This window comes from Arabidopsis lyrata, assembly GCF_000004255.2.
Source record: "Arabidopsis lyrata subsp. lyrata unplaced genomic scaffold ARALYscaffold_8, whole genome shotgun sequence".
NCBI lineage: Eukaryota > Viridiplantae > Streptophyta > Magnoliopsida > Brassicales > Brassicaceae > Arabidopsis > Arabidopsis lyrata.
The window spans coordinates 5852942-5925030 of record NW_003302548.1 but is presented as its reverse complement, the minus strand read 5'-3'; the positions used below and the strand labels follow the sequence as shown (position 1 = coordinate 5925030).

At 35.3% G+C, this 72089-nt stretch overlaps 4 protein-coding genes across 13 annotated transcripts; 3 read left to right on the top strand and 1 right to left on the bottom strand.

Moving 5' to 3' along the window:
• The first annotated feature begins 11252 nt into the window (after positions 1 to 11252).
• Positions 11253 to 14667, top strand: LOC9301564 (probable RNA polymerase II transcription factor B subunit 1-3). Of its 8 annotated transcripts, none has more exons than XM_021024449.1 (11): positions 11258 to 12115; positions 12290 to 12355; positions 12461 to 12523; positions 12733 to 12856; positions 13044 to 13100; positions 13222 to 13350; positions 13438 to 13610; positions 13706 to 13838; positions 13950 to 14027; positions 14165 to 14212; positions 14337 to 14667. In XM_021024449.1, exons 3-9 carry the CDS (start codon positions 12488 to 12490, stop codon positions 14018 to 14020), a joined length of 723 nt encoding a protein of 240 aa, XP_020880108.1. In that variant the 5' UTR covers positions 11258 to 12115; positions 12290 to 12355; positions 12461 to 12487; the 3' UTR covers positions 14021 to 14027; positions 14165 to 14212; positions 14337 to 14667. The 8 variants fall into 8 exon arrangements, with proteins under 8 accessions (XP_020880082.1, XP_020880079.1, XP_020880108.1 ...); XM_021024446.1 differs by lacking the exon at positions 11258 to 12115 and adding an exon at positions 12140 to 12155; XM_021024423.1 differs by lacking the exon at positions 12290 to 12355 and having other exon boundaries at positions 11253 to 12155; positions 14459 to 14667.
• A 10559-nt stretch (positions 14668 to 25226) lies between these two features.
• On the top strand, positions 25227 to 31570 carry LOC9301563 (glucose-6-phosphate isomerase, cytosolic). 3 transcript variants are annotated; one of them, XM_002865443.2, is made up of 24 exons: positions 25227 to 25368; positions 25972 to 26115; positions 26320 to 26375; positions 26467 to 26543; positions 26836 to 26917; positions 26990 to 27037; positions 27257 to 27412; positions 27494 to 27590; positions 27689 to 27731; positions 28065 to 28132; positions 28224 to 28308; positions 28633 to 28681; positions 28959 to 29031; positions 29107 to 29167; positions 29462 to 29528; positions 29762 to 29818; positions 29907 to 29960; positions 30081 to 30209; positions 30308 to 30371; positions 30467 to 30540; positions 30635 to 30688; positions 30781 to 30849; positions 30950 to 31147; positions 31230 to 31570. In XM_002865443.2, exons 3-24 carry the CDS (start codon positions 26322 to 26324, stop codon positions 31251 to 31253), a joined length of 1683 nt encoding a protein of 560 aa, XP_002865489.1. In that variant the 5' UTR covers positions 25227 to 25368; positions 25972 to 26115; positions 26320 to 26321; the 3' UTR covers positions 31254 to 31570. The 3 variants fall into 3 exon arrangements, with proteins under 3 accessions (XP_002865489.1, XP_020866710.1, XP_020866714.1); XM_021011051.1 differs by lacking the exon at positions 25972 to 26115 and having other exon boundaries at positions 25228 to 25368; XM_021011055.1 differs by lacking the exon at positions 25227 to 25368 and having other exon boundaries at positions 26110 to 26196.
• A 14736-nt stretch (positions 31571 to 46306) lies between these two features.
• LOC9301562 (BRI1 kinase inhibitor 1) lies at positions 46307 to 47743 on the bottom strand. Its single transcript, XM_002863696.2, has one exon. The coding sequence runs from the start codon at positions 47530 to 47532 to the stop codon at positions 46522 to 46524; it is 1011 nt and encodes a 336-aa protein (XP_002863742.1). The 5' UTR covers positions 47533 to 47743; the 3' UTR covers positions 46307 to 46521.
• Positions 47744 to 50948: 3205 nt separating this feature from the next.
• On the top strand, positions 50949 to 51363 carry LOC9299818. The gene has a single exon (XM_002865441.2). The coding sequence runs from the start codon at positions 50949 to 50951 to the stop codon at positions 51294 to 51296; it is 348 nt and encodes a 115-aa protein (XP_002865487.1). The 3' UTR covers positions 51297 to 51363.
• Positions 51364 to 72089: the final 20726 nt, after the last annotated feature.

The following is a 72089-nucleotide window of genomic DNA, read 5'->3' as shown; positions in this document are numbered from 1 at the left end:
AAATAAAAGCGATTAGATCTGACAATGCACCTGAACTTGCTTTCACTGAATTAGTTAAAGAACATGGCATGATGCATTATTTTTCTTGTGCTTATACTCCTCAACAGAACTCTGTTGTTGAGAGAAAGCATCAGCATCTTCTCAATGTTGCTAGATCTTTACTTTTTTCGTCTAATGTCCCTCTTCAATATTGGAGTGATTGTGTGTTTACAGCAGTTTCGATTAATCGTTTACCATCACCATTGCTTCAAAATAAGTCTCCTTATGAAATTTTACTTGGAAAATTACCAGATTACTCGCTTTTAAAGAACTTTGGTTGTTTGTGTTATGTTTCCACTCATCAAAATGAAAGAACTAAATTTTCACCTAGAGCCAGACCTTCTGTTTTCCTAGGATATCCTGCAGGTTTTAAAGGCTATAAGGTGTTAGACTTAGAAACTCATTCTGTTTCAATCTCTAGAAATGTGGTTTTTCAAGAACAAACTTTTCCTTTTAAAACTAGTGATTTGTTGCATAAAGCAGTAGACAAGTTTCCAAATTCTATTTTACCTCTTCCTGCACCATACATTTTGTTGAGACAATGCCATTATTAGATGAGGATTCTCTTGTTGATACTACTGCATCATCATCTGCAATAAATCCTAGTACCATATCTTCTACTAGTAACACAGAGACGCATGATACTGGTCTTAATTCTGTACATGTGGCTAGGTCTAAACGCACTACTAGAGCTCCTAGTTATCTGTCTGAGTATCATTGCTCTCTTGTTCTGTTTATTTCTTCATTACCACCAACAGAACCGGTTATTTCATCACTTAAAAAGCCTACACAATATCCTCTTCTTCCATCACGTGAAAAGCCTACACCATGTCCTGTTTCATCATCACCTAAAAAGACTACACCATATCCCATTGCTTCTGTCATTTCTTAGGACAAATATACACCTCTTTTTCAGTCTTATATATGTGCTTATGATATAGAGACAGAGCCAAAAACATTCAAACAGGCCATGAAGTCTGAGAAATGGACAAAGGCAGCTAATGAAGAGTTACATGCTCTTGAACTTAACAAGACATGGGTTGTTGAATCATTACCTCCAGGCAAGAATGTGGTGGGTTGTAAGTGGGTGTTCACAATCAAATACAATCCTGATGGAACAGTGGAGAGATATAAAGCACGCTTGGTAGCACAGGGATTTACTCAACAAGAAGGAATTGATTTCCTAGATATTTTTTTCTCCTGTTGCTAAATTAACAAGTGTGAAGTTTTTGCTTGGTCTTGCTGCTATAAAGGGTTGGAGTTTAACTCAAATGGACGTCTCAAATGCATTTCTCCATGGTGAATTGGATGAAGAAATTTTTATGAGTTTACCTCAAGGATATACTCCACCACAGAACACTGGTTTGCCTCCTAATCCCGTTTGTAGACTACTGAAATCTCTTTATGGATTCTTTCTGCATGTGGTTGGTTGTTCAAAACAGATTACCTACGGGAGATCGCGTTAGTAAATGGAAGGGTGGAGCAGCGGGCACATGTGGTTTTTGTCAGAACAACTTGGAGACTCGTGATCACCTTTTCTTTGATTGTCATTACAGCTCTTTGATTTGGGAAGCTTTGGCTAAGGGAATTCTAAAGGCACGATACACAACAAACTGGTCTCTTCTAGTTGAGTATGTTTCGGAAAATCAACTTGAGAGAGTGGAGGGTTTTCTCATCAAATATGTGCTTCAGTGGTGGTTTACACGATCTGGAGAGAAAGGAATGGAAGAAAACATGGCGAAAACCCACAAACGGCGGAACAGACTACGGGGTGGATTGATAAGCAAATAAGGAATCAGATTTCGGCAATTCGTCTACTAGGAGATAGGAGATACGATGAAGCCTACCAAGCTTGGATCAACTCCCGAACTTAAGAAGACTGTTTTAGCAATTCAGTTCTAAATTATATTTTTGATTTATTTTCAGCGAAATGTTGCACTAGTTGTACAAACGAATATTTTTTCTTTTGAATATAATATAACATAAGATTCAAAAAAAAAAAAAAATCTCTTTATGGATTGAAACAGGCTTCTCGCCAGTGGTACAAGAGATTGTCTTCAGTGTTACTAGGTGCAAACTATATACAGTCTCCTGCTGACAATACTCTTTTGTCAAAGCTACTACTGGTTCATTTGTTGTTGTCTTGGTTTATGTGGATGATCTTATGATTGCAAGTGACAATGATGAAGCAGTGGATCAATTAAAGGCATTGTTAAGGTCTGAATTCAAAATAAAGGATTTAGGACCTGCAAGATTCTTCTTAGGATTGGAAATCTCAAGATCTTCAAAAGGAATATCAGTATGTCAGAGGAAGTATGCTTAGAACTTGCTAGAAGATGCAGGCTTACTTGGTTGTAAACCAAGCTCAATACCTATGGATCCTTCTTTACATCTGACTAAAGACATGGGAGTACCATTACCAAATCCTACTTCTTACCGTGAGCTTATTGGAAGGTTATTGTATCTTACAATCACAAGGCCAGATATTACATTTGTAGTTCATCAGTTGAGTCAGTTCATTTCTGCTCCATCTGATATACATCTCCAAGCTGCACATAAGGTACTCAGGTATATAAAATCAAATCCAGGACAAGGACTGATGTATTCAGTTGACTCAGAACTCTGTTTGAATGCTTTCTCGGATGCTGACTCGGCTGCATGTAAAGATACTAGGAGATCAGTTTCAGGGTACTGTGTATACATTGGTTCTTCCTTGATCTCTTGGAAATCAAAGAAACAAGCTGTTGCTAGTCGGAGTAGCACTGAGTCAGAGTATAGGAGTATGGCTCAAGCCACTTGTGAAATCATTTGGCTTCAACAGTTGCTCAAGGATCTTCATATCACAGTGAGTTGCCCTACAAAACTGTTTTGTGACAATAAATCAGCGTTGCACATTTCTATGAATCCGGTCTTTCACGAACGCACAAAGCATATAAAAATAGATTGTCACATTGTGAGAGATCAGATTAAAGCTGGCAACTTAAAGGCGTTGCACGTTCCTACAGAGAATCAACATGCAGATATTTTGACTAAAGCTCTGCATCCTGGTTTTTTTCATCATTTGCTTCAACAAATGTCATTGTCAAGTGTTTACCTTCCAAACCAAACAAGTTCGAAGATAAAGACTTGAGAGGGGCGTATTACAGATGATATATGGACCGGTTATTGAATGGTTAACTCTGGTTAACTACATCTTGGTTTAATGTATTCTTGGTTTAACTCTGGTTAAGCTTATTCTCATCATTAGTTTTAGTTTAAGCTTTGTAACAACATTTTATAATAATGAAGTTTGTTAAACGTTCGTTAAGCTCTCTTCTTCTTCAATCTTGATTCTCTGATGATGAGAATTCAATACAGCCCTAACTCAAATCTTGTTTGTGAGGCACCGCAGTCCCACTCGAGCCACCGAAGATTGTCGTGGTGTTCAAGAAGAGCCACCGTGTGGATAGTCTTCACCAAAGAGGTATCACCCGTGAGACAATTTTGGATTTGATTCTCTATTTTTGTTTTAGATTGTTGGACCAATCTAACTAGTGGCTTGGACCATCGTAGATCTGTGCCACTTCGCCGTTCGAGCCGTTAAGCAGATCGTAGAGGAGATCCGTTGAGAAAGCGCGAGAAAGGTAATAGGTCAAAACCTTATCTCGTGTCTGTTGTGTTGTTTGTGTGTTGTTGGATTATTGAGCCAAAGCCTAAACCGATCCAAACCAAAATTCTCTTGTGAAATCAAAGTCCATAACCGAAACTTGACTCATGAGTACGTGAACTGTGACGTCAAATGTTGTAGTAAGTCACGTAGAATTGAGTTATGGTTTAAGTTGAAGAAGACGATAGCTCTGTTCAATGTTTGGGTTATTAGATTGTTGGTTAATTACTAAACCGGAAATTAACTTGGTCACGTGAATGGATTTGGGTAGGCCTAGGCGTTCGGATATTCGGGTCGGGTTTTTCGGGTTTAGAAAACTAAGACCCGTTCGGGTATTTTAAAACTTCGGGTTCGGGTCGGGTTTGGATCGGGTATTTCGGGTTTGGATTCGGGTTTACCCGAAGTATCCAAATATTAAAATTTTTGTATCCGAATCTATGCAAAGTATTGAAAAATACTCAAAAAATCTATAAAACCCAAGTATTTTAACCCGAATATAACCCAAAGTAGCTAAAAAACCCGAAAATATCTTAACATCCGAATAATTTAGGCACTTAAGTTATTACAAGTATAAATATTACTAATATATTATAACTATGTACTTATATTTTGGGTATAATCGGGTACTTGTTCGGGTTCGAGTTCGGGTTCGGGTTTTCGGGTTGTGAAGTTTAGAACCCGTTCGGATATTTTAAAACTTCGGGTTCGGGTTCGGATCGGATTCGGTTCGGTTCGGTTCTTCGGATTCGGGTATTATGCCCAGACCTAGTAGTGAGACTGCTATCACTACTCATCAATCAATTTCTCAACAATTCCACAAAAGCAATTGAAGTAAGATTTGGTTTTCCACAAGAATTCCTAAGACTATTGAAAGACTAAAATAGACCTGGGCAAAAAACCGCAACCGAAAACCAAAACCGGAACCGACCCAAAAAATCCGGTTTGAGTCGGGTTATAATCAATTTACCTTATCGGGTCTTATGTAGTAATACCGTGTCCGTGGATATCATATCGGACCCGGATATTATCCAAGTACTTGAAATTACATATGCTTACACACATAGAAGTTTTACTTATATTGGACAATTATGTAAGATTTTCGATTATCGGGTAAAATTTCGGATAATTGGGTAAAAATTTCGGGTATTTATAGGTTTTGAAAATTTTAAACGACCTGAACCCGACTCGTGTACTCAAATGTGCAATCCAACTTAAAACACAAAGAATAAACGGGGTAGTTATGCAATTTAGTAGAAGTTAATTAATGGGTTTCTAAACAAACTTTTCCATCAACTTAAAATCCAAATTTTTCTTTATTGCTTTGCTCGAGTGTGCCTGCAACAGTCACTACACTCTTTCATTCATTGGATTAATCGAATTTTATCTCATTCTTTACCAAAAAATGTAAAAACGAATAAATTATAAGTATTTGAAATGTTATGATGTTTCTGTCTAAAAGGATTAATGTAATTCATGTGATTTCCTCATTTGTAATCTTTTAAGCTCTGTCCATTCCTAAGAAACTATATAACTGCCGAACTTCCTGCTGGTTAAGAAATCATTTGCCTGCCCAAAGATCTCATTTTATTCACTTTGGCCATGAGTGGATGCTGTTTTTTTTATTTAGATTTTGGATTTGGTTTTTAGTTTTTGGATTTTAGATTTTAGTTTTAAATTTTATTACTCCCTCTGTTTCATAATCTAAGTCATTTTGGATAAATTTTTTTGTTTCACAATATAAGTCGTTTTCGACAACTTAATCCTCACAATTAATTAAACCAATTTTAACATTTCCTATAAATACCACATGGGCGGGTACACACATATCTTAGGAGACTAATCTCTGGAGCTCCTCAAGCATGACCTCCTAATCTATCTACTCTCCAAAATTCTGTCATACTCTTACACTCTTAATGAAAGTTTAAAACCCATGATTGCCCTTACTAAACAGACCAATCAAAAGAGAGAGATTTTCGACCAATCAAAACAAAGAGATTTCCGACCAATCACAAACAAGCTCATGTATTCATCGGGACAAATCCAATCAAAAATTCAAAACCACCACATCGTCATCGTCTTCACCTCGTCGTCGTTCTTCCACCACATCGTCATCGTTCTTCACCTCTAGGTCAGTTCCTATTCTCTTCTTCCACTTCTAACATCGAGTCTTTAGTGGTTTTTGGTATTGTATTTGAAATTTGATGATTTCTATTAGATTTGATAGGGTTTTCAATTGGTGTTGGTAAATAATGGACATTGTGTTGGTAACTATGTATCCTAGGTCGATTAAGACACTTTAATGGACTGTAGTGGTTGATTCGTTGTTAATTGTAGGTAGATTAGTGTTTTTGGTCCGAGAAACGATTTGCAAATAGAGTAGAACATGTAAACCTAGGTTGCATGAAATCAGAAGCGGGTACGCGGAAGCGAAGCGTTTGGAAACGCGGAAGCGATTTTTTTAGAAATTTTAGAAAGTGGGTACGTGTTGGAAGCGTATATAGAAATTAATATATATATATATATATAATAAAACATTAAGCATTATATTAACCACATAAATTTTAAATACTTCAACTACAGAAAAACCAAATAATTTATTTTTACAATAAATAAAAATAAAATAGTTCAAAGTCAAAATTTAAGATCACTATCTTCACTCTCATTTTCTTAATTTCATCCAATAAAATGGTTTCAAATTCCATTTTATCGATAACACATCATCAAATTCAAGTTTCTCAAAGTTTATTTAATTCAATTAATCATTCCAACATTTTCCAAATAAATAATATATGTCGTGGCTATTTTGTTAAGCACGATCTTTTAAAAAAAAATATACAAAAATTAGTATGCAAAACTTTTAATTGCAAAATTAGTTTTGGTTTCTTTTAATTGTAAAAAATACTATAAAAAATAATTTCATGTTTCTAATTAATATGTGACACGCAAGCTTCCAAAATGGAATCGTAAGCTTCCAAAATGGAATCGTAAGCTTCCAACGAGCTTCTAAAGTGAATTTTTTGGAAGCGCTATGGAAGCGAGATTCCAAAAGCTTCCAAGAGCTTCCGATTCCGAATAAGATTCCGAAGCGGGAAGCGGACCTTCGACGAAGCTTCCGTGCTTCCTAGATGTAAACCTGGGTATAACAGAAAAAAGTGGTATAACTGTTTGAAATAGTTTATCTGGTATTTTTGAGAAAATATGGGTATAACTCAGAAACGTGGTATAACTATTTGAAGTAGTATATCTGGTATTTTTGAGAAAACCTGGGTATAACTGAGAAACGTGGTATAACTATTTGAAGTAGTAAATCTGGTATTTTTGAGATTACTGTTAGAAGTGGTATAACTGGTAATTTTGGTATAACTGGTAATTTTGGTATAACTGTTAATGTATTTTTTTTTTTTCAGGAGAATGAGCAACCTTCCAATAAACATACATTTTGATTATGATGGATATTATTCAAAAACCGGAGATACTTATCAATGGAATCCAAGGATAGCTGGCTTGTACGGTCTATCGTTTAGGACATCATCAATGGAGAAGATAATGATAGAGCTAATGTTGATGTCGTAGCTCTTTACGCAGACAAGCCACTAGCAGAACAACTTTCGGAGCCTTTGGAGCCACTAGAAAATATTGTTATCAGATATGTGGAAAATGGTGTTGATAACACTGTCGATATGAGTATGGAGAATGATGGTATTGGTGAATATGTTGAGATTCCACGTGCTAGCCAAGTTTCTAAATTTAAAGATCCATGCGAAGATGGTCTTGATCTAGTAATAGGTCAAGAATTTGAAAGCAAGCATGAAGTGCAATATTTAGTTGAGACATGAGCAAATCTGAATATGTATTCTCTGGTTTTTGTAAAACTTGGTTAAACTTGGTTTCGTAATGGTACAACTATATATGTCTCTGATTTCGTGTTTTTGTGTATTCTCTGGTTTTGTAAAACTTGGTTAAACTAGGTTCGGTATAACTACGAAGAAATTAACAAATCTTCATAAATTCAAAATTATATCATAATTCTTTTTATAAAGAAATAGACAACTTAGTGTTACATAATCAAATTAGTGGTTTGTAATCAAAATTTGTTAAATAAAATTTACAAAAATCTTTACACATTTTAGTTCTCTACATGAAAGTCCTTATACTTCTAAGATGTCTTTCTTTTGAATCTCCATGGTGAATGTCAAAAGTCTGAAAATTTAACATTTTACACATATTATTGAATGAATATGTTTGGAATTTACCTCATATACATAAAATCTTGTGGACAACTAATAAAAATTAATATTTTTCAAAGAATACTAATTATAAAGTAAAACCCCAAAAATACAACTGTGTGTTTGCGAGTACAACTTGTAAACTTGGAAAAACTGTGTATATTTGACTGCGTCATGTGTACAAATGACGGCGCCACGTGTACAAATGACGGAGCCTTGACTGTAAAAATGACGGCGCCATGTGGATCACGTGTTATTTGCCACAAATATCCAGTTTTTTTATTTATTCGAATTTCCCTACAAAATATTCAAAATTTTCGAAATAACCCAATTTTTTTTTCTTTTCACCCTTTTAATTTCCCTCAAACTTTTTTCCCAAATATCATTTCAGCCCCTTTACCATACCAAGATGAACAAACGTACATAGTTTTACCTAGTTTAACAAAAATAAAGCATTTGTACATAGTTGTCATTCACACAATTGTACCTAGTTTTACAAAATAATACCAAAATAAAACAATAACCATTTATGATCACATAGTTGTACCTAGTTTTTTAAAACCGACGGAGTTATACCAAAATAAAATAACAACCAAATAAATTTTAACGATGAAGTTGCTTAAGAAGTAGAGCACAACTACTCTCAGACGATCATCAAAAGGTTTCTTCAATGATAGTAACTTTGTCTCCACATCTTGATATTTTATTGTTGCTCTGGGTCCAAATATCCTGCCAACAAACTCCATACATCCCTTGGTTTCACAGGAATTCGGAAATTGGTGACAATATAATCCTAACACGAGTGCAAATTCTTTGAGAGAATAGCGGATCGGAACCCCATTGACGATAAACCAAACTTCCCTCTTCTTCTCTAAACATGTTGTGCAAAGAAATAACAACAACATACCCATCAACTTATGATTTGCGTCCCTGTGCATGTGGAAGAAGTGTCGGAACAATGGGTGTTCTCTGAACCATTTCAACTCCTTGCCTTTAAGATGAGTCTCCAATAAGCTCACTCCCTTATGAATATAGCACTTTGTTGAAATCTTGAATGACTTTGTATACTCACTCGGATTGAAGTACATTTTAAGAGGTTGTAGAGTTTCGGTTTCCTCATTAGAATCCTACAATCAAGATCAAGTTGGACCAAGTTATACAAAGTTGTACCTTTTAGTTTTAAAACTTCGAAGTTAGAAAAACAGAATAGTTATACCAAGTTATTTATAGTTTTACCTTTTAGTTTCATTTATTTCTAAGTTATAAAAGCAAAAGCAGCATAGTTATACCTAGTTATTCATAGTTTTATCTTTTAGTTTCAAATATTTATAAGTTATAAAAACACGTTAGTTATACCTAGTTATTCATAGTTTTACTTTTTAGTTTCAGAAATTTCTAAGAGACAAAAGCAACAAACTTATACCTAGTTCTACGAGTTGTCCAAATTTTATAGATCTTACCGTTGCAACCCCATTAGAGATTGAATCTATTGCTTCAGATTCCACTACCGCCGGCGGTGGTACTTCTTCAAGATTGGCTTCTGGCGGAGTTAAAGATACATTTGCGTTCTTTGTTCGAGGCATAACTCCCTTCCATAAACCTACAAACAAAATCATTTACATTAGCACTTCCATTCAATATTTCAATCGATTCAACTACCACTAACATTCTCCATCTCTTCGGACTCTAAACAAACATAACGAACAATCAATTTCAATACTCGCGGACTTTCACTCGATTTTAATCGCAAAACCCAAAATAAAAACTCGATTTTACCTTGTCCAATAACGTAGTTGTCTGTAGTTATACCAAGATCGACTCTGAAGAAATAGAAGAGACACGAAAGGGATAAACTAATGTTGCCGTCGTAGGATTTTTCTCCAAAGAATGAACTGTTTTACCCGTTTAAATTGGAATCGACCCAGTAAGAAAGGGTTTGGGTATTTTTAACCCAATTAGCTTGGTTGGGTTGTAAATATGTGATATTATATTTTGAAGGGTTAAGTGGTCAAATGTCTACTTTTTCGAATTTAAGAAAATCAAAACTAAATTATATTTTATAAGAGGAGCAATTGAGAAAAGTTTGGGAGCTGGAGGAGCCCCTGAGAATTTGTTCCTATCTTAGATAGTTTATGTTAAGCCATGGCTCGTCTTATCCCAATTTCTCAACCACCACTAATCGCCGCCGCACAAACCTCCGACCACCCGCCGCGCATTATCATCTCTCGTCGAGACACCATTCTTCTCTCCTCCGCCGCTTCTCTTCTCCTCTCACTCTCCCCCACCGATCCCGCTTTTGCCTTCTCCTTAGGAATCTGTACACACACACACACTTCTCACTCACTCTTCGTTTTATTAATCTTATCTCCAAATTTGTGAATTTTTTGGCAAGAACTTTACAAAAATTCAATGCAACTTTTGGACGGACAAGTTTTGGGATATCGCAATTGTTGGTATCCAAAAACACAACATTTTTTTGGTACACACATAGAGATCTTCCTCTTCCGCCTTTAAAATTAAAAACAGAAATTTAAAAAATACAGAAATTTTAATGAATGTGTGGTTGACAAAAAAACAATACAGAAATTTGTAAATCTGAAAACTAATTATCTTTTATCTTCTCAATGCTTTATTAGTAATACTCGCCATTTATAAAAGAGTGGTATTGAAAAAGTAAATTTCTGTTAACTTTTATCAAGCTAAGTATTTTGGTTGTTTACTTTTCAGCCACCTTTCCGTATCTGGCTTATCAAACACGGCAATTATTTGATGGTATAATTGGCGGTCCAACACCAGAAAATGTCCAGATAGGCCTTTAATCCCCTAATAAAGACGTAGAAAATTTCTTACAACTTCTTCACAGAAGTATTTATATTTTAATTAGGTATATATTTGGTTTCAATCCAGGAATATTAATATTTTATATACCTAATATTAATATTGATATTAATATTTATAAGCTTATAATAAATATATATATATATATATAAACTTTTAATATATATATAAGGATTTCTAATAAAACATTGAGAAAATAAAAGAGAATTAGTTTTTAAATTTATAAACTTGCATTTTTTAATTTTAAAGGTGGAAGTTGAAAATCGCTATGTCCTCGCCAAAACTCTTGTGATTTTGGGTACTGATAATTGGCAAATCCCCAAACTTGTCAAACCGACACATATTGCTCGTAATATTTCCAAGGGCCTGGCCTCGGCAAAGTTTTTGGGCCCAGTAACAATCGAAGCCGTCGGCAAGCCCCTACTAGACTTTGTTACACAACAACTGCGATCCTCTGGCATTAGAGTAACTCAGGTTTTCTCAGGTAAATTTATTAAGTTTTGAAAAAATATTTATCTTGAAAGAAAATTAATCAATATGTTTTTGTGTTTCTGATAAATTGAATGCTACAGACACCAAACTTGTCTTAAGGATGGCTATATGGGCTTTGGATACTCCAGATCCAGCCAACATTTTACTAGTGGCAGGAGACGGTGACTATCAAGACATAGTTGACCATTTAAGAACACGCGGCCACAACGTTATGCTTGCCCAGATTATACGAAGCTCTAATCTAATGTTAAAGATTACGTCAAAAATTATTTGGGAGTGGGGAGATCTAGCGTCGGGAAGGGGTCCACTTAGGGAAGAAGGGAATTTGCACATACGAGAGAAGTACTTGCGCAAATATCTAGGAAACAGACCCAAAAGTCAGATAGCCGAAGCTCCCTCCATCAGATGTGAACTATGCTATCATCTTCTCCCATTGCCCAAGAAACCTGAGAAGTTGCAATGTCGATGTTCTTACATGATTGATCTGACATCAACCACACCTCTAACCCCTCTAACAACCCTACTTTGAATTACTCTTTCTTTAAACTCTTTCCTTTTGTTCTTTCTTTGAATAGAACTTTTGACTCTTTCCTTTACTATGGGTTAAGATCGAATTTTAGGTTACAATTTTTGTAACTGATTTGGGGAAGAACAAACAGTGTATTCTTCTTTGGAGTTAATTATGATCCTGAACGATGCGTTTCATTGAATTACAAGGAAGCTTCTTTACGAAAGAAACAGGGATACATGGTTCTGGTTCTGTCTTCTTGCTGACACAGTCAAAGTGACTCACGAGCTTAATTGATCGACCAATTTTAACGCGCTTTTGGAACCTTGGGCATATATCAATGGAGAAGCAAGTCAAATATAAGAGGTCTGTGAATGATCCAACAACTCTTAGATCCCTCAAAATAGTAAGAATACTTTGAACTCTTTGGTATCAGATTTGAAGCTTATGGTTCAGACTCACAACATCAAAAGTAAAAGGGTTTGATTTCCCAAATTGGTCATATTTGTTAATCAGTTTCATCACGACTAATTTTCTCAGAATGATTATTGGATAGTAGACGATGTGTTGCCTGTAATTTCCATTGTGCCATGTTAAATTTATCAGGTCAGAAATATACCAAAGAAGGTTTTTTTCTTACAAAAGTCTTGTTATGTGAATTTTGAAGCTATAATCCGTGTATCATTGAAGTTTCCTCGACTTTGATTACAGGAAGGCGTCATATCTTTGAGTTTGAAAATGATCCCAACATGCATGCTTGCCGTGATTTCATCAGTAAGCTCCATTAGCTTACACTAATATCTAGAAAATGGTCCTCGTGGGAGATAAAGCACCACCTGGAATTCAATTTCTAAAGCCAAAAATATATCTAGAAAATGGTGATCTTAATACATTGTGCTCTTTCTACATGGTTGAAAGCTTATTTACATTCTGCTGGATCATATCTTCATATATTGTGCTTAGTTAAATTTCCTGTCACACAGGACCATGGGATCCAGCGCTATGGCACCAATGACGTTGTTGAACCACTGAACGACCAGCTTAGGAGGTCACTTTTACAAGATCTTAATCGTCATGCTGCTGTTGTATTGGAAGGAAGATGCATCGGTAAACACTTATAACTCTGATTGTTTCATCTAGTGTTTTGTATAGCAGTCTAAGAAATAGCCATCAAATGACTTCCCAACAGATAGTTCATGAGGGATAACCATGTATTTTGGCCCTCTGCTTTTAGTTCTTGGTGGTAAAGTTAGTATACAATGATACTCACTTATTCTTTTATACTGGAAAGTAGATGTTGAGTCTGAAGGTACGAGAATTGTTGCAGAGGCTCTCACACGGGCGAAACAAGGTTTGCTGTTTCATTCTGATATGCTCTACTTTTCTTTTTCTTTTTCTATGCTGATCAATGGCCAATTCTGCAATTCATATTCATCTAACCTAGGTATCCACATGTCTATTACCCCTGGTAGTAAGCAAAGCTGATGGTGAAATCACCAAGGACGCTAATCAGGAGAGGTTGGAGAGAATGTCCCTTGCAACAGAAATGGAGGATCTTCAAGCACCACAAAACTTCCCATTAGCACCACTCTCTATCAAGGTTTGGCTTTCTGTGATTAAAAGGCTTACACTGTCGATGATGATAGATGGTGCGTAAATCCTCTTACCTTCTCTTGTTTGGAATCAAGACCCTCGTGATTACTTTGAATCTCAACAAGGAAACATCCTCAGTGAACCCAGAGGAGCAAAGGCGTCAAAGAGAAATGTCCATGAAGCTTATGGATTACTAAAAGAATCCATTTTGGAGAATAGAATGACGGGATTAAGTGATCCTTTGATTAAACCTGAAGTTTCCTTTGAGGTGCTATTCTATCTCAATATAAAATGCATGCTGCCTAAAGAAACCATGGCTTATTGCTTTGTTCCCTGAGCTTAATATTGCTAAACCCTATCCAGGTTTTCAGTTCGTTGACCCGAACTATCTCAACTGCCAAAAATATTGTTGGGAAGAACCCGCGAGAGAGCTTTCTGGACAGATTACCAAAGTCCACTAAGGATGAAGTTATACAGACATCCTCCAGTGTCCTAAGTAACAAGCAGCTCAATATATACTGATTACTGTGATTTGGTTAATAATGCCGATGGATTCTGTTGTCCCCTCAAATGCATCAATACCTTTTGCTTTTTCTTTCTTATGCAGCACTGGACATCAATACAAGAATTACTGAGACATTTTTGGTCATCTTACCCAATAACAACGACATATCTTAGTACCAAGGTAATGTTGTTGCCACTACACATTTTTCCAATCCTAGAGTTTGCTATATACATAGATTCTTCAGGAACCATTGAAATTTATTTACACCGTGTCCGAGAGCAACTTCTTATAATAGGATGTCACTTTTTATCATGCAGGTTGGTAAACTGAAGGATGCAATGTCCAATACTTATTCACTACTCGATGTAAGCTATGAAATTCTTCTTCAAATCTTTTTCTCAGAGTAATGCGTTAGAAAAGTAGTTCATTATATCTTCATATGAATGCATTTACACAAACATGAAATTTGGGTAAAATAAATTGGTGCAGTGGTGTAACCGTGTAATGGTCCATTAGTAGTTTGTGGTTGGGTGAAAGTAAAGAGAAGTAGTTGTTAGCCACATAGCGATTAAAGACTGTTTTACTGTTTGACGGTAAAACATAAGTTGCAGTCGTCGGCGGAAGTGGTAATGGAAGCGGCGGTGACGGTGGTGGTAGCCAGCATCACGACGGCGCTGAAACTGATAGGAAGAAGAAACGTTATCATCGTCACACCTCTCAACAGTTTAATTTCCTATTTGGTTTTTTTCCAATTTATTGAATCACATTTGTTTTCACATTATAACAGAGAATCCCCCATTTATAAACATCCGTTCACTCATCCCGCAACTCTTTATCAGATTTACGTATATTTAAGCTTAGTAAATTCGTTGATCAGATTTACGTATTCTCAGCGTTTTATGTTATTGTTAGTGAATGATTTTGATTAGTGTCTTCTCTCTAGTGATGTTAATTGGGCATGAAACTCCCATTTAATAATTTAATAAATGGGTATGTACAAAAAAAATTAGCCCATTTAAACCTATTTAGAGAAAAATGTTAAATGTGTTAAATGGGTTATCCCAATTAAACTCATTTATTAAATGAGGTTTCCCAAAAATAAATGGGTACTCATTTAAGCCCATTTATGTTTTATTTTATATTAGTTATTTTTATTAAAAATGTTAATATTTCAATAACTAATATAAAAGAGCAAAATATTAAATATATTTAAAACTAATATTCTACTTAAATTTAATTATTAATTTAAATATTTAAAAGAAAACGTAAAACCACGTTTCCTATAACATGGTTATGCGATTATGGCGGGAAAACACGGGTTTACGGTTTTGCCAGAAAAACGCAAGTTTACAGTTTTGGCGGAAAAACGTGGGTTTACGGTTTTGGCGGGAAAAAACACGGGTTTGCGGTTTTGGCGGGAAAATGCAGATTTACGGTTTTGGCGGTAAAACGCGGATTTGCGATTTTGGAGGAAAAATGTGAATTTATGGTTTTGGCGGAAAAATGCGAGTTTATGGTTTTGGCGGGAAAACGCAGGTTTATGGTTTTGGCGGAAAAACACGGATTTGCGATTTTGGCGGAAAAACGTAAGTTTACGGTTTTGGCGGAAAACGCGGGTTTACGGTTTTGGCGGGAAAAACACGGGTTTGCCGTTTTCGCGAGAAAACGCAGATTTACGGTTTTGGCGGGAAAACGCGGATTTGCGATTTTGGCGGGAAAATGTGAATTTATGGTTTAGGCGGAAAAACGCGAGTTTACGGTTTTGGCGGGAAAACTCGGGTTTACGGTTTTGGCGGAAAAACGCGGATTTGCGATTTTGGCGGGAAATTGCGAGTTTACGGTTTTGGCGGAAAACGCGGGTTTACGGTTTTGGCGGGAAAACGCGGGTTTACGGTGTTGGCGGAAAAACGCGGGTTTACGGTTTTGGCGGAAAAAAATGGATTTAAGGTTTTGGTGGAAAATGCTATTTTATGGGAAAATAATTTTTGGTGATAAAACGCAATTTTGTGATTTTTGCGGGAAAATGTGAATTTATGGTTTTGGCGGAAAAACGTGAGTTTACGGTTTTGGCGGGAAAACGCAGGTTTACGGTTTTGGCGGAAAAACGCGGATTTGCAATTTTTGCGGAAAATGGCATTTTCCCGCCAAAACCGTAAACCCGCATTTTCCCGCCAAAATCGTAAAATTGCGTTTTATCACCAAAAATATCATACTATAAAATGACGTTTTCCCGCCAAAATCGTAAATCCGTGGTTTTTCAGCCAAAACCGCAAAATTTCGTTTTTTTTAAACTATATTATTCTTCAACAAAATAATAAAAAAAGTTATATCATTATTTATCAATTATATTTAATGAAATAATATGTAAATTTTAAATAATCAATTAAAATAATTATTGATTATATTATATTGTTTAGAACAAAACAATGTTATATGGGTCTAAATGGGTTTAAATGGGTAAAGAAAATTTAAATTGGTTTAAATAGGGAGGATAAATGGAGTGTAAACTTAAATGGGATATGTTTTAAATGGGGTGGGTCTAAATGGGCTGGATTAGCCCATATTAACATCAATACTTCTCTCTTTGACATCAAAGCATTATACAAATAGACAGATTCTTAAATCTTCTTTGGCCTTTATGCAAAAAATGAAGTAGCTTGTTGTACACTTGAAGCTGATGGTGTACCTGTAGGATTCTTGTCTGTTACATGCTATACGCCTATACCTTTAGCGGATTTTAATTAAGAAGATGAGCACTGACCTTGAATTGAGAAGAGTCTTAAACATACTGTCATTTGTTATCAAGAATCTTATTATTAACGGATCTGTTTTTGGTTCGATTTATTTGTGAGGTGTTATTGATACTTTTCTGATTTTTCTAACCATCGTTGTCTAAATCATTGAGTATCTCCGGAGATATATCTTACCAGTGTTCCAAAAAAACTTGGATTGATTGATTGTTAGTTATGATAAAATTTCAATGTTGTTGACAATTATACGACAACCACGATGGTTCTCACTTAACCCTTCAATTTCTTATTGAAATTTTCCTTTTTCTCTAATAACTTTTTTTTTTTACATAATCATTGCTGAATGCTGATTCACAAATTCAGAGTATCTCTTATGTGTATGTAAAATGAAGATTTTTGTGTGTTAGTCGCAACTTACCAAATGGGTAGTTATGACCAGTTACGTACATTACGAACAGTCATACGAACATTACCAACAGTCACGTTTGTTCATGTAAATTACTATACAAGTGTTAGTCTTGTGTAAATGTAAAGCTGTCGAGTAAATTACTATATAAGTTTCATAACTCTGTTCTATCTCTATCTCTTATCTCTCTTTGTTTTATCAAGTTCTCCACAAAACAAATTATTATACTTTAATTAAGTTCTCCATTTTTGGGCTCCTCTAATCTAGTCGCTGGTCGTTGTTTAGTGATTTTCCCTGATTTGAGAAGCCACATCTTTGACATTGCTATCGTGCACACTCTTTGGTCTTGTATTTAAGGTATTCTTCACTTTTATATAGAGATTTAAATTTTAGTAGAATATGAGATGCTATAAGTCATATCTCTTAGTGATATTTCCAATTTCTCTTTTAGTTATAGTTGTAAACTGAAAAGGTTGAACTTTATCAGATTTTTTTAAAAAGTTGGTTTGTCGATGATCAAAGTAATGATGTTGCGATGGTTAAGTATAGAGAACAAACAACGTGAGTTCGTGACATTAGGAGAAATGATCGCCTGGTTTCAGATCATCTCTGGAAATCTTGTGGGAGAACAATCCCATCTTCTATAGTTCTTACTTCTTTTCTTAGCGAGAGAGATGATAAGGATATCCGATTTTGCTTATGTTTAACCACGCAAAATTGGGTTGCGAAAATTGTGTGCTAAAAACGCTGATGTACATAAAAATTTGCTACTGAATTACGTTGTCTTCAACATCTCTCTATTTTGTAATATCTTTGATTTTGAATTTTTACGTTGTCTTCAACATCTCTCTATTTTGTAATATCTTTGATTTTGAATTTTTTGGCTGTATATATATATATATATATATATATATCTTTTACTCTATTTTCTAACTTCATTCCCTAAGCTTACAAACAAATTTTACCACAGCTGCTTGTATTACTGTTTTCTGTTAGTAGATGGGTTCTTTTTCTTTATCACCAAATATAACTATTTGTGCCTCTAATTGTATAACTTTATAGTTTTCTTTACATGTATGCATCTTTTGTATTGCAAATCCTTCTCTATCCATAATGGAATATATATATATATATATTGCATTCCTAAAGACAACAATTTGTTAAGTCCGTTGAAGCTTATTTCTCTTGCTATCAATCGATTAAATGTCTTGTAGTTACGATAGAGAAACAAAAATGCCAACGTTTTTTAAATTTGGATTTATGTGAGAGAAAATAAAATTCAGTTGGATTAAATATCTATAATCAAACCTAAATAAAATTCCATATGTGACGAGAAATGTTCTTTAGCATATCAAGTCATGTTAAAACTCAAAAAACAATAATACTTTTTTGTGGTACAACATAATATTAAAACAAAAATACTAAAAACTTAAGTGTTTTATATGAAACAAAACTGAAAATATTTTATTTTTTTAATTAACTGAAATGAAATTTTTTGTTTATAAATTATTATATATTATATACAGCATAGCAAGTTAGTGAAAAATATGACATTAGTAAAAAAAATATTTTGTAGAAGGAATTACTACTACTAATACTAATCTTTCAAAAAAAAGAAGTATCATCTGTTTTGGTGCCATCAAAAAGTTTCCCTCTTTTAGGCTCAGAACCCTCTTTCTCTCCAAGTGTCTTTCATTAGGGTTGAATAGAGCTTTAGACTGGAAATTCATTTTCCCTCAGCCGTTATTTACTGTTTCAATCAAGGTTTTTGCTCCTTCTCAGCCTCGTTTCATCGATTCCGACGGTTAACTCTTTTCTCCGATTTTGATTTTCTCTAGTTGGAGACGGTTCGATCTGAGCTTCCTCTTGGTCGGTGAAAGTAGTGTTCTGAAAGGTTAGTTTTCGAAGAAGTTTGGGTTCAGAAAGGTTCGTGACCGAAGAAGTTGGTGCTCCGTGTTCTGGGTTTGCGAAATCTGGGTCTTGGTTCTGAGAAATTTCTGTGTTTCAGAGAGTCTTGTCTCCAGAGAAGTTCGTGTAACAAGCGTTTGCAAAAGTTAGTTTTCGAAGAAGTGTGGTTTCTGATTTTCTGGGTTTGCGTAGTAGTGATTTCAGAGGTTCTGGGATTGTGAAAGAAGTTTGGTTTCAGAGGTTAGCGTCCGTGATTGTTCGTAAGCTTCTGGGTTTGTGAAGAGTTTGGTTTCAGGGGTTCTGGGCTCGGGATAGAAGTCATCAGAGTTTGGTTTCAGAGCTTCTAGGTTTGTGGAAGAGTTGGTTTTCAGAGTTTCTGGGTTCGGGTTAGCAGTAATCAGAATTTGGTTTCGGAGCTTCTGAGTCTGCAGAAGAAGTTGGTGTTTGTAGAAATTGGTGTTTGTAGAAGCTTACAAGTTTACTCAGATATGTCGTCTGCCATGGATAGAGCCTTGATGGAGATGTCCCTAGAGGAAAAGGATGAGCCTTTCGATATGCCTGATTTTCTGGATTTCTTGTCCTGTGAAAGGAATAAGCTCAGCCTTATTGGGAGGGTTTTAAACCCTGACTGTCAACAGATGAAACACTTGATAAGAAACTTGCCAAGGAAATGGCAGAAAGAAGGAAGAGTGAAAGGAGTAGCTCTAACTAATGAAAAGTTCCAGTTTATCTTCGATTCCAAGCACGATCTTGAAGATGTTCTGGCTAAAGGAGTCCACACTTTCAACGAATAGACTATCGTAGTAGACATATGGTACGAGAATCCTCCGGAAGATTACCTACGGTACATGTTTCTTTAGGTCCAGATTTGGAATATTCCGGTTAACTATTACACTGTCAAAGCGATAACTGCTTTGAGTGACCTCATCGGTGAGGTTAAAGAAGTTGTTTTCGACCCGGATCTTCCACAGGTTCAGGAATTTGTCAGGGTGAAAGTCCTCTTTGACGTATCGCGGCCTCTTAGGAGATCCAAGATTGTTAATCTGAAAAATGGTGAGACTGCCACAGTGAAGTTTCATTATGAAAGGATACAAAAGAGATGTTATGAATGTCAAAGGCTCACACATGAGAAGGATGTGTGTCCCATTTTGGTTAAAGCCCGACAAGATCAAGCTGCTGCTAGAAGAAAAGGTACTCCAATCAACAAACCTTCTCCCCCTCCGGTCTTAAAAGAAACAGATCCTCTTTTTGGAGTGCTTAAAGAGAGTCAGGTTGGATTGGATCCAAATACAGGCAGACCAAGAATTGCTCAGGTGGTTTTGGAAGGTATGCGCTAATATCTCAGAGTGGCAAATGATGAAGAAAGATCCATTAGGGTTGACAGAGTGATTCAATCTGTGAGTGAGGCTGAAAAAAATCCCTTCACACAGAAGTCTGTTCTCAGGCTAGAGTCTTTACCAATTGTTCATCATGATTTATCCAGAGAAAAATGAGTAGTCTTTGGATATGATCAAGAAGAATCTTCATCTAGAAGTGCCAGGAGTACCCCAAATGCTTCTTCAGATCTGGGGACAATAAGGAAACAGAGAGAAGTCAGAGATTGGCTTATGGAACCGGTGAACCCTTCATCTATCAGTGGAGATGGCAATTTTCTTGCTCTTTCTCAACTTTTTACTAATAGTTCAACGGTTTATAGACCTGGTCTCTTTGAGGCTGGCTCTTCCGGGACTACTCAGAAAAAAGTGAAGCAAAGAAATAGGCCATCCAAGTATGTAAGAAAGTCTAAGCCAAGAGATTTGCTCAACAGCTCCTTGGATCAAAGACTTGTGGCAGGATCCGAAACTGGTACAAAGGAGAAGAGAAAGGCAGTTGACAAGGGTCAAAGCACTACAAAAATAATCAAGCTTAACCCTAAAGTGGTGGTCCCAAATGAGGGACCGTCCACTGTTTAATGAGTCTAATTAGCTAGAATTATCAAGGATTAGGACGGTCTCATGAATTGACGATTCCTAGACTCATGGAGATGAGACGTGCTCATTTCCCTGAGGTTATATTTTTGATGGAAACCAAGAACTGCAGTAATGTAGTAGTAGACCTGCAAGAATGGTTAGGGTATGAAAGAGTTTTTACAGTCAATCCGATTGGTCTCAGTGGAGGGTTGGCTCTTTTGTGGAAGAAAGGTGTAAATATAGATATCAATTATGCGGATAAGAACCTAATTGATTTCCACATTCAATTTGGTTCAGTTGACTTCTTTGTCTCCTGTGTTTATGGAGATCCGGCTTATAGTTCTAGACCACTGGTTTGGGAAAGACTCTCAAGGATTGGTTTGAATAGGAAGGAGCCCTAGTGTATGTTAGGTGATTTTAATGCCATTCTTCATAATGGGGAAAAACTGGGAGGTCCAAGGAGAGGTGACTCCTCCTTTTTACCATTCAAGGACATGCTAGAAAACTGTGATATGCAAGAACTTCCAAGCAAAGGCAACTCATTCACTTGGGGTGGAAAGAGAGGTACTCTATGGATTCAAAGCAAGCTTGACAGATGTTTTGGCAACAAGAATTGGTATAGACAATTGCCTGTGTCTAACCAAGACTTCCTGGATAAAAGAGGATCAGATCATAGACCGGTTTTGGTCAGACTTGCAACTTCAAAGGAGGACTACAGAGGTAATTTCAGGTTTGATAAAAGGCTCTTCAATCAGCCTAATGTTAAAGAAACCATTTGTCAAGCCTGGAATGGTAATCAAAGGATTGGAAATCTGCTGGTTTTGGATAAACTGAAGAAATGCAGAACTGCTCTTAGTAGATGGAAGTAAGAAAACAATTTCAACTCTTTATCTCGGATCACTCAAGCTAGGGTAGCTCTGGAAGCTGAACATTCTTCTGCTTTCCCTAATTTTGTTTTGATGAACTCGTTGAAAAATGATCTGTGCAAGGCCAATCAGGATGAAGAAATCTACTGGAGTCAAAAGAGCAGAGCTAAATGGATATTAAGTGGGGACAAAAATTCAGAATTTTTCCATGCTTTTGTCAAAGACAACAGAGGAAAGCAGCATATAGAACAACTTTGTGATGTCAATGGCAATCTCCACAAAGATGAAGTGACTAAGGGAGCTATTATAGAGGCTTATTTCAAGAACCTTTTCACTTCCACTAATCAGAGTAACTTCCATGATCTTTTTGAGGATTTTCAGCCTAGAGTCACGGAGGGTATGAATGTTGTGCTCACTGCCGCTGTCTCAAAGAGAGAAATAAGAGAAGCTGTTTTTGCAATCAAGAGTTCTAGTGCTCCTGGTGCTGACGGATTCACAGGTTTTTTCTTTCAGAAATATTGGTGTATATTGGAAAGGCAAGTCACTTTTGAGATCCAGCAATTCTTCCTCACTGGATCCTTCCCAAAAGAATGGAACTTTAAACAGTTGTGTTTGCTGCCAAAAAAGAAGAAACCTGTAAACATGTCAGATTTAAGACCAATCAGCCTTTGTACAGTGCTTTACAAGATTATCTCAAAGATTCTGGTAAGGAGACTACAACCATTTCTGTCTGACCTTGTATCCCCTAACCAATCTGCATTTGTGGCCGATAGGTTGATATCTGATAACATACTTATTGCTCATGAGGTGGTACACGGCCTGCGTACTCATAGACAAGTGTCTAAGGACTTCATTGCCAAAAAATCTGACATGTCAAAAGGTTTTGACCAAGTGGAATGGAACTACGTTAGAGCCTTGATGGAAGCATTGGGATTTCATCTGAAATGGATACAGTGGATAATGTTCACGATTACTTCTGTATCTTTCTCTGTTTTGGTCAATGATAAGGCATATGGTAACATCATTCCTTCAAGAGGATTGAGGCAAGGTGATCCTCTGTCTCCTTTCTTGTTTGTCTTGTGCTCTGAGGGTCTCACTCATCTCATGAAGAGAGCTGAGAGAAATAGTCTTATCAATGGAATCAGTTTCTCTCCTGAAGGGCCTACTATTCATCATCTTTTATTTGCTGATGACTCTTTATTCATGTGCAAAGCTGACAGAAATGAAGTCTCAGTGATCAAGAATATCTTCAAGGAGTATGGTGATGCTACAGGGCAGCGTATAAACTATGATAAGTCATCCATTACTTTTGGAGCTTTGGTTGAGGAGGATAACAAAGATTGGATCAAAAACCTATTTGGATCTAAATGAAGGTGGAGCTGGAACCTATTTAGGTCTCCCTGAGTGTTTTAGTGGATCTAAAATTCAGCTTTTAGACTATATCAAGGATAAACTTAAAGCTAGGTTGTCTAGCTAGTTTGCTAGAACCTTATCCATGGGTGGAAAGGAGATCTTACTCAAAGCTGTGGCGATGGCCATGCTCGTGTATGTTATGTCCTGTTTCAAATTGACAAAGACGACTTGTGAAAACTTGACAAGTGCGATGGCAGATTTTTGGTGGAACGCGTTGGAACATAAGAGGAAGACACATTGGGTCAGTTGGGAGAAAATATGTCTCTCTAAAGAGCAAGGTAGGCTGGGCTTTAGAGACATTCAAAGTTTTAACCAGGCATTGTTGGCTAAGCAAGCCTGGAGACTCCTTCAAAATCCTTCTTGTTTGGCTACAAGATTCTTCAAGAGTAGATATTTTGAGGATGAGGATTTCCTTGAGGCTGAGATAGGAGTCAGACCTTCATACGCTTGGAGGAGTATTTTGCATGGTAGAGAGTTGGTAATGAAAGGCCTAAGGAAAGAAGTTGGTAACGACAGATCCCTTAATGTTTGGATGGATCCTTGGCTTCATGACAATGCTCCACGGCTACCTCTTCAAAAGCACTTCACTGTCAATCTGAATCTCATGGTAAAGCATCTCATTGATTTGGAAAGAAGAGATTGGAAGAGAGATATGCTGGAGGATCTGTTTTACCCTGTTGACGTGGAGATAATTACTATAAGGAAACCAGTGGTGAGTTCAAATGATTTCTGGGTCTGGTTCCACTCAAAATCTAGGGAGTACTCTGTTAAATCGGGTTATTGGTTAGCCTTTCAATCTAATAAGCCTGATCTAATTAGAGATGTCAGTCAACTGCCCTCAACCAATGGTCTTAAAGAAAAGGTGTGGTCTTCTAAAACTGCTCCAAAAATAAAACTCTTCATCTAGAGAATTTTTTGTTCAGCTCTTCCTGTTGCTGATCAGATTATTAGGAGAGGTATTGATATTGACCCTCGCTGTCAGGTTTGTGGTGCTGAAGGTGAGTCTATAAACCATGTCCTTTTTACTTGTTCCCTAGCTCGTCAAGTTTGGGCTTTGTCTGGTGTCCCTACTCCGTAGAATGGATTTCAAAATGGCTCAATCTTTGCCAATATCCAATTTCTCTTTGAGCTTAAGCTGAACTCACAAGTCCCTGAGCAGGTAAAAAGATCATGGCCTTGGGTTCTCTGGAGACTATGGAAAAACAGAAACAAGTTGTTTTTTGATGGCCTCTCTTTCTGCCCTCTAAAATCCATTGAGAAGATTAAATAAGACACTCAAGAATGGTTTTTGGCTCAATCTCATATTCAGAATGTTGATCCTGTTTTGAACAGATTTAATGATCCAGGAATGCATCGATGGGATCCGCCTACTTCTGGTTGGGTAAAATGCAACATCGGGGCTGCCTGGTCTGGGAAAAAAGGTTATGTGGAGGTGCTTGGGTTTTATGCAATGATCGTGGAGAGGTTTTGTTGCATAGCAGAAAGGCTTTCAATAACTTGTGCGAAAAAAAAGATGTCATGTTGCATTGTGTCAAGTGGGCTATTGAAAGCATGTTCAGTCACAGGAAATCCAAGGTTCTGTTTGTTTTTGAGACTAGGGACTTAATGTCTGCTTTTGCCAGGCCATCTGCTTGGCCTTCTTTTGCTTATCAAGTTTCTGAGTTAACTCATTTTTTGGAAAAGATTGGAGAATGGAATGTTATGGTGGAAAAGATAGTTGCGAACAGGAGAGCTTCTCTAATTGCTCAAAGTGTTGTCAAAGAAGATCGATTTCAGTCGTATGTTGCTGTAGGTCCTCCTTCTTGGCTTTCTCGGTTCTTTGAGGTTGAGAGAACCTTTCTCTAACTGCAGTCTTTTTCCTTTTCCAATCTTTGTCGTAAATTTTTGGTGGTTGGTACTTAATGGTACCTCTCATAAAACCGTGATGAGGTTTTTGTAAAGGTCCCTCCTCTTTTGACATATCAATATATATCCCTTTTCAGTGATAAAAAAAAAAAAAGGAATTACTAATGTTCATTATTTTAATGTTCATTATTTTAAAATACCACTTGTCCATTTCCTAGTATTATTAAAAAGAAATCCCAAAAATAAGCCCTTCTTTCTCTCTCTCTTATCCGCTCCTCTCTCTCTCTCTTGGTCTGTTTCTGCCGCCGCCGTCGCCGTTATCCCCCGCCAGATTCAAATCTTCCCTCCGCCGTCATCACTCATTGCTTCTCCTCCGGTCGTAAGGTAAGACACGCTTGTATTCTTCTTATCTATTATTTTCTCACCGTCGTGTTTCTCCATTATATGTATCTCTCTATGCGTCTGCTGCTTGTTCGATTGTATCGTTTGATCATTCGAATGTTATCTCTCTCTCTCTCTCTCTCTCTCTCTCTGTTGTTATTCACTCTATTCCTCTTTTAATTTCAGTCTCCATTGTATCAATTTAAGTTTCGGCACCTCTGTCTTTTGTTTCATATTTGGTAATTAGCACCTCTCTCTTCATTTCTGGCTTAGGGTTTTACGAATTCATGATTGAGGTGCTGCCGATCTCTTCACATTCAATAGAAACTTACTTTCCATCAAAAAGAGAAAAAGTTGAATCGATTCTGAACTTACTAATCTAGACCCTCTTAGTTTGTGTGGACCTGTTTTAATGCATTTTTGATTAGATGCCAGATTCAATCTCGAGCTTTCTGAGTGATTAGCATGTTTACCAAGTTTGATTTCAAATTTATGATCAATACATTTTTTCTTCTCTTTTACCCAGTTTAGTGTTAAGTTTCCGGAAATTGATTGAGATTGATGTCTCGATGCTCATAGACCTGAAATAATCCTCCTTCTGTGCAGTATTTGGAACCTTCCGTCAACACGTGTCATACCCTCAGCTCTCACACTTCCCTATCGCTTTTTTTCTTTTCCTCTCTCTCAATAGCTTTCTTCTTCTCACAATTCCAGAATCTTCTTCTTCACCTCATCTTCGAAGATCTTCAGGTTTTTTTTTTCCCTTCTCGCGATTTAATCGCAATTCCAATACCAAATCAAAGCTTTTTGTTCCGTTGAATCGTTGATAAGGTTTCGATGAACGACGACTCACTGTGAATCCGAACTTTTGTTTATTATCACAGCTGAAAAATGAACGAAACTGGTTTTAGATTTGACTTTTTTTTGTTGTTGTTGTTGATGATTGATTACCAGTAATGGCGTCATCAACCGCTTTGACTAGTGATACCGAAGCGTGGAAGGATTTGAAGGTAAGTAGTCTTGAAGGATTTCTCTGTGCTTAGTTTGTCAATGGTGGTTTGTGTAGAGAAGTGATTTGGGATTGTTTTGGGATTTTGGCAGGGACATGTTGAAGATATTAAGAAGACTCATTTGCGTGATTTGATGAGTGATGCTAATAGATGCCAGTCCATGATGATGTATGGGTGCTATCTATATTATGTTTGATGTTGAACTCTGTTGATTGACATGCAATGTTAAATGTTTGGTGTTTTCTCGTGTTTCTTAAACGATTTAAGATGATTTTTATGGCTTATATAGAGAAGGTGGATGTTTTTGTTTTGTGTCCTAGCATCAAAGTTTGATTTTAAGTTTATTCATAGTTATTGTGCATTCACGAGTTTCTGTTGCTCTGGTATTAAACTTGTTATTGTGCATTCACGAGTTCTGTTATTAAGTCCTTGCTCTGTTGGTATGTATGCTTTTAATTAGGGAATTTGATGGGTTGCTGTTGGATTATTCTCGACAGCGTGCAACTGTAGAGACAATGGATAAGCTTTTGAACTTGGCAAAGGTGAGGGCAAATGTTTTATTGGCAGACTTCGTAGAACGGTAATGTAATTCACTCAGTTGTTTCCATATGCAGGCTGCACAGTTGACTGAGAAGATCAGCCGCATGTTCAACGGGGAGCATGTAAGTATCCTGGACTTCCTATCGCGCTACGGGAATAGCTGTTAAATCTCACTTTGATTTGATCTTATGAAACTCTTTATGTAGTATTACTTATTAGAGAACATAAATGAATTGCTAGAGATTTATTTTCTATTTTCTCCAGTAGACAATTTTCTCATCTCCATTCTTAGGTGTCTGAATTGTTTTTTTTTTGCATGACTTTCTGAATGACTTCCTTAGATTAACAGTACGGAGAACAGGTCAGTTCTTCATGTTGCGCTCCGTGCTCCAAAGGATGCAGTTATCAAGGCTGATGGAAAGAATGTGGTTCCAGAAGTGTGGAACGTTCTAGATAAGATCAAGGAATTTTCTGAGAAAATTCGCTCTGGTTCATGGGTAAATTCTAGATGCCATTTGAAAACCTACCTCTTAGCGTTGTTATCTCCTTCTGTTGAGTTTTTTTGCACTAATTGACAGGTAGGAGCCACTGGCAAACCACTGAAAGATGTCATTGCGATTGGTATTGGTGGTAGCTTCTTAGGTCCACTGTTTGTACACACGGCTCTCCAAACAGGTGGGCTGCATCTAGTCTCGGTACCTTGCCTCTTGCTGGTGTTCTTTCTAGCTCGTTTTAATTCAATTTTTTGCTTTTATATGCATGTTCATTCTCAGACCCTGAAGCTCTAGAGTCTGCTAAAGGACGCCAGCTGCGATTGTAAGCACTACATACCTGTAGTTATATAGTTCCATACATAGTTTTTTCTGTGTTTCTTTTCTCAATGCTTTGGTTGTTTAACGAATGAGCTTCTTAATTGATATGCTTGTCACCACAGTTTGAAGTTTCTCCTGAAGGTCCACGAAAATTCCTAAATATATATTGTTTTATCCACCAGTATTGTCGTAGATAGCACATACTCCTTGTTTGTCTAAATTTCAGTTAACTTGTAAGAGGAGGCTGTATTGAAATTGTTAGCTTCTAGTTATTCATTTGATTCCATTCTATGTGTATGCCTTACCTGGAATTAACTTGTGTTTCTTTTTTTTGCAGCCTTGCGAATATTGATCCTGTTGATGTTGCTAGAAATATCATCGGACTAAATCCAGAAACTACTCTAGGTTCATGCTCAAACCTATTAACAATTGCACCTTTATAATTTCCATTGACGGATGTTTACTCTAACTAATCCTGAGAATACTTGTAATCCAGTTGTGGTGGTCTCGAAAACATTTACAACAGCAGAGACAATGTTGAACGCTAGGACATTGAGGGAATGGATAACAGCTGCTCTTGGGTTGGTATTTCTGGCATCCTAATCTTGTTTTGTTAGAAAATTACAATTATCATGACCAGAGTTGTATCTCTCTCTTTCACTCCTCTCTCTTAGCTGCCCTCAATCTTGTAGTCATGAATACACACATACTTTGACTATGTGCATGTTGGCTTCCTGTTTGTGCATATCTAGAGAAAGTATCTGTGACACCCTATTGTACATGTTACACATTATCGCCAGAGAAAGGCATTTATGCTTATACATTTACAAGCAATTCTGTTATTCTACCATGTTTTGGTTATTGTGAATATAACATCATTCATTTAACATGTGATAACTTCACAGGGCTTCAGCTGTTGCAAAACACATGGTTGCTGTCAGCACTAATCTTGCGGTATGCATTTTCTATAGTTTATTTTGGGGAATGTATTTCCTTATTGTCCATCTTAGGACAGTTAAACCGAGAAATACATAAACTCGAGTCTTTCTGATTATGTAAATCAGATGGACATGTTAATCTGTCTTGTTAGAAACTGAATTATCTACCAGGTTTAATGGACTATGGTAGTCTCGATGTTCCTGAAATTATGATTTATTTCTACCTCCTTCTACATGTTTCATATTCAGACAGTACAGAAAAATGTTTAAACTATGTATGTTTTGTTTAACAGTTAGTGGAGAAGTTCGGTATTGACCCGAACAATGCATTTGCATTTTGGGACTGGGTTGGTGGAAGGTACAGTGGTAAGTTCTTGTCTATTTGGTTGGATTTATTTCTCACCCATATCCACTTAGTCTTTATCTGAAATTCTGTTGCAGTTTGCAGTGCTGTTGGAGTCTTACCTTTGTCTCTGCAGTATGGCTTCTCCGTGGTTGAGAAGTATGGTAGCTTCTATCTTTTATCCTTCTCACAAAATTTCTTAGGCATAGGAAGTAATGCATGTCTGTCTTGAGAAATTTATCTGCATAAGTTTATACATACACCTGTACTAACTATAAAATGTCAGGAAAGAAATTGATGTAAATTCTGTTTTTTTTTTTTCTTTATCTGAATGGTTTCTTCTTTTCTCTTGTATTCCCGTTTTATTTTGAAAGTAATGTACTATGTTTCTAAATCTAGAGAAAACGTACATAATAAAGCAGTCAATATTCAGTCATTTTTTTTGGATGGTAGGTTTTTGAAGGGAGCTTCAAGCATTGATCAGCATTTCCAGTCCACACCGTTTGAGAAGAATATACCCGTGAGTGTTTTATTCTGATAATCGTTTGACTTGAAGTCATCATATAACAATATGTAAATGTGCATTGGGTGTGTGAGCTTCTCTAGAATCACTCTCCTGTGAAGACGTTGCTTATACTCAGTTGAAAGCAAGCATTTCCATTAACTCCCAAATAAAGACTCCCTTAAATTAGTAGTAGTTAGTGTAGCTAAGACATAATGAGAGGTTGATTTGGTGGCTTTTGACAATTTCAGGTGCTTTTAGGGTTATTGAGTGTATGGAATGTATCATTTCTTGGATATCCTGCCAGGGTAAGAATTGACTCCTTCAACAGCTAGATGAAATTTTCTACTCAGATTAAGATGTTCAGCCTCCATCAACATCTTTCTGTTTTCTCAGGCCATCTTACCTTACTCGCAAGCCCTTGAGAAATTTGCTCCACACATACAACAGGTATGTGAACTGGGTTTTCCTTTTGTCTCCTTAATCTTTGCTGCTTTAATATTTGCTTTTTGACCTGAAAATATTAAAATTGTTTACTGGGGTATTAACGTAGACATTATTTGATTTCAGGTTAGTATGGAGAGTAATGGAAAGGGAGTTTCAATTGATGGTCTACCTCTCCCGTTCGAGACTGGTGAGATTGATTTTGGTGAACCTGGTACAAATGGTCAACACAGCTTTTACCAACTAATTCACCAGGTACTTGCTACATATAATTTGATTTTGTGGAAATTTGGATCTAGATCACATGATAAGCTAATGAGGAATGCACTAAATCTTTCTAAATGATGTTTTAGGGACGCGTAATCCCTTGTGATTTCATCGGCATTGTGAAGAGTCAGCAACCTGTGTATCTGAAGGGTAGGCATTTCCATTTCGGTTGCTGTAAATTTGATGTGAGCTCTTTTATGCATTCTCTTCGATACTTAAAGATAAGTTCTGAATTGGATTCACAGGAGAGGTGGTCAGTAACCACGACGAGCTAATGTCCAACTTTTTTGCCCAGCCTGATGCTCTTGCATATGGAAAAGTAAGACATTACATTGGGTCATTTGGGATGAAGACACTGATGCATTATTAAGGTTCCGTTCTAAAACAAACTCTTTTGTTTTTGCCTTTTGTAGACACCTGAACAGCTGCAGAAAGAGAATGTTTCAGAATTTCTCATTCCCCACAAGGTGAAAAATGAACTTGGACCTATGTTCAAAAAAAGCTTCTATGTTTTTGGTATATTAACGTGTTTGGGTAAACTGTTGGTATCTGTCCACAGACATTCTCCGGAAATCGACCTTCTCTTAGCCTTCTACTTCCAGAATTGACTGCTTACAATGTTGGCCAGGTCTGTCTCTATCTCAGGTTTATCGGTACGGTCTTTAGATTTGAGATGAGAGGGTCATTGTTTTAAAAAGCTGACATTTTGTATTATATTTTGTTTTCAGTTGTTGGCAATCTATGAACACAGAGTAGCAGTTCAAGGCTTTGTGTGGGGTATCAATTCGTTTGACCAGTGGGGAGTTGAGCTTGGAAAAGTTCTTGCTACTCAGGTGAGGAAGCAGCTTCATTCATCACGCACTCAAGGCACCGCTCTCGAAGGATTCAATTACAGTACCACCACACTTTTGAAACGATATCTCGAGGTATGATTGTGTAACAACTCTCAATTCTCTCAATTTTTCAGTTCATGGTTCTGATTATAATATCTCTCAAATTCTTTTCCAGACAAGTTCCGAGCCACAGATGTGATGAACAAGCCCCAGTTTCTCCTTCACCCAAACGTGAACCATTCGAGCATTTTGCACTCTTGTTCTTCTCTTTTTCCACTGTCCCTAATCAGAGTATACTTCATCGGCACTCATAAATTATCTAAAAATGGGTACTAATAAGTCCAAACCCCATAAAATCAGAATTGGGAGCATAATATCAGACAGCTTTTTTTCTAATTTATATGCACAAAAAGATTTAAGTATATTCTGTAGCCTTTTCGTATCGGAAAATCAATGTGATTGAACATTATCACACCAGCTGGTAGTCTGGTACAATGTAACTTGGATCGAATGCTTTTGATGCTTAACATGTACGATGAAGAACATAGCATCCTTAAAAGGACGGACCAATTGGGATAAAAGTTGTGCCTTTCCTTGGAACAAGTGTTTTTACACCCGACTTTGACTGTACGGTTCGACTTGTTAATTTGCAATCCGACATTTTTCCGGTTTAGGTTTAGTGCTAATATTGGGTAATTTCAAAGCCGGAAAAAATCCACAAAGCTCGTCATTAACCCGCAATCTGGTGAATCGGTTGAACCAGTCGTGTATTGGTTCAAAAAAATGATTTAGACTTTTAGTGTATTCACTATTCACTATAAAGTTATTTTTAGAACTTTTTGTATTCACTATCCTACTATCTTAGTATTTTTTACACTTTTAATTGGCTTTTTTAAAAATTTTATTATTGTTAAGACTTCATATTTTGTTAAACATGATATCATTATTTTTATTTTCTATTTATAAAATTAAACTAGATCATCACCCGTACTACAGTACAGATTAAATTTTATTTATTACAAAATTTATATATTATATATATTAGAATAAAGTTGTGATATATTATAGAAATATTTACTCAGATGTTATAGAAAAGTATGTTTATTATTAGAATATCATATATCTTTTAAAAATTACTCATATGTTTTGAGCATTTGTGTAATTACAGTTAACAACCTTCATTAGTTTTTTTTAATTAATAATTTTGAATTCGTTTTTAATTAAAAATAGTAAATAAAAATTTGATTATCCATATCATTAATCCACATCACCAATCTCATGTTCCTCAAACTCACTATATTTCCCCTCTTCTATTTTTTTTGTCTCCAAATCCAAGAAAAGCTTTTAGATCTAATAATCTGTAACTAACTTGGGTACAACATTGACAAAGATCTTCAAATCGCAGGATTGGGCTGGATCTTCCTAGACCTCACAGCCACAACGCTTGCCATAGGGTCCCAAATCAAAAGCTTTGTCAGATCTACTCCCAACCTCGCTCACGAAAAAAGTCATCAAAAATCAAAACCCAAATCAAAGAGATCTATGGAATTCTACATGATTCGTTACAGGTTTGAGTTGAAATCAAGAATAGCTACTCTTTTACTTTACATGTCTCTCGTTTAATCTTCCTCTCAATCGATCTATTTGGAGACATTTCTACTTCTATCTATGTTTTGATTCATACGGTTTAGTGTTCCTCCTATGTATCCCTCAAACATATTTTTATGTTTCTTAATTTGATTGTTGTTATTTGACCAATAAGCGTCATATTGGCTTCTCCAAAAAAATGGTGCTTTCCGATCTGTATTATAAAGCAGCTGTAAAGTGATGTAACTCAGCCGTAACGTGATGTAACTCAGCCGTAACGTGATGTAACTCAGCCGTAACATATAATTTACACAACCTTTCGTCTTCCCTGAATGATAACTCTGCCGTGATATGTAATTTACCGAACATTTCGTCTTCTCTGAAGCATATAACTCAGCCGTAACATATAATTTACACCCATCTTTCGTCTTCCCTGGAGAATATAACTCAGCCGTGACATGTAAATTTACCGAACCTTTCGTCTTCCCTTTAACATATAACTCAGCCGTAATGTAATTTTACCGAACCTTTCGTCTTCCCTGGAACATATAACTTAGCCGTGACATGTAAATTGACCGAATCTTTCGTCTTTCCTTAAGCATATAACTCAGCCGTAATGTAATTTTACCGAACCTTTCGTCTTCCCTGGAACATATAACTCAACCGTGACATGTAAATTGACTGAACCTTTCGTCTTCCCTTAAGCATATAACTCAGCCGTGACATGTAAATTTTCCGCGAAACAATAAGAGACGCAACATTTCGTCTAACTTTATCAGCGAGCACCAACTTCACAAGTTTTTCGTGCGTTGTTTCCGCATCTATCTGCACAACTCTACACCCTCTTTCATCGGTGTTAAATACGTATTTGTGTTTCTATACCCAATTACCAGAAACAACAATTACCGGAACCGGATCAACCATATCGGGAGAAGGATGAAAGAAATTGAAGAAGAATGAGGAAGACGATGAGGAACTGGAAGTTCCGGTGATGTGAAAAACTTAGGTGAAGAAGACGAGTTGAAAAAATTTGGCCCTATTTTTTTGTCATTTGATGATGATGACATGGAATGATGACATGGAATGTTGCATCCGACGTCATTTTTTAATTGATGAAGTGGTAAGTAAGCCACCAAACGAAAATGTAAATCAGCCTAATTAAACCAGCCATCAAACAAAACTTTAACTCAGTCGCAACATGAATACTATTAAAGTAATTAAAAATAAAAAAAATTGCAGCCAAATTCAGCCGTTTAATGTCGTAACTCAACCAAAAATCTTTAACTCAGCCGTGTCGTTTAATAAGTCGGCCGTCATTGCATGCTATTCTAGTAATTAATCTTTCGCTACTAAGTCAGCCGTAATTAGGCCGAGTTTTCCGTTAATTCAGCTCATTACGGCTGATTTATGACACTCGAACATAAATTAGCCGTAACGTCATCCCATAACTAAGCCGTCTTTGATAACTCAGCTAGCCGGAGAAAGTTAAGTCAGTCGTGTCGAAGCAATAACTCAGCCAAAAATTTGACAAATCAACCATCGGGTGAAAACTCAGCCGTAACTTAGGCTGGGTTATGCTCGAAAGTCAGCCATTTTCTCATAACTCAGACAGATTTCAGTAAGTCAGCCGTAACTTCAGGCTGGGTTATACTCGTAAGTCGGCCGTTTGCTCATAACTCAGCCATTTTCCTTAAATCAGTCGAAACATACCGTAACTCAGCTGTCACTGCTGCTGTATCGCTTTACGGCTGAGTTCATTAATACACGTCAGCGATTTCTGACGTGGCGACGCGGCTTTGCTGACGTGGCAGTGGCATTCTTTGTAATTACATTTTTTCCTGTAACGTTTAACAGGGGCACGCTAGGTATAAAAAATATACCCGAAATATGATGGCAATAAAAAAAAAAGATCTGTATGTTTCTGGTCATTTCATCTAAAATGTATAACATCTGAGTAACTTTCCCTATATTATAATAGTAATTGAAAAAATATAATTAGATTTTTGTCGGTCCCTATATATAATATTAGAATGAATATATATATTTTTTAATTATACTCAATTATGGATATATTTTTTTAAGATATGAAAACGGAAAATAAAATTATTTTAATAAATTAATATGGTCTGAACAATGAGTTAATTTATAATAACAACCACAAAATGAGATTACATATAATTCAGTTAGATCAAAAATCAAAATATTATAAATGAATCGCTTCTAAAACATAGATTATTTTTAATTAATTAAGGAAGTTAGCTATTATTTGTAATTAATTTAAGAAATTCTCTTTTCAATTTCTAATTTTTTGGTTGTTGAAATAGAGATTTGTTTGAGGTAACTACGGAATTTACCAATTATTCGCGTAATCGAATATGTTATGAACATATATTTAGTATATAATATACCAAATTCAACCCATGCGTGGAGTCTATATTTTTATTTTAGAATCCTAATGAAAATATTGCGTGCACAATCTATTATTCGTTATTTCCAAAATTGTTTGCACAATCAAATTTTCAAATATATTGTGGTGTCAACATTATTTAATCTATCTGATCATATAATCTTAACATGTCGTCTATTATAAGGATCATAATTTTATATCATATAATATATTACATTTAACTCTCCGCCTACTATAACTATTTTAAATATATCTTTTTAGAAAATCAAATTAAAGTATTTATAATTTTTTTATCTTTTTAATCTATTAAATATTTATGATATTCATTAAAATATTAAATTAAACTATTTTTAAATGTTCCAAATTAAAATCTTTAAAAATATTTCTTGTAGTATATAAAATTATGAATTTCAAAAAAGAATTATATGAAATTAAATACAAATATTCAAACAGTTATAAGGATCATAACTCATTTGTTAATATAATATATTATATTTAACCCACTGCCTGTTATAAATATTTGTTTTTAAAAAATCAAATTAGAGTATTTATTGATGATCTCTTACTAATAAAAGGTCTTCATTGAGGCTTCTCCTTGTGTCCACATCAGCATCTTAGAAAACTTTCTCATGCTGCCACATCATCTAATTGTATTCTTATAGAGAAAGCCACGTCAGCCAATAAAACGAAGCCGTCCAAAATAAAAATCTCATCAACCTCCTCTTCTCCTTACCTGAAGCGTTTTACCTTTAACCCTAGACCCATCGTCTCCCACATTGCCACGATTTATTCGGTTTCAGACTTATCCACTACAAGAAAACAGGCGATTACCGACTACGATCGGCGACTAATTGTGTAGTCGCTAAATTAGACGACTAATATACGACTATTATACGACTAATGTTACGACTACAATTATAGTCGTCGTATTGTCGCTAATTAACGACTACATACTGTAGTCATTCTAATAGTCGTAAATTAGTGACTATTATACGACTATAATTAAAACCCCGACTATAGTCGTATTTTAGTCGCTAAATTGGCGACTATATTGAATGACTAATGACTGTAGTCGCTAAATTGGCGACTATATTGAATGACTAATGACTGTAGTCGCTAAATAGGCGACTATTTAGCGACTGATTCGGCGGGTCGCATAATAGTCGTTAAAAAGTCGGTAAATAGTCGTAAAATGCCGGTAAAAAACATGTTTTTTTCATGAAGAGGTAGATGGGGTTGGTGTACCGGTTTTTGGCGAGTAAAAGTAATAGTCGTATTTTAGTCGCTGTTTAGTCACCAAATTTGTCTATATAACAAAAATCACTCTCTTTTCTCTTCATTACAACAAACATAATCAACACTTAAAAGAAAAAAAAAACAGAGCGTTTATAAGAAAAAAAAACGTTTATAGTTATTTATTCTAGAGGAATGGCGGAAAATTACAATTATGGCGGTAATGACGGCGGTAATTATCAAGAGTGGATGTACAAGAGGTTCGATGAAGCAACGGGAAATTTTTCAAAAGAATTTGAAGCGGGTGTGGAGGAATTCTTGACGTTTGCAAATAGCCAACCTATAGTCCAGAGTAATCGCGGTAAATTTCACTGTCCTTGTAGTGTTTGCAAGAACAATAAACATATCTCGGGTAGAAGAGTTATGAGTCATCTGTTTAGTCATGGATTTATGGTAGATTATTATGTTTGGTATAAACATGGAGAGGAACTCAATATGGATATAGGACCAAGTTACATTGATAGGACGTATGTAAGTGAGAATTATGAAGTAGGTTACAATGCAGGAAGAGCGGTCAGTCTTGGGTGAGGTTTTCATCAAGACCCATACTAGGCCAGATGGTACGTATGTTGATCGGAAGGCGGAGAAAATAGCAACAACATACCAGCAGAATTTGGAACTAAGGTTGTCTCAGCTAGAGGCAGATGCTTCGAGTGTTTCAGATGGCGAGTCACGTCCCCGGGAGCTCACAGCAGAGGACTGCACCACCATCTTTCTGCAGGTTAAGTTTCAATTTTCCAAATTACATTTATATAATCTGGAGTTCAATTCTCATTCTCTAATCTCAGCTGTTCTCTTACTTTTTTACAGTCCACTGAGGTAGATTCTAGAGGAATTCCGTATGGAATTGGAACAGCTGGATCTCCAAATTACATTTACTCTTGGCAAGCGCAAGCGCTATGGACAGTCTTCATCTTCATCTACATCCTTTCTGGATCTGCAAGAACAGCTGAAGGAAGCTCAACGCAAGATAGAAGAGCAGGCAGCATATAATGAAAAGAGAGATCTTGAGGAAGCTGCCCGTAAAGCTGAGCAAACCCGAGTGGCGGCTGAGCAAAAGGAGAAGCTCGCGCACTTGTCTTTGGTAGAGAAGTATCTGCGGCAAACCGATCCGCACTTCCTGGACTTCATGGCCACTCATTCAGCTCCTCAAGAAACCACAGACCCTCTCTCGCCTCTTCCTGGACTTCATGGCCACTTCATGGTTTCTCCTTTTCATCTCTCTTTTATCATGAACAAAAACTTTATCACTCTCTCAGTTTTTGATAAGTGTCTTTGATTGTGAATGGTGTGTATGTGTACTTTGATAGTGAATGATGTACTTTTGTATGTGTTTTGGCTTTTATTTGATTTGGAGTTCTTTTTTTTTATTTGGTTTTAGATTAATGTTGTTTGGGTTATGGAATCAAACTTAGAAATGAAACAAAATCGGAATCCAAACAATTTCAAAACAAAATCGGAAATGAAACAAAATCGGAATCCAAACAATTTGAAAACAAAATCCGAAATGCCAAATTCTTATATTAGTCGCAACAATAGTCGCCAATTAGTCATAAAAAAGTCGTATATTAGTCGCAATATAGTCGCTTTTATTAACGACTAAGTAATGACTGTCTTACAATAGTCGCATTTATAGTCGTAAAATAGACGCCATTTAGTCACTACAAATTAACGACTATGTATACGACTGCACTAAACAGACCTTATATGAGTGTTGATTAATCGTAACATAGTCGCCAAATAGTCATCAAATGTTACGACTAATGAGTGACTAATATATGACTCATATATATTAGTCGTATGTTTGTCGTTAAAAGGCGACTAAATTTACGACTATTTATTTTAGCGACTAAATATTTACGACTACGGGTATTAGTCGTAACCTAGTCGTATTATCCAGTTTTACGACTAAGTAGTGACTATTGTCGTAGTCGTAAAACGACTGTTTTCTTGTAGTGATCGCATCTCCTATGGCGCTTCCAATCTAGGGCTTCAAGCTTCTCTCATCTCACTTCCCAAATCTACAGTCACCGCCTTCTTGACTGGAGAATCCGAATGACAATAGGTAAGATGTCGCCCTTCTTCTTCTTCCTCTCTTCAATATATGGGTTTTTGTAATTGGTTTATATATGCAAAAATATGTTGAAATCATGTTGTTTTGCTCATGTGGAGGCAATCCTCCATTGTTTTGGTTTTGTTTGGTTATCGAGATGCACTGACTTGGTGCATGATCAAGTGAGAAGAAAAAGCGAACGCCGGGAAAAATTGGAAAGGGTGAGCGCATTTGAGGTAATTATATATGCAAAAATATGTTGAAATCATGTTGTTTTGCTCATGTGGAGGCAATCCTCCATTGTTTTGGTTTTGTTTGGTTATGGAGATGCACTGACTTGGTGCATGATCAAGTGAGAAGAAAAAGCGAACGCTGGGAAAAATTGGAAAGGGTGAGCGAATTTGAGGTAAACGAGAAACAAGAATGGAGTATATTTTGAAGGAGTATTAGTGTATGTCCATCCATGATTTGTCCCTTTACCAAAACTAATCTATAAATTTTCTCTGTTCCCTCATAAGGGCCAAACCCTACTTCAAGCACAAGTTTGTGATCCATATCTTATTAATATTTTTCCTTTTCACTTCCCTTGATTTCTGCTCAATTTTCATTAACCTTAAGGCTTTACCAGTCTATTTCTTCTTTCTAGGGAGGTATGCATAGGGAGAACACACCTCTATTTGTTAACTTTAGAATCATCGTCTTATTAAAAAGAAATGAAGGGTACAACTTCTGGGATTTTTAGCTTTTTTTTTTTTCATTTAAACAACTCCTCTTAGACATAAGAAGGATAAATAGAGTAGTATACTTTCGTCTATTCTCAAAATTTGTTTTCCACATTTTCTAAAATCTTAAGCCATAAAGAAAAGAAGATTCTTTCACCTTTCAATATATTTAGTTCTCACACATCTTTCAAATTCTTAGTGTTAGGTCGCAGGTAGTCATGTCCAGTGTGAAGAGGAAGGTGCAGGCAAAAGGTGACAATGGCAGCAGTGACGATTATGTCAATGGTAACTCTCATGTTCCTTTCAGAGACAGCTAAAGACGCTAATGGCTCATATATACTCATAGAACTTGGTGAGTTGAGGAAGATTGAAAACATTCGTATGTTGAGATGCTTAAGTAAACTAAAACAGAACAGAAAAATATGCCTTATGTTTTTGTTATCCATCATTCTTAGTTATGATGGGTGTGATCCACCATTGAACATTAAAAAAGTAGTTTTGTGCGTGGGTGTGTTAATTTTGATCCCAGTGTTCTCTTTTCATGCAAAATCATACACATTTAGATATATACATTGCTTGTGTAAAGAATACAATATGCTTTTGATGGGCAATATCGACAAAACGACAATAGACGTCGGTGGTGAATGGTATGGACTATGGAGAGACATACCAATTAACTCAAGTCTTAGTAATAACATAACAAGCAAAAGTCAATTTACTGAAAAAGGTAACATATATATAATCTTAATATGTAAAAGAATTCTCAAACTAAAATAAACGATACAGGTACATGTATAGAAATGACCCACGCGTAGCGTGGCCTAACCCCTAGTATTCTTTAAATATTGATGATATTCTTGAAAAATATCAAGTAAAACTAATTTTATATGTTACAAATAAAAATATTTAAAAATCTTATTGTAGTATATAAAATAATACATTTCAAAAAATACATGTATGAAATTTAATATAAATATTCAAATTCTGACCTGTTACTCAGTCGAAATTTTTGTTTAACTTATTTTTGGTTAAAAGAAATATATTACTCAAATGTGAATTTTTGACCCGTTAAATTTTTTTCTTCATAGATTTAACAATTTATATTCGTTTTTAAAAATTCAAATCTTGGCATATGCATAAAAAATTTACTTTTTTTTGTTATATGGATGATATGATGATTTATTTGTTTCATAAAAATAGAATCATATAAAGATGAGAGGTGAAGTATAATGACTAATAGCAAATTAATATGGTAAGTTAGATATCAAATCTTATATGTTCATTTTGATTGGTCATTCTTTTTTTTAAGTTAATAATAGAGAAAAAGATACCTAGCTACACGAAGTATGCTACAATACATGGCCACACATCCGAAGTTTCAAAATGTATCCCTAACTACACAAACTATATGTATCGCATGCCCACATATATATGTAGTCATGTCGCCAACCTCACGAACATTTTTTCCAGTACACTTTTCTGGCGTTGACCAGTTTGACCGGCGTTGACCGGCATTGACCAACATAAATATTCAAAAAAAAAAAAATTAGTTTTTTAATATTTAGAAAATTATGTTATTGAATCATTTATAATATTGTATAATTAAAAAAATATATACAATATTTTATAATTAGTTAGTTTCAATAATTTCAAAACTAAACTAAAAATAAAATAAAAATCAATTACGTAAAATAATTGTAAATGGAAAATTTTCCATACTCTCTAGTCTAAAGTTTTTTTGTATAATATGTTGTTAATTGTGTATCTAAAATTATTACAAAAATTCTTTTAATAACACCTAAAAATAAATAAAAAAATCACAATGTTTCTTTTTAATATTTATAAGATAGAAGATCTAACGAACTAGTAGAATAAAATTCAAAAAAATTTGGTTTGATTCTAATGCTTTAATATTTAAAATTCACATATTAAATATTAAATATTCGAATATTTATTTTTACGTGTTATTAAAAGAATTTTTCGTAGTAATTTTAGATACAAAAATTAACAACATATTATAACAAAAAACTTTAAACTAGAGAGTATTTAAAATTTTCTATCTACAATTATTTAACCTAATTGATTTTTATTTTATTTTTAGTTTAGCTTTGAAATTATCGAAACTAACTAATTATAAAAATCAATGCATTGAATATATATACAAAATATTTTTATATTGAATATTGTATATATTTTTTAATTATACAATATTATAAATGATTCAATAACATAATTTTCTAAATATTAAAAAACTAATTTTTTTTTTTTGAATATTTATGTTGGTCAACGCCGGAAAAGTGTACCGGAAAAAATGTTCGTGATGTTGGCGACATGACTACATATAGTTCGTATATGTGGGCATGCGATACATATAGTTTGTGTAGTTAGGGATACATTTTGAAACTTCGGATGTGTAGCCATGTATTGTAGCATACTTCGTGTAGCTAGGTATCTTTTTCCCTTAATAATATATTTTTTTTTTAATAATTAAATTAATTAAATTTCATAAATTAGTATTTGACTTGTTTATCCTTAATGAGCTAAATTAATTTACTCTTTATATTTTTATCTCTAATGGCATTCTAATGTAATAACTTACAAAGGGGAACGTTATTAAAGGGTAATTATAAATTGTACTCCCCAAATAGTATAGGATAATCTTTAGAAATATTAAATACATCAAACAAATTTTAATTAATTGACTCATGGTCGAGGTGGACCCAGTGATCCGGTGACCCATAAACCGTCCGAATCGGGTTTAAAAACACTGGTTGGAATTATTGTCTTATTGCTTCATGTGAAACTCATAAACCATGGAAACAACAGTGTTCAAGCTTTGCCTGGCAACATACATGGCGATCCGGTTTTACCTGAAGATATTGTATCCAATTACCATCAAGAGAGTGATGAATCTGACTTTCATGAGCTTATATGTAATTTTACAATTCTCTTTAGATTTTGTATAAGAGCACTCATGTAACGTTGTTTATGGTTAAATGTATATAACATACAAAACAAATCAAATGTTAGTGCCACAGTCAAAAGCAGACAACTAGTAAAACCAATTCCACCCAAGAAACCGTTGATAGAAATCAACAGTTTTGCGCCCAAGTCCTTACCCAACCTTAACACTTTTTAACAAATAGTGGTTCAGAACTAAATCGTGCACTCCAATGCATGGAAAGAAAGTGAGGTGATGACTTTTACAACTCTGGTTTGCTCATTAAACAACGATATTTTTCTAAGAATGTTAGTTCACGATAATGAATGTCGGCGCATGACCCCATCTTCATGTGCACGAGTTGTGGTCAGTTAGGTCAATGATGTTGTGATCATGTCACCATGCTTTTTGTGTCAGAAGTCATTTACTTTGTTGTGAGGCCGCCTCTAAAATCGGTAAACGCTAATATAAAGTCTCATAATGCTGCCATTTGTGAACCATGTTAACAACCCAAAATGGTAGTGTGACGTTTTCTATTAGATGATCAACCTGCCCTACGTAAGAACTTTAATAATTGCAAACTTTTGGGGTTTGTTCTGGATTTCCAAGACTAGCCTAATAAAACAAGATATGTTACTTATACCGTTCATGCAAAAAGATCAACATTCAACCGACTAATGGCGGCCGTGTGCGAATCAGAGCATGTACAATGGAAGTCTCTCATCCAAGTCTATCATGCGAAAAAGAAATAATAAAATAATAAAAAGTAATATTTAATTGTGAGAGTCTCTAAAAAATGTAGAGAAAGTCTCTCACTTGAGAGACTCTCACCACTTTTTTTAGAGACTCTCATAATTATATAATACTTTTTATTATTTTATTATTATTTTTTTTTTTTGTTTGAGAGACTTTAGTAAGAGACTCTCATTGCACATGCTCTCAAATAAAATTCTGGCTCCTAAGTGCATGGTAGAGTTGGACACCGGGCCGGTACTCTTAAAGTTTGGGATACATTTGTTATCGGACTCGTTTCTTACATTCACTTTGACATTTATTTCATGAAGAAAGAAAGGAAAAGCTTGCTGTCTAAGTTCAAAAATGGCTAATCGTTTATCAAAAAAAAAAAAGTTTAAAAATGGTGTTTATTAAAATATTGAAATCGAATATTGAATCAATTTTATTGTAGCACTAATGTTTATATTTCTCTCATTGGAGGAAAAATGGATTCCTTAAAAAATAGATACCCGCATTATCCATTTTGACTTGTTATCCCAGTCTAAATTCGAATATATACATTTTAGTCAATATCCAAACTTCCAAAGCATTTAAATAATTACATATTCATATTGAAATAATATAAAACCTAAAATCATATCAAAAGTCGAATTTATACTTTTTTTTTTTTTTTGGTAGGAAGTCGAATTTATACTTTACATTCCTACTATTTTCTTCTTCTTCTCGTATCAGACTCTTTTTTACTCGAACGTAAGAAATTCAGCTAAAGATAACTCATTGGTGTCCCCAATGATTGCCCCTTTCGTTATATATACATGTTTAGTTACTAGTCAGTAGTCGACTCCAGCTATGCCTATATATGAGCAAGAACAAAAGGTGGATGATCGAAATTCTGCATAAACAATTTAACGCTACAAGGAAAGAAATTACGATAACCATCACCAAACTGATTTATTTTTGTTTTTGTCAATTTTAAAGTTTGAACTTTTGATTGTCAAAAAGGGAGAGATTGCATTCACTACTATTAAAAACCGTTTTTGAGAATTTGCTTTCAAAACAAACAATACGGAAGTCTATCAAACACCAAACGAGGACATGAAGACCAAAATTTTTCGGTGAGTTGTAGTTTTCATCGACATCAAGACAATTTCTGATTTTGGGAAGAATGTAGAATAGGATTAAGCTTTAATTGGTAAATACTTGACTTTTAACAGTTTTGGCTTGTATTTTTACTTGGGCTTTTTCTTTCTGAAATTGTCTCCTTCTTTAGGGTTGTTGTTTCCCGGGATTTCAACATTTTCCGTTGGTTTAGTGTCTAACCTGCACTTGGAAGAAGAACTAGAAAAAGGAAAAAATATAGTGAGATGCCCTCAGCTTTTGTCCAGGATTGGCATTCTCAAAGAAAAAAAAGGAATTGATCGATCTCTTCCTCGAAACAAACAAACGCATTGAATCCACAATTGATTGTAGTTTTGAGTTATATCGAAATCCTTACATATATCTTTCTTCCGTTGACATATGTAATTCATCAATTTTTAATATATTTCAAAGGACAAAAACAAAATCGACGAAAACATATTCAAAGTATATGAACTATGTATGTTTAATGGAAATGTTAGATCGATTAACTGTTATAATGAATGAGATTTTTTGAAGGTTTACATGCATTTCCGTACAAGAGAAAAAGAAAAGCTTGATGTCCAAGTTTCAAGAATAAAAAATGGTGTTTATGGAGGTATCGACATCATATTGAATCAATATTACAAATTGTGGCTCTAATGATTGTACTTCGTTCATTGGAGGATGCATTGACATATATATAAGGAGTTATATATGTTCATAGTTGAAAAGTAGAAAGTTAGAAACAAAGATGTTGCTGTAAAATAATGATGTTCATTATAAACTTCGAAAAGGTATTGCCGTTGTGAAGAACATGAAGAAATTCTTTTTGCAAGCACGAATCAAAGCAAAGATTAATAAAAAGGATTGACATGGTATCAGAGAATACGATCTTGTAAACCCTAAATTTTTTTTTCTCTCTCGAAGAACACCTCTCGGTCTCTTCAACCTTTCTCTCTTCTTCCTCTGTTTTTGTACTCACAGTCCTCAAACAACCCTGTACCATCTTTGGCGAGAAAGAAATGCTAGGAGACATGGAGAAATCCCTATGCCTCAAGCCCAACTAATAAAAAGGATTGACAAAAACGTCCGCAACCGACTTAGCTCGATCTCCACTGGTGGCTTTGAGGAAGGTCTCCAGATGTGGTTTGCCTCAAGATTGTAGCTGCAACAAGTGATCCCTCCAAAACTCTCTGTTGTAATTTCAAAACATCAGCAAAACAGGCGCATTCATTGTAACACGTTTTTTTGGTTGAATATAATTTTACATTCATTCAAAAAAAAAAAAACAAAGCAAAGATTAATGGGGAGTTGCCTTCTTGAATCTATAAATGTTTGCATTTACTTAGCGTGTGTTATTGTTGAAGTTAATTGTAACACTTTAAGTACCTTTATATGCTGTTAAAGCAATACCTCTTTGCAGGTCAATGATTGGTGGTTAGTGTAAAAACCGACACATACGTGGTTAAATCTTGTGTCTTGTTTTTTATACTAAAAATGTAAATATTTCATTGAAAATGAAAAAATATTAGATTTTACGAGAATGTATAACCTATGGATTAAGGCTTCGAATGGTGACAGCTGTTTGGGCGGTGCAGGACAAGCAGTTGTAGAGATATGATACGGTTTTACTGCGGTGCGGTTGTTAGAAACGCATCATGCGGAATAAGTGTGATTTATATAAAGAAAGCGGTACTAGAGAATGTTTGAATGGTGACTATTATAAGTGTGGTATAATATATTATTTATTTAAACTTTGATTAATAATTTCTCAATTTCAAGTTTTTGAATTATTTTTGTTTAGTAAAGAAAATTGTTCATACTGGTAATTTAATTGTATAAAAAATTCCAGAATTTTTTGAACTGGAAAAAATAAAAATAAAATAGTACCGCAGCAAACCACACAATATTAGAGAATTCTTAACTGCACTATGCGTTCTTCAAAACTAAGCTAAAAAGGTACACTTTTGATTTTTTTTTATTTTTTATTACGTAAGTGTGTTTTTTGTCCCACACATACAAATAATGTCATGAATGGAGACATGATATAGGAACGCATCTCGTGTATCAAAGTTCCGCTCTAAACATTCAAGACCTTAGTCTATAGCAAAAAAAAGGAAGATAAAAATATGGAAGCAAAGAGAATCTCTTGTGTCATTTTATTTTTTATGCTAGTCTCCACCACAATCAATGGTTTTGCTCTAACATTGGTTATGTCGCAGAGACAAGTAAACGAAGAGAGCCGATCATAAACCCCATCTCTTCTTTTGCTTTTCAAAATGAAACTCTTCTCATTTACTCATCTTTTTGGTCATCCCCAATTTGTGGAAACAAACAATAAAACCCAGCCTGGACTTGTTGTTATCTATCTATTATTCTAACAAAGTTGTCACAATTTTCTTTAAAATAAATCTCTTTTATTATTATAAATGAATTATGGGGACACATAGTATAGGAACAGTAACTCCTTTTTCTATACTATACACGAAATAAATAATTACCTCTACTGTAATTCTTAAATTCCACGTCACACACTAACACTTTGTTTTTTTCTTTTTTTTCTTTCCGACAAGAAAGAACAACAGATTAAGGACAAAAGAAAAAACCAAATCAAGAATCCTTAACCTTATCATCACGATCAACGGCGCTTGAGTTCTTGCAATGAGCAATGGCCGCTTGTATCGCAGCTTGTAACTCTTCCATGGTACTATCACTAGACGATGATGACGTGGACCCCGAGCTTGACGATAGTCCGGCCGTGGACACACGGAGATGTCCACTATTAGTCGGAGATGTTCTCATCGACGCCGGAGCCGAGAACAACTCACCTCTCCTTCCTCTAATCAGATCTCTCTTGTTGTATGATCCATTAATCATTGTTTTGCTGTTTCCGTTTGGACCCATAAGAGAGGAAGAGAAAGAATAAGAAGAAGTCTGTCTTCTGTTTCTAAACTGCGTGCCGTTTCCTCTTTTCTGAAACAACATCCTTATGTACTTCTTGACGGCGTGACTTAGGTCTAAGCTCATAGGTTTCTTGATCTTCTGTTGCTGCTGTTCTTGTTCTCGCTCGTTGCTTTCAAAACCCTTTCTCCATTTTGATAAACCAAAGAGAGAAAATGACTTCATGGGTTTGGTTTTTACCCGAGAAAGATTCTCGCTCTCTGCTTTGTCGCTGGTGTTGTCGTTCTTTGCCTCCGTACTGATGGTTGTGATAGCGTTTTCAGTGTTGTTGTTGTTTGTGGGCTGGTCAGGTAATATATCTTTGACGGGGAGGGTAAATCCGTCATTATAAGAACTGGTGGATGTTCGAGGAGAGACAGGGAGGTGGGAGAGGAGGTGGAGAGGAAGAAGATGGCCGTGGAAGAAGATCTCATCGGCCGGAGATAAGTCGACGGCGAAAGGATCGGTTTGTTGATAAGACGATGTCGTTTTTGTTGAACCTCTAAGAGTAGGGCTGATATGTTTTGAGGAAGAAGAGAGAGGCTGGAGAGAGATAGTGAAAGAGAAGTCATGAGAAGGAGAAGAACAAGTAGATGATATTGGTGAAGCTTCTTGTTTAGGGTTTTGCTTTTCAGAAAAAGTTTGAGAACTGTTCTTCACCTGTTGTAGATTAGTTTCCATGATGATTGAGGAAGAAAAAGAAGAAAAATCAGAAAAGGGAAAAGGGATTTTTGTGTTGATCAAAGGATATGATGGTATAATAATATTATTATTAGGTTCGGTCTTGAAACTTTCATTAAGTGGGGTTCTATGTTTTTTTTTTATGCCTTTATTTATTTATGATTATTAGTATTTTTCCGGTTTTTATGTAAAGGTAGAAGAATATGACAAAATCTTTTCTTGTGGAGAAGATAAGGAAGCCGTGGAGAGAGACGGTCAATACAAATGTAGTAGACGAATTGTGTCGTGGAAAAAAGAATGTAATGCCAAAAATACATGTTAGTGTGGATGTGAAAGCCCATTGGTTCGAGTTGGGATGGACATATTTGTTGGAATGTTTGGTTCGATTCGACATCCGTTTTGATTTGTCTTGAATTTTTAGTTATCTAGAGATTTATATATGGATGTATTGCGGGTATGTTTTTAGTTGGAAGCCCAGAATTAGCCCAAATTTAACATGGTATCAGAGCCCAAGGTTCAAATTCTGGTGGACCTAGAAAAGTGGATACGGACATACCTCAAACCCGAGTAATGGGGGCCCGAGAAAGGGGCTTATTATCGGTCCGAGTGAGGGATCGAGGAGGTGTGTTAAGATCCATGTGGTCCTTAGATTGAAGGGGAGATTGTTGGAGATACAATCAAAGTCCCACATCGGAAGTTTGATGGGACAATCAATAATATATAAAGGGTTAGTGCCAATCCACTAATTGCCAATTGGTTTTTAGTTGGAAGCCCAGAATTAGCCCAAATTTAACAATATTACCTCTAATGTTTGGTTCGATTCGATATCCGTTTTGATTTGTCTTGAATTTTTAGTTATCTAGAGATTTATATATGGATGTATTGCGGGTATGAATAGAGAACGATCGATATAGATTTGAATATAGGGTATTCGTTCCTAATCCAAAATAATAAAATTTTATTCATCGTAGAAATACGTTAGTCTTATTGGAATGCCAGTGAACATAAGATAAGCGATTTAACCATTGTGGGTGAACCAAACCAAATTGTTCGCTAGACAATGTGAGGGACTTCTCTCTTAGTTTATGCCATGTCGTCACCTTTTTAAAACATGGATATGTTTAATTAGATGGTTTTGAGAAGCTACACATGAGTTTTTTCTTCTAAAGAGTATCCAAACCTCAAGCTACAAAAAGAGACTAAATATGACGAAGATGCTGATTTAGTTATGGGCTTGGTAATCCAAGGGTCAATTTGTTATTTTTTTTTTCTGGATTTAAGGGTTGGATTCTTGGAGTGGAATTGAAACTCTTGGTTGGAAAATTCAGCCTAGTGAATTGTCCTTGACAAGACTTTAGAGGGAAATGAATGGACGAGGGATGCAATCTCGTCCGAAGAGTCAAAGCACTTGTTTTGCCATAGGTTGTGTAATGCTTGTATGTGCCTGTTCATTTGTTTACTTCTTTCCTTTTATCAAACAAAGAACCCCTTGATATGCTCCCCCTACAAGCAATAAGAGCAGACTCGGTCCTTATACAAGCGGACCAGGTCCATGCCATGCAGCCGTAAATATAATAGGTAGATTTTAACTAGTGAAATTGGTTTTTACCTTTAGTAGAAGCGTTAAGGTGGGTGTTTCAAATCCTTCCTACTCTATCTTATCTATTTTATTTATCTTACTAATTAGTAGGTCTAAATTTCGTTTATCTTGTTGCCCATTAATTTTTATGGAAAAAATATTTGACATCTGTTTAGAAATCAAAGTTAATGCGGGTCGGGTATACCTAAGTCATTTGACTAAGGAGACTGACTACAACATGATTGCAATAGTAATGAAGTAAACAATCTCTTAACCAGGACTTGTATCTTTGGGTCATATTTGCCAGAAGTTTGTGCTTTGTGTGATGTGATACTGTTACTTTATCATTCAAATTTAGTCCCACATTCTTGTAAGAGTATGATATTAGAATGATACTCCGAAGCTAGCATGTACAAATGGGGTGGACACAATTGGAAAAACTTAATCGTGGATAATAAATGCCTAGATCAAGAACGATATACCGCTGGAGGAACAGTAGGATATTAATTCGACTTGTTAAAGGGCTACTTGCTGAGATTATGAGTTGCATGGTCGAGTGAGTACAGATGGCACCATAAAGTGTGTAACAATCCAGTCCTATTTTTATGATGATCAATCTACTAAACTAGTTAGACATTTTAAAACAATACTTCAACCAGCCATTTTCCGTAAAAGTTTGTTCCGCTCAAATTGGTGTTGTGCTCGTCCAATTAAACTTGTGATCCAATGTTCTTTCACTATTTCACTTGATGCATTCAATTATTGTCTTGGCTGGATTGATGAGGAGATTGAGCCGATGAATGCACTGTAGATGAGTTTGTCTTGGTGAAGCCATTTGGAAAAGTCTGGATTTGTTGAAGTACTCGTTGTCCCTACTAGAGTTTATTAACTTCCTGATCCACGAAAAAAACATTTAAAACATTTGATTAGATTTTATTTAGTGGTATATATTCTTAACAAATCAATCCAATCGGATCCTAATTATCATGTACTTTTTGATATGTTAGGATTAAGTTGTTTTGAAATGATGGATGTTTCATCATTATTGGTTATTTGTTTCTATAATCTTTTATTGATATGCAATTTTAATTGATATTTTTAAAATATACGGTTATATAATAGCTATTGTCTAGTTATACTAGTTAACATAAATCTAATAACAAAACTATATTTGATATTCTAAAACCATTTATTTGCTCTTGTGGATTTCATATTAGCCTATAAAATATTTGAATACCTTCGAATAAGTTGTATGTCGAATATACTTTTACTAACATTTATTAGCCCATTAGATTAAGAATATTGTGAGAAAATGATTTTTATATAAATAAAATAATAGTTTTTACAATGTGAGTTATGCTTTTAAAAGTTTCATAATTAAGTACATTTCTACTTATAAATAGTTAGAACTTTTGACTTTTCTACTTATAAATAGTTAGAACTTTTGACTTATGTGGCTTATATATATATGTCAATTTGAACCTCGTACTCATTAATAATTTGGTTTAGGATATCGAAAGAAAATAAAATTAACAATCAGTTTATTATATTGAATTGGATACCGTTACTTGTATTTAGTTTTTTTTTTTTTAAAAAATTGAAACGTTGATAGAAACTATTAACTTTAAGTATTGTAGTATATGTTTTGTCAAAATTTTAATTGCCATTAAATATTACGTTAACTTTATAGTTTTTTTTATAGTGACGTTGTGATTTTAAAGACCTATATATAGGTTCGATAACTTCATTTTTCAAATAACAAATACAAATCATTGTTTCTTACAATTATTTTTCATAAAATAGGAATAATTCTTGTATATTTCAAGCGTAAGTAGATATGTCTAAATTTAGCTCTCAAATTACCACTCTATTTATTGTTGTAACTTTGGTGTGTGCGTTTGTTCTGGTTTTCTCAGTCGAAGAAGCTGAAGCAAAATTATTATGGAATACTTGTCTTCTTAAAATCACTCCTAACTGTGCGTTGGATATAATCGCTGTTGTCTTTGAAAATGGAACCATCTCTGATCCTTGTTGCAACGATCTCATCAAAGAAGGGAAAATGTGTCACGATAAGCTTATTAAATATATTGCAGATAAACCCATGTTAATTGCCCACGAAACAGAATACTTGAAGAAGAGTGATGACTTGTGGAATCATTGTGTCTCAATCTCCAAAAGTGCTTGAAATATGTATTGCTTGTACTATTTTTTACCGAATAAATTGATATTTCTGTGTTGTTACAGTTATTTTACCACAAACATTTATATTTTAACTTTACTACAGTATTAACTGAAGCGAATTTTCTCTAAAAAAGAAGAACTTAATTTTTTTATTTTCTATTGGCACTTCAAAACAAATTTTTCTGTTAAGAGTTGAATAATAATTTTAAAGTTAAGTATTAAGAGTAGCTACAAATATTATTGAGTGAATTTAATTTTTATATCTGTTTTTTTTAGAGTAATATGTTTTTGATAATTCAACAAAGTTTACCATTTTTTTCTCAAAGCATTTATAGAACATAATTTTTATAAATTCAAAAACAATTAATATATCCTTGATCTCTAGTCTTTAATTCAATAACCTTAAATCAAGACCTCATAAAAATAACCAAAACGTTTTCAAGGAGATTTTTAATTCGATTTTCAATGTGAAAACGAAAACTTGAATGGGTGAGACAAATTTGAATATGATATAGATTAAATACTTTGACTTTATAAATATTCATAGGAAAAATTTGCATTTCCTAATGGATCTGTTAGTTCACATGCATCTTAATTAGTGTTAAATCATATCTAAGGATTAGTGATATTTGTGGTTTCATTTGTTTTGAAAAGATGGATGTTTCACCATTTGTGGTTATTTGTTTCTATAATTTTTAACTGCTATGCAATTTTAAATGATATGTTTTTAAATATACTGTTATATAATAGCTATTGTCTAGTTATAATAGTTGATTCCTTAACATATATCTAATAAAAAACTATATTTGATATTCTAAAACCATTTATTTGCTCTTGTGGATCTCATATTAGCCTATAAAAATTTTGAAAACCTTCGATTAAGTTGTATGTCGAGTACACTTTTACTAACATTTATTAGTCATTTAGATTAAGAGTATTGTGAGAAAAATGATTTTTTATATAAATAAAATAATAGTTTTTAGATACAATGTGAGTTAGGCTTTAAAAATTTTCATAATTAAATATATTTATACTTATAAATAGTTAGACCTTTTAATTTATTTGGCTTAGAACTATATATATGTCAATTTGAACCACATACTCATTAATAATCTGGTATAGGATATCCAAATAAAATAAAATTAATCAACAGTTTCTTATACTGAATTAAATATCGTTACTTATATTTTGTTTTTTACAAAACAAATTTGAAACATTGATAGAAACCATTAACTTTGAGTATTGTAGTAAATTTTTGGTCAAAATTTTAATTGTCACTAAATATTACGTTAACTTTATAGTTTTTTTTATAGTTATGTTGTGATTTCAATGAACTATATATAGGTTAGATAACATCATTTTTCAAATAACAAATACCAATCATTGTTCCTTACAATTGTTTTCATAAATAAGAATAATTCTTGTATAATTCAAGAGTAAGTAGATATGTTTTTGGGAGGCCCAATAATTAATATATATAAACTCGTTATCCCAACCGTGACGATAGCATGCGAATCCAAGGTGGTCGACAAGCTCATACCCATCGAGAAGAGCATAAACTTGGAGCTTCCACATGAGGAAGTTTTGTGTTTTTACCTTTGAGACGTTTGACATATTGATATTGAGAACAGAGTTGATGGAGATTGTTCCACTGTTGTTTTTAAAGGAAGACATGGTGACGGCTAGGGAAAAAAATGAGAATTTTATCTTAGGAGCTTTTAGCTCTGATACTATATAAGGATTGAATGATTCTTATTAAACCTAGAATGAGACATTACATATATATATAGACTCATCTAAGGGTTTAGGGTAAAAGTTAATTACAATTAGATACCTCAACTGATCATTTACTTATACTCCTATATTTCATTTATTTATTTTTTTCTTTGAAGTTTAGCAGCCAAATTAAACTCTTTCCTCAGGAAAAAGAAACATTTGCTTTCGATTAATTTATATCTCTAAGTAAACACGAGCGTGAGTCATGGGTTTCACTAAAATGTTGACCGCATTTGTTTAAAACATCGAAGTAAACTTATTTGGAGGTTTGTTGAAGGAAAATAAATTACTTGAAAGTTTAAATTGGATATAAAAATATTTGGAGATTTTAGTTTGAAAATAGGTAAGAGTCCGTGCTATACATATGCGAATTTTAATGGGAAAATTTCAAAAATACTCTTTTTACTGTATATTTTTTTCAAAAATATCCCAAGATAATGTCTAATTTCAGTTATACCTTTTTTGCAAAATTTTATAAGGTTTTATAGATATGATTAAAATTCTATTTCTCATTGTTTTACACGGTTTTAAAAGATTTCAAAAGGTTTTATAAAGGTGATTTGAAGGTTAAATCATTGCACGTATCGCCATAGATATCAAGGGGCACTTTTGAAAATATTTTTGGTTGGAAGAACTTTTGAAAAAGGACATTTTTACTATAAAGAGGGCAATTTTCAAAAATTTCCAATCTTAATTTATTTAGTTTATGTTTGATTATATTGATAATAAAAATATAAACATATTTTGCAAGAGTACATAATGGTTTTTGAGTTCTATAATATGTCACGTAAACATGAATTAAAACGAAACATCTTCTAAATTACCAGGTTTCTCAGTGGAATTGCTGTGACTATGGTGAATTGATGGCTTAATATATATAATTTTATTTTATCATTATTCTAATATATATATCAGACATATACATAAATATTTTTTTATCATTATTCTAATATATAAGTTTTATATAATTATCAATATAGGTATATAGAATATATATGTTTTAATTTATTAAGAAATTTTATTTTTGTTGGAAATTTTTAGAATTAAATTTTGATGTTTGTTGTGAAAAATAAATTTCTTTAAAATTTGAAAGAAATTTTGTTAATGTTTTAAAGTAACCGAATGTTTTAATAATTTAACCACTAAATTTCAAAACCAAAACCAAAATTTGCAGAAAAACAAAAAAAAGTGAAAAAAAAATATATAAAATGAAGAAAAAAAACTATCAATAACAATTTCTCAAGAAAACAAAATATGGAATTCTTATTCTTTTTGAGATCGACAAATTTCTTAAAGGGAACTTGGAAATGCTCATTTTCCAATATCACTTTCCAAAAATGCCCTTTCCCTAAAATATTATCAAAAATGCACTTAAAATTTTGAGATCTACCCAAATACTTGTAGTCTTGTAAAATAATACATAAACTATTTATGTACTTATGTAAAACCTTAGAAATATCTTATAATACCTTATAAATACCTTGTAAACCTTTATCAAATATATAAATATCTTACAAGACTTTATTAAATAAGTAAGGAAAGTTGTATTTTCCTTCCTTTGTGTGCATCCCAAAACCTCATATTTGAAACTTATAGATCATTTACACCACTCAGGACAGTTTCCACTCAAGCATTGGCGGAACTTCCCTCATGTGAACCCATGGAGCCAAAGACTAGCCATTTTTTGGAGCCAGTTGCTTACAATTCACAGCGAGTCTATTCTGATTACTTTGGAAGCTTTCTAAAGCCATATTCAGTGAATTTGGATATCCATAGACATCACTATTACTCGTTCATGCTATCAAAACTCAAGAAGACTTTCCTATTTCGGCCATGCACCATCTTTAATGTCCAACGACTCTTTTCATCTAATTTTTGTGATTTGTTTCCTTTGTTTAGACTTATTAAAAATGTAGAAGAGCCTATATAAGCTCACATTCGTCCCTTTTAACATTCACATATTATTTTAGAATGATTTAGAACAATATTTTCTTTCAAAATTTGTCTTTGAGTTTGTCATCTCAAGCCAGTGAGGATTCACTTGTCTTGTCTGATTTTTGAGCTGAATAACTTGTGGATTCAAAAAAAGAAAACAAAAAAAACAAACTTGTGGATTCAAGTTGTTTAAATCGTTTGTTGAGTGTGCATTCATTCGACAAAACTTCCATCCTCTATCTGTATCAACGCCCATCAACCATCAAAGTTTCAAACCTTTGCTTATGTTAATTAATTCATCGGATGGATTAATCGCGTGTTTGCATCAATATCTATTGGTGTTATGCAGTTATGTTTTGCTTGTGTTGTCGAGGTTAAACATATGAATATTTTTTACCATATTTATGTAGTTAAATACCTAATTTTTAAGACGTATGCAATTTGGTCTTAAGTTAAAAATAAGGATATACATTTTATATTGCTTCATCTCTAGTTGACTAGTTTACGTTTAATTTATATTAATGACTAGAAAATATAAGAACAATAATCATCAAGTAATATATATATATATATATATGCACTTTTAATTGATTATCTGACTAAATATTACATAGAAATTTTTGAGGAAGAATTAATATTGCATATTAAAGGAAAAAGCTAACAAAATAAAATATTTAAAACAGAAAATATATTGGATATGAAAATTATTGTTCTTTGCTAATCAATTTATATTTTAGATTTACACTATAATTTTCCGAATTGTGTATTTGATATAAATTTTATGCCTCAAATAGTAATATAAAAGTTTTATATATTATACAGAACTAAGATTTTAATATCTAGGGATCAAACTTCATAATCCGAATTTCTAGCTGGATTGAAATAGATTTCGAATTCCGGTTAATAATCAGCCTAGCTGGGGTTTGTGTTAATGTGTCCCTTGGATGAACAAAAATTCACGTGGATGGAATGTAGCTGCGAGAGAAAGATTCATTTTGGTACAAAGGACAAATAGAAAGTTACCAAATATTTTGTGGAACCATTCATTCGATAAGATTCGTCATGGGGAATTGAGTGAGTACAACATTATGTCGCTTTGTCATTCATTCGTACATGAAACGACTTCTGTCCAAAAGCCAATCTATGTCAACATGGATAGATACTTCGTTCTCTTCCTCTTAAATGACCTCAACGTAATTTAAAGCTGGATTTTGTTATGTCCTACTTTGCTTTCTTTCTCCAATCGTACAAATTTTAATTTCTTTTGTTGAAGTCATATATATAGATCAAACTCTTTCATCTTTGTCACTCCTTGTCTACTATGCATATGGACTCGATGTTAATTTATACATTCTCTTATATGTAACATGCCAAAAATCTAGAAATGTGTTTAACCGTTGGCAAAAAGCCGAAAACTTGTTTATATTTAAAGGTTTGGATACATATTGTTTAGAAATATTCAAAAATACCACACAGATGCATTTTCATAAATAAATAAAAATTGATAAATCACTTTTCTTATACAATAGGAAAATTCAATCTATATAATGTGTACTTTATTGAATTTGTTACACTGAATTTATGTAGCTTATGTGTATTATAAATTTTGTTTTCATTAATTTGTAACTTTTTATTATTCTTTTAATATATTTATTTTTTGTTCAAATTCTTCTTTAATATTATACGGAAACATCATATATAAAATTTATGTATCCCAATTTATCTGTAAAGTTTTTATCAGTAGTGGTAATAAGTCTTAGGGATAATTTAAGCCACAAGATGGACGCTTATGCATAAACGGTCGATGCATTTCAAACACATTTGTCAGCGTTAATTTGTTTTGTAAAAAGTTTTTTTTTTTTTTTTTTGAAAAAAAGCTTTCTATTCAAATGCAGAAGAAGAAAAAGATAATACAAAAGCCCAGTCCGGCTTTAGTGTTTGTGATGAGGCCGAAGCCCAAATAAGAAAAGAAGCCTAGCAAAGTAGAAAAACACATACAAAATAGATCTTAGGGTTGAACCTAGAGGGTAGGTTGCCTAGGCAATGGAATAGTGAAACGACAAAGGAGCGCCGTTAACCAGTCGAGAACCAGAGTTGCAGCATCGAAGAAGAGACGGATGAGTTATGATCTCTGTAGCTGAGGATCCTATTCCGGATTGTAGAGTCAATGAGGCGGATTAGTGAGTCTGCAGATTTGAAGTTGTTTCGGTGGAGGCGATTGTTTCGTTCAGCCCAAATCAAGTATAAAGAGGACTGCCAAGCCAAGCGAGTAAGCCTAATCAAAAGTTTAGAGCCGTGAAGATCTTGCATCTGGCACAATGAAGCATCCCAAGATCGGTGTGGAAGTAGACTGCATCTTGAAGCAATTGAAGACCAAGCCACATTACAGTTGAAGAAGATATGGTCCCGACTTTCAGGAGAGGTGTTGTAGAGGAGACAAGATGGATCTGTTTGAAGACCCCATCCAAGTAACCGATCTCGAGTAGGGCACCGATTTAGGACAAGTAGCGAGGTGAGGAAGCTACGTTTGGGGACTCCTCCAGAGATTCACACAACCTTTCTCCAAGGGACAAGAGGAGAGTGCTCACGTAGAAGAGAGTAGACAAGGCCAGTAGAGTATCTTTTATCGATCCTCCCTTCCATTTCCCATTCATAGCTGTCTTCAAAATCAGTGAGAGTGACAATAGTTAGAAAGACATGCAAAGAGACCTGCTAATCACTCCTAGGTTAAGGAATAAGCCAACGGCCTTGGTTGTTAAGTTGGTGTAGGGTTGCATCTTGAAGAATCCCCAACTTAGTCTCCCTTGCAGTTCCTAGGAACTTCTGTAGATTACCAAAAGGAGACCAGTTATCAAACCAAAATCTGCAAGTAGCTCCATTACCAACTCTTAATTTTATCCAATGGAATACATCCTCTCTTATTTTCAACAACTTGTTTGCCATCCATAAGTAAGTCGGTCTTTGTTTCATTGACCAGAAGTTATTCAATGACCCACGCAAGAAATGAAGTTTAAACAAAGCTACCCAAACCGACCCGGATTGGAAAAACAGAAGCCAAATAATGTAAGTTTGATAGTACAAGCTCTATTCCAGTAAGTGAGATCTCTAATACCTAGACCACCTTGATCCTTTGGTTTTGTAACAGTCTCCCAAGCTACTCTAGCACTATGGTGACCATCCAAGCTGCCTTTCCACATGAAAGCACTACAAATAGAGTGGATTTTACGGATACATAGCTTGGGGAGCACAAAAGTAGAGCACCAGAAATTAGAAATCCCATCAATGACAGTGTTAATAAGAACAAGCCTGCCAGCAAAAGATAAGGATTTTGCGCACCAGTTATTGATTTTGCCTTTGACTTACTGCAGTAACGGTTCACAGTCCTGAATGGAAAGCTTTTTTGTATACAGGGGGACACCTAAATAGTGAACATGGAGTATCCCATGAGTAAGACCAGTCGTTGATTTGATAAGAGAAATTTCAGCATCTGAAAGTCCACCCGCATAGAATGAAGACTTTTGGAGACTAATGGCAAGGCTAGATCGCTGCTCAAATTCACGAAGCCCCTGAAGCACATTCTGAACTGAAGGGAGAGAGCCATCCATGAAGATGAGGAGATCATCAACAAAACATAGGTGGGTTAGTTTTGTTGTGTCATAGTTGTGATGATACTTAAACTTTCCATCCTCTGCAGCCTTATTCAACATTAGAGAGAGTATGTTCATGGTAATCACAAAAAGGTAAAGAGATAGAGGATCTCCCTGACGAAGCCCTCTCTTCCCTTTGAAATAACCATGAACCATACCATTATAACCAACTGTGAAGTTAGTAGTATAGATGCAAGCCTGGAGCCATCTCAAATATTGATCAGGAATCAACATCCCCTTGAGACAACTGAAAATCCCAGGATAGAGTGTCAAAAGCTTTAGCAATGTCCACCTTGAGCATAATTCTTTTTGGTTCAGTCAACTTATGATAGCCATTTACAATCTCACCAGCAAGAATGGTGTTCTCCAGGAGAAGTCTGTCCTTTACAAAAGCTATTTAGTTTGGGAGAATGAGAGCTGGAAGGAGCAGCTATAACCTGGAGACAAGTAGTTTTGAGATGACTTTGTAGAGAGTATTCAAATAGAAGATAGGGCGGTAGTCAACAATTTGAGAAGCTCCTGGACGCTTTGGCAGTAGAGTAAGAATGGTGGCATTTGTTGAGGCAGGCAGAAAAGAGGATATGAAGAAGTGTCTAATGGAAGCAGTGACCTCAGGTCCGAGAGAGCCCCAAGCAGCTTTGTAGAAGCCTGAAGTTAACCCATCAGGGCCAGGAGCTTTGTTTGGTCTCAGTTATACAACACCATAGTATCTCTGGCCAAGCTTCTTGCACAAAAACTCGCGCCCCCCCTTTTCTTCTTTTTTCTTTTTTTTTTTTTTTCTCTTTTTTTTTTTTTTTTTTTTTTTTTTTTTTGTAAACCCCATATAGGTCTCTTTCAAGCTGGAAAGTAGTAGGTGAAAGATTCTGTAAAGCTTGCACCTGCAAAGTCAATAACAAACTGTTAGTCTCTCTCACTCTCTCTTGTATTTGTGAAATATTCTCTCTATTTAAGTTCTGAAGATCTCTTTTAATGGTCTTTTGCTTCCAACAAAGGTCTATGAGATTGAAAGCAAAGCTTCCGGCCTGAATCCAAACTTCATTCACCAACTGGAGGAAGTTTGGGTGATTGGTAAGGTAGTTGAAGAATTTAAAGGGTCTAGCTCCAGCTTTTGGGAGTTGGTATGCCAGGTCAATAAGGCAGGGAGCATGGTGAGAGGGCAGAAGAGGAGGAAGGTGGCAATGCTATTAGGGAAGAGAGATAACCAGTGGTGGTATATAAGTATACGGTCTAGTTTCTTGGCAATAGGGGCTGAAGGTTGATTGTGACTCCAAGTGAAGAGAGGCCCCTGAAACCTCAGGTCAAATAGATCCATTTGATCAAGACAGTCTCTGAACTCAGTCATAGAAGGAGTGAGAGAGTTGACTGTTGACGAAGAATGCTCATCAGTGGATGATTTGATTGAAATCTCCTCCCACAAGCCAAGGAGAAGAATCAAGAGAGAGAGCATGTTGCAGTTGTAAAAGCTCCACCCAAAGTTCTGTTCTTTCTTCCCTTAAGTTGGAGGCATAAACTACTGTGAAGACAAACTTTTACTTGTTTGCAATGCTGACTTCACAAGTAACCGACTGCTTGGATTGGTGTAGTACCCTAACAGATGCCGGGTCCTTCCAGATAATAACGATACGGCCATCATCATTAGACTGATGATTAGAGGTAAAATTCCAACCCGGGCAAACCTTAGCCATAATCTGGTTCAAGCTAAGATCTTTTTTTTTTTTTGTCAACGATCCTTGATATGTGTTTTATATAAAGTTATTCTGAGATAGACTATAATTTTAAAAGTGGATTCTTCATTGTGAAATTCAGATTAGTGTGCTTGAACTAGATTTGTATCATTATGAAACACATTTATCGTAAGAAAAATAAAATTTACAACTACATTAGTTTTTTTTTAAGTCTTCCAATCTCTTATAACATCAACGTGCACTGTCGTTAACGAGTTTCAAAAGAAACCAAGAACAAAAGAAAAGCGTCATACTCTAACTTCCCACCATGCATACTTCATCTCTCATGCCTGAACTAACTTCAGCGATTAGAGAAAGAGTCATATATTATACTTAGGTACCTTAAAAATTTAATGTATAATAATTCTATTGCCACAAATCATTATCAAAATCAATTCTATACACAAGTACATAACTTGAAAGACTATGTAATCGTTAATACTCTCAAGTCCTTTAACTAACTCAACCTCGCCACCAATTCTCCTCTTCATGATTCAATAATTGCCCTTATATGCTCTCCCCTTCTTTGTAAACCCGATAACCTACACGAACCTACACGGCAATCTTATCTCTCCATTTTTTTGTACCCTATTCAGGTACGGTCAAGGATAAGTGAATCTTGAACATCGCATCCTTGTCTTAATTGGTTCCAACATTGTAACATACAAACCCAATTTTAATGAAGGATAACTACCTAAGATATCTCTCATTCTCATTCTCATTTTTGACTTGCATCTCCTCTCTATAACTTATAATCTCTCCAACCTCAAACCAAATCCAGTAGAGAGTCGGGGGGACCAACCTCATACGCTAGGTACGATTTTCAATCTTCTAGATAGATATATTTAGCAACGAACCAAGAAAAACTGATGAAAGCAATAATTGTTTTGACCTTAAATGACGAAGGTGTGTTACTTTGTTTTTGCATATATTATATTGTTTGATTGCATGTTCAAACCTCAAAACACGGTTAGGGTTGGTAGAATGATATTATGGACATTTGAAGCCTAAATGTGATGTGTTGGAATCCTAATTAATATGGTTATGCGTCCCTAACCATGGTAAGTGTAATGTAACTAATGTGTTATTGAATGAATGTGTCATTGTATTCCTCACCACATGGGCTTAGGTACCTCTCTCTCAATTAGAGGGTTTCAACTCTTGAGAGAAGGCGTGGAGAACCGGGAATATTTCCATTTTTCGCCGGATTTGAACAAGATTTTCCTGTTTTTATCGTAATCTTTACGGTTTTGTGAAAGATTTTTTAGGGTTCTTCATAAGTTCTTCGTTTCTTCAGCAGCCGTCACAAAAGCTTCTTAGTTTCAGCTGTAAGAGACGCGACCTTGAAGATATCACAAGTAATCTATGGAGTACGCTTTGGACAAGGCTTTGCAGGAGATGTCTTTGGAGGATGAGAAACCGATTGTGTTACAGAATCTCCCAAAGTTCAGTTCGTGTGTTCGGAATGGTTGCAGCATCATAGGGCGGTTGTTGTGTCCAGAGAACCAAAAGATGTCAAGTATGATACATGAGATGCCACGGGTTTGGCGAGTAGTAAACAGAGCAAGAGGAATTGCGTTACCTGATGATAAGTTCAAGTTTCTTTTTGATTCAGAGGCAGATCTATTGACGGTCTTAGAGTCAGGAGCTTGGACTTTTAATGATTGGAGTATGACGCTGGAAAGATGGGTAGAGAATCCACCTGAGGACTACTTGAAGGTGTTACCGATTTGGATTCGTCTCCGCAACATTCCGGTGAATAACAACACTACAGAGACAATAGAAGAAATAGTAGAGCACATTGGACAGGTCACGCATGTCGCCTTTGACCCACTCAAACCACAGAGTCGGGGATATGTTAGAGTCCGTGTGCTCTTTGATGTTAACAGGCCGCTGCGAAACAGTAAGAAGTTGCAGACACCAACGGGAGAAGTAGTTGACATTGGTATTGAGTATGAAAGAATCCGGAAACGTTTCTATCAATGTCAAAGGCTTACGTATGACAAGGAAAACTGTCCTTTTAATCCTTTAAACTGGCAAGCAATTGCTACGGGAAGGATTAAAGCTATCAATTTCCCGAGTCGCCTTATTCCACGTATAAGCAAAGATGATCCTTTGTTTGGTGTCTTGACGGATGATGATGTGGGGATAGATCTTGTGTCTGGAAGGCCCAAAATTGCGAAAGATGTTCTTGATGAGATGAGAATGTATCTATCTGTTGAAGATCTACAGGAGAAAAAGGTGAGAATTGAAAGGGTTAGATGATCAGTTTGGAACTTGGATGGGGACTCACAGGGTCAGAAAACGCTTCTTAGGCTAGAAGCTCCGGTTCAAGTTACAACAGATGTAAACAAAGGAAAAGGATTGGTTTTCAACTTTGAAGGTGCAGCCAAATTAGCGTCAACTGCAGATTTACAGAATAATGGAGATATAAGTAAGAGAAAGGCTACAACTAAGAGTTCTCAAAATGCTAATTCTGCAACAGCATCCTTTACTACTGCTTCGCAATTTGTTGATGGTTCTACGGGTATGCAACTCGGCTTTACTGCTGGTGCATCCGGAACTAAATCATTGCCTGGGAAGAAAAGAAGAAGACCTAACCAGTGGAAGAGGAAGGCGCAGGCTAAGGAAAAAAGGACTGATGCAAGTAAAGGGAGACAAGACAACACAGGAGAGGAAGGTCTGGCTGCCAAAAGAAAAGCAACAGAGGAGAATGAAGTGTCGTCAAAAATCGCAAAGCGTATTGAAGTAGAGGTGGTTCCGAATGAGGAACCGCCGAAACAATTATGAGCTTTATGAGTTGGAACTGTCAAGGATTGGGGGGCACCTTGACAGTTCCTACTTTGAAGGGAATGCGTCGTGAACATTTCCCGGATTTTCTGTTCCTCATGGAGACTAAAAACTCCAGCAGTCACGTTTTGAAGGTTCAACAATGGATGGGATATGATCATGCTCATATCGTCGATCCGGTGGGTTTAAGTGGAGGTCTAGCTTTATTTTGGAAGGCATCTTACGAAGTGGAGGTGATCAATTCGGATAAAAGGATTATAGATATCAAGGCTAAGCTGGGATCATTGTCGTTTTTTATTTCATGTGTTTATGGAGATCCAGTTAGTCATTTACGACAAGTTGTATGGGATAGATTAATTGACATTGGAATTAATAGAGATGCGCCATGGCTTGTTCTCGGAGACCATAATGAAATGAGAGATAACTCCGAAAAACTTGGAGGACCAGCACGGGCGGAATCATCATTCATTCCTTTTCGGAATATGATTAATGATTGTCGTCTACGGGAGATTCCGAGTATTGGGAACAAGTTTTCTTGGGCTGGAGAACGAAATAAGATGTGGATATAATGCTGCCTGGATAGAGCTCTAGGAAACGCATCTTGGTTTCAAATTTTTCCACGAGTACAAGCTGAATATCTTGAGCGCATTGGATCAGACCATCGGCCATTGCTAGTAAGATTTTCTAATGAAAATGTGTCAAGGTCTGTAAGATTTATGTTTAATAAGAGATGGACGAACAAGCCAGAATTTGCTGATGTTATTAAGACGGGCTGGTTTAAAGGAGATGAAACAGGGCAGATATCGGTCATGAATAGAATTGCGGACTGTCGAAGAACGATATCGGTATGGAAAAAAGAAACAAACCAGAATTCAAATGAGCGAATGTCAAGGCTGCGGGACAAGCTAGAAGAGGAGGGTGCTAAGATTTTTCCGGATTTCGCATACATGCGACTTCTACGGTGGGACTTAGCTGAAGCTTACCGTGAGGAGGAACTCTTCTGGAAACAAAAGAGTCGGGAACAATGGCTAAGAGAAGGAGACCAGAATACACGGTTTTTCCATGGGAGTGTACAACGTCGAAGAGCTCAGAATCGTATTCTCTCCTTGATGGATAAACACGGTGTAGAGCAATTTGCTGAAGGCTCAAAAGGAGAGGTAGCGATTGACTACTTCCGGGACATCTTAACAAGCTCAAAGCCAGAATATATTGCGGAAGCATTGGATGGCATGGCCCCAAGGGTTACAAGTCAAATGAATGCAGTTTTGACTCGACAAGTTACTAGTGAGGAGATTTGAGCTGCGGTCTTTAGTATCAAAGGTGATAGTACCCCGGGTGCTGATGGCATGTCAAGTCATTTTTACCAACGATATTGGGACATTGTAGGACCACAAGTAATAACTGAAGTCCAACAATTTTTTCAGTCTGGTTCCTTTCCTGCAGAATAGAATTTCACACAGATTTGTTTAATCCCAAAGATCCCAAACCCTTCAAGAATGACGGATCTTTGACCTATAACCTTGTGCTCAGTTATCTACAAGATCGTTTCCAAGATTCTTTGCTCTCGACTCAAATGTTTCCTTCCGAATATTGTATCGGATACTCAAGGTGCGTTTGTCTCAGGTAGGTTGATCTCGGATAATATCCTCCTCGCTCATGAGATGATTCACGCTCTACGTTCAAATCCGTCTTGTGATGAAGACTTTATTGCCATAAAGACGGATATGTCGAAAGCATACGATAGGGTGGAGTGGAATTTTTTGGAAGAGTTGATGATTCGCCTAGGCTTTGATATTAAATGGGTCCAATGGGTGATGTGGTGTGTGCGATCTGTTTCGTACTCAGTGCTAATAAACGGCACCTCTCATGGTTTCGTCAAACCGGAAAGAGGGATTCGCCAAGGCGATCCGCTGTCACCATTTCTCTTTATTCTTTGTGCCGAGGCTCTAGTTCATATTATGAACAAGGCGGAGATGGAGGGGAGACTAACCGGGTTGCGTCTTACACCAAACTGCCCATCAGTACAGCATCTTTTGTTTGCGGATGATAGTTTCTTCATATGCCAAGCGAACTTTAAAGAATGTTCTGAATTCCTCAAATGTATACGCCTATATGGAGCAGCGTCTGGACAAGAAATTAATTTCAAAAAGTCAGCCATCACGTTTGGGAAGAAATTGGATCCATATATGAGGCGACTAATCAGTTTATATACTGGTATAGAACAAGAATGTGGCCTTGGGAAGTATCTTGGCTTACCGGAATGTTTTAGTGGATCGAAGAGAGAGATATTAGGCTTCATCACTGATAGGTTAAAGTCAAGGCTGAGTGGCTGGTACGAGAAGACGTTATCAATGGGGGGAAAAGAAGTTCTTCTCAAATCCGTAGCGATGGCACTCCCGGTGTATGCAATGTCTTGTTTTCGTCTAACGCAACACCAGTGTAAAAAGATCACAAGTGCTATGTCTAACTTTTGGTGGAATGCATGTGAAGATAAAAATAAGATGCATTGGGTTTCATGGGAGAAAATATGCAAAGCGAAGAAAGATGGCGGTCTTGGGTTTCGGGATATTGGACGTTTCAACCAAGCCTTATTGGCGAAACAAGCGTGGAGACTTTTAGACTCACCATCAACTCTGATTGCTCGTGTATATAAGGCAATGTATTATGCTACCAAACCGTTTCTGGAAGCCAAAATAGGATACAGACCATCATACGCATGGAGAAGTATTATGTTTGGTCGAGAGCTATTAGAGAGAGGACTCATGAAGTCTATTGGGAATGGCCAAGACACAAGTATTTGGGCTGATAAGTGGATTGTTGATGACTACCCAAGACGACCTATTAACAAAGAGCTCTTCATGGATTTGAACCTTCGTGTTGCATCATTAATAACACCGCAGGGAGAATGGAACATACCAAGAATGCAGCAGCTTTTCCCTCCCGATGATGTGATCCAGATCAGTTCATTTCCTCCGACGGTTAATTTCAAGGATAGGTTTGTTTGGGCATATACTAAGGATGGAAAGTACTCGGTTAAAAGCGGGAATTGGGTTTTAAACAGGGAGGCGACATCGATGGAGGTGATATCTGCTAATACTCAGGCCATTAATCTGATTAAAGAGAAGGCCTGGAACATTGTCACTGCACCGAAAATTAAGCTGTTCTTTTGGAGAGCTCTTTCTGGAGCCTTGGCAGTGGCAGAGTGTCTTCGCCATCATGGACTACAAACTAATCCGATTTGTTCACTATGTGGAGTTGAGGAAGAAACTGTATCACATGTACTTTTTAAATGCACCTTAGCAGCTCAGGTTTGGCTTCTTTCCGGTTTACCTACTCCAAGTCACGAGTTCTTTGCTTCAGTGACGGACAACATTCAACATCTTCTGCGTTTAATGAAAGAGGAGAGTATTCATACCCATATCAGAAATGCTATTCCTTGGATTTTATGGGAAATTTGGAAAGCACGGAATTCGTCTCTTTATGCAGGTAAACAGAATGATGGTCACATTGTGCTAGCTACAGCCCTTGGGGATGCAGAGGAGTGGCTGCAACAACATAACAATCTCACACGTGAGCAGCATGTTGAGACAAGGCGAAGTTCACATAATGTTCAGCGATGGCTCAGGCCGGCGGTCGGAGTTTAAAGTGTAATGTGCACGCCTCATGGGTGAATGCCTCTGGTTTTTGTGGTGGATCTTGGATTTTACGAAATCACAATGGGGACGCTCTCTTCCACGCTAGAGACGCTTTCACTCCGATGTTTAATTGCATTGCTGCGGAACTAAAGTGTATCCGTTGGGCCTTACAAAGCTTACATGAGCTGCGGATTCATTCGTGTGAGTTATGGTCCGATTGCTCCGCGGTAATTTCAGCATTGCAGAAACCGGATGATTGGCCTAAGTATAGGTCGCAGCTTAATAAAATCTTTCAAGTGATCCAGGTGATGCGGGAGGTTAAATTTATGCTCTCTTCACCGAAAGCTAACTTTGTAGCTAGGGAGATCGCTTGTAGTGTTACCAGGGATCAAAGATTGAGATCATATCTTGCGCTTGGAGGACCTTCTTGGCTGCAGGATTGCATTGCGAGAGATCGAGCTCGAGGTGGTTAAGGTCTAGGTCCGTTTGTTCTGGTTTTGCAGGACTCTGTTTTATTCTCTGGTTTTTACTATGTTTTCGTTTGTTATGTTTTTTCATTGTGACAATTACTGGTTCCTTCTTTGATCCAAAAGTATTATTGTTAGTTATAACATGTATATACATGCAATTAGTTACCCGTATTGTCATGGACAATGAGCCGTGACACGTAGCTGACACTAAATTCTATTTAAGTCATGTGTTTGATATCTATTGAAGTATTTTTTGAATGAATAAGAGGTTCTTGACTTATACCCGTATATCTCTTTAGGTGAGAGACTTCAACATTTTATATGGTGTTTTCTCAAATGTCATTTGCACGCCCGACCCACCTAGAAAGCAGGTAAAACATCTGCTTTAGGCCACAAAATAAAATAAAATTTTTAGGGCCACATTTGTAAAACACTTATTTAGGATGGTGGTTATGTATTTAGTCAGTGTTCTAAAAAGTGGTCTAGGCGATCGCCTAGGCCCCGACTAGGCGCTAGGCTCTCATGCGACGCCTAGATAACCGTCTTGACCGTCTAAAATTACATAGATCTTGTTTAATATATTTTTTCAATTTCAATTAGAGTTTTATTTATATATATATAGTTATAAATATTCATATATTGTTTAATATATAAAATTAATTAAATGTTTTATCTAGTTTTTGTTTATAATTTCATAATTTTTTGTTTTATTAGATATTTTATATAAATTTTATATATGATATCATATTTATTATGTTTTATGTTATAAACGTCTAAACCGCCTAAAAAATCGCCTAGGCTCCGATTAGGCGTTCTAGGCGCTAGGCATTGGGTCACCGCCCGCTTAGCGCCTAGCGCTTTCTTGAACACTGTATTTAGTATATTAGGGTCGGGTGTCGAGTTCAAATCCCCTCTTATACATGTTTTTTTAAGAACTCCGTCTCCGATCATTGCCTCTGTTGGGTAAGAAATTGTTGCTGTTGATGGGTAATTCTTGTCCTTAATCCTTCTAATATTGTCATCAATTGTTTTGTATTATTATCAAATCAAAGGTTATGTTTTGAAAGTAACGATTGTAATTGGAAATTAGGGATTACAATTTGCAAAAATCAAAATCATGTCGTGACGGTGACGGTGACTTTGTCACTTAGTTTTATATTTTAGTTTTGTGCTTAAGTGTTTGGATTGAATTTGAAAACTTTAAAGTGACTATAATTATATGTTTTGTTACTTTTGTAGACGATGCCTCAGTTAGCACAGAAAACAGGCTCATGGTCATGAAAAAAGACAAAAGAAAAAAAGGGAAAAAGAATCAACTAAGTCTCAAACTAATGACATGCTCAACAGCTCAAGTATGTTACAGTAACGAAAAATTCCGGAACTGATGATGTTGTTTTTGAAAATGAGATAAACGAGGTTGGCGATGTAAATCATGCTTTTGAAGATGATGTTGAGAAAGAGTTTCACACTGACGACCGACATGGAAGCGTTGATATGGATGTGAACATGGAACATGACAATAAAGATTTGAGAGACACCCAAGATCAACACGAGTATGTGGATATTCATGATCAAGGAAACTGGAAAAAGATTAGACAAAATGAAAGAGACTTGTTGGTGAAAAACAGTCCTCCGGCTAAACCACCAACTGGTTATCAATTTCCAAAAGATAAAATTGGTAGGTGCTTCTCTCATTTGTCTTGTACAAGAAAAATGAGCAATGGAAAGAACCATGATAGGTGATGGCTAATTTTACTCTAAATCAAAAGATCTTATCTTTTGTTTTTGCTGTAAATTATTTAGTCATGGAAAACTTCCTCCTCTATTGGCAAGTATCGGCTACAATGATGGGAGAAATAGTTCATCACGATTAAGAATTCATGAAGCTGGTCATAAACATATTTTATGTATGACTAAGTGGACAAAACTAGAAACAAGATTACGAAGGAAGAAAACCATTGACAAACATCTGCAGGAAGAAATCAATAGGGAGAGACAACATTGGAGAGATGTGTTTCTTAGAATAATTGCAGTAGTCGAAACTCTAGCTACCAGAAACATAGCATTTCGAGGAGATAATGAGAAGATTGGTGATCCGCATAACGGAAACTTTTTGGGTATGATTGAGGGGATTGCGAAATTTGATTCAGTAATGAAAGAACATCTTCGACGGTTTAAACAAGGTGAAAGTCAATGTCATTACCTTAGTTATAACATCCAGAATGAGTTAATAGAGATGCTTGCACATGAGATTAAGGTCATGATCATCAACAAGATTCTAGCTGCGAAGTATTTTGCGGTTATTCTTGATTGTACTTCTGATGTTAGTCGTAAAGAGAAAATTAAATGACATCTTATTCGATGTGTTGATATCTCGACAACCTCACCAAGAATTGAAGAGTTCTATTGACATTCTTAGAATTCAAAATACATTAGGAAAATGACTTTTTGACATCTTGCAAGAGGCATTGATTAACTTTAATTAAGTTGAAAGTTGATGATGTGAGAGGACAAGGATATAACAATGGAGCAAATATGAAAGGAAAATATAAATGAGTCAAAGCCGCTTGCTTGAAGTTAATCCAAGAGCATCCTATACCACATGTGAATGTCATAGCCTTAATTTAGCATTTTGCGATATGGCTTCCTCATCTACAAAAGCTGTGTCATTTTTTGGGATTGTTCAACGTCTTTATTGTTTGTTTTCATCATCGACTAAGAACTGTGATATCTCAGGGAATGGTTGGTGGCATCATACTAAAACCATTGTCGCAGACTCGTTGGAAAAGTCGGATCGACAGTGTGAAACCTATAAGATTTCAAGCTCCAAAAATACGAGATGCTTTATTTTATTTTGCTGAAAATAGTGATAATCCAATGCATAGAAGCGAAGCAGAATCTCTTGCAGAGAGTGGAGTACATCGAATTGGAGGGTTTGATTTCTTGTTTGGAATGGTTATTTGGCACGAGCTCCTTTATGCTTTTAACATAGTAAGCAAGATCCTTCAATCTGAGGAAATGGATATTGATGCTTCTATTTTTCAACTAAAAGGGCTTGCTTCATTCTTGAAAGATTATAGAGAAACTGGTTTTGATTGAGCCAAAGTTGAAGCTACGCGGATCGCAAATGAAATGGAGATTGAACCTGAATTTTATGTAAAGCCAAAACGTTCAAGAAAAAAGAAAAGATATTTTGATGAAGATGTTCAAGATGTTGATGAAGGTATGGTTTTACAAGGTGAAGAAAGCTTTAGGATCGATTATTTCATAAACATCATCAATCAAGCAATTGTTTATGTTGAGACAAGATTTGAACAATTTCAAAGGTATGAGCTTATTTTTTGGAATTTTGTTTGATTTAAAGAAGTTGAAATCAGCTAGTGATGATGGGTTGATGGAATCTTGTGTTAAGTTAGAAGCATTTTTAACGCATGGTGAACATTCTGATGTGGATGGAAACGATTTATTCTTAGAACTTACACTTCTAAAAAAAACTTTACCAAAGGAGATCAAAAGGGCTATAGAGGTGTTGGATTTTTTAAAAAGAATGTAAGATTGTTATCCAAATACATGGATTGATTACCGTGTATTGTTGACAATTCCAGTTTCAGTTACCTCTACAGAGAGAAGTTTTTCAAAGTTGAAGCTGATAAAGAATTATACGATCTACAATGTCACAAGACAGGTTGAATGGATTAGTAATGATGTCCATCGAAAGAGATATGATCGAAGAACTTGACTATGAGAAGCTAATCAATGATTTTGCTGCGATGAAAGTTAGAAAAGTTGATTTTTAGATTTTTTTTTTTAATTTTTTTTGGTGAGAAAACAGGGAGAGATTGTTTTACATTATTCAATAACTTTTCTAATGTTCTTTTAATATATTTTAGCATTTTAATGATGAACTTTTAACAATAGTTTTTATTAAAAAAATATATTATTTAACTATACTTTAAGCCATAAAAAAATCCTAGAACCGGGCCTGGTCATTTGAACCGGCGATCTTTAGATTTTGTCTGTAGGTCTTTACGAGTTAACCTATTTGTTGATTTATTGAAGTTTTAAAAACCAAGGTTCTAATTTTTTTAGAAGTGTTATTTTTTTTAATAATAGTTAAATTGTTATGATTCTTTTACCGTCTTGACTAATAACAAAGAAAATTATAGACCATTCTTTTCTAATAGATTGAAAAATCATTGGTGTCATGATAGTGAAACCTTATTTTATCTAATAAACGTTTGGTAATGCAATGATTCTTATTTTTTAATTTTTATTTTATTTTTCTGTAATAAACAATAATCGTGGTAGCAAAAAGTTTGGCCAAATTTTTTTTTTAGTAAACCATCATTATTGTGACTGTATAGACAATAAATCTATACTAGTATTTTTGCAGTCATTTTGGTGACGGATGGGTAAAAATGCTTCCGGGTTTTTGGATACCCGATTCGTTTATAAATTTTGGTCATAAAAAATTTGTTGGGTCGGATTATATTTAACCCAATTCATACACCGGATATTCCAAATTTAATAATTTAGATATTTAGAATATCTGATTAAGATTTAGAATTATGATTCTCTTATCATCTTCGTTTGATTTGTTTTTAACTGTTTTGAATTATCATATAATACATAAAATAAAAAATAAAAAATCAATTTTTTTTCTGCATATACTGTGATTCGAAATTTAAAAAACGGACATATATTATCCAATTGACAAATATATGTGTTCAACGTTCTACATCGATTAAAATATTTAGACAATGATTCAGAATCATATCATAAATAAGATCAACATTAATAAAATAAATGAGTTTTTTGGC

Excerpts from the sequence above, each read along its gene's own strand:
- LOC9301564 (XM_021024423.1), top strand. The coding sequence starts at position 12,090 with ATGGAGAAGCAAGTCAAATATAAGAGGTCTGTGAATGATCCAACAACT. Across the intron at positions 12,857-13,043 it reads ATTGGAAGGAAGATGCATCG|ATGTTGAGTCTGAAGGTACG; the intron begins GTAAACACTTAT and ends ACTGGAAAGTAG. Across the intron at positions 13,839-13,949 it reads GACATCCTCCAGTGTCCTAA|CACTGGACATCAATACAAGA; the intron begins GTAACAAGCAGC and ends TTTCTTATGCAG.
- LOC9301563 (XM_002865443.2), top strand. The coding sequence starts at position 26,322 with ATGGCGTCATCAACCGCTTTGACTAGTGATACCGAAGCGTGGAAGGAT. Across the intron at positions 27,732-28,064 it reads AAAGGACGCCAGCTGCGATT|CCTTGCGAATATTGATCCTG; the intron begins GTAAGCACTACA and ends TTTTTTTTGCAG. Across the intron at positions 29,961-30,080 it reads TTGCTCCACACATACAACAG|GTTAGTATGGAGAGTAATGG; the intron begins GTATGTGAACTG and ends ATTTGATTTCAG.
- LOC9301562 (XM_002863696.2), bottom strand. The coding sequence starts at position 47,532 with ATGGAAACTAATCTACAACAGGTGAAGAACAGTTCTCAAACTTTTTCT.
- LOC9299818 (XM_002865441.2), top strand. The coding sequence starts at position 50,949 with ATGTCTAAATTTAGCTCTCAAATTACCACTCTATTTATTGTTGTAACT.